We start from the raw sequence: 72,089 nt of genomic DNA, 5'->3' as shown, positions 1-72,089 counted from the left end.
CTGATTTCTACAGTTAATGACTTACTTTGACATTTAAACCAGCGTTATACTCCGCGTTAATGCTACGTTCCCACTGTCGTGCGGTCAGTTACGCACGTCACGATAGATCGATCGTAGTTGATCGCAGAGATACGTATATAGGTGCGTTTTCATACGTTTCGTTACGCTTTTATGCGCTATGGCAACGATGGATAAATTTCATGACATGCGATCTCTGACGATCTGACTTCCGTTCGGATAAGATGGATTACGTCCCAATAGGATTATCAAGATTTAGTCGAGAAAGGACCTCGATCTGTCACGAATATCACGATACGAGTTATCGATTAGAAAGGATCTCCTACGTTTTCATACGTACTCTTACGATACAATACGTTCATCGCGCACTCGTGTACGAAATAACACGTTCTTTGCAATTTCTTTCACGATCAGGATCAAGAAAGAACACGCTTTGAGCTACGATTGTACCCCAACAGACATATAATAATCTTGCTATAATGAGTCCTTTATATTTTATCTATTAAAAAGTAAAAAAAAAAAAACATAAACATAAAATCAATAATTACTAGTATGGCAGAAGTGGAGGTTGATGACAACTTCATAAACGTGGTGTTTGTAGTTTAACTCTAGTCTCGGGCAAAGAGAAAAATTAAAGAATGCGTGGGTTTAAAAATTCAATTCCAGATTTTAAATATTGCATGGAATAAATAAAATTTCATAGTGTTTTATTTTCCATAAAAACACTACGATGTTTTTACGATATAATTTTAGAAACAGATTTTTAGCCAATCAAATTCGAGGTCTAATTCTTTGCCCGGGACTAGAACATACAATTCTATGGTACAGGTTTACTTTCCACTCGGCGATCAGAGTTTTGACGCTGATTACAGAGATTAAAGAAAATAAAGACAAGCATGCCAGATATGGTTGTGTAGATAAATTATCGTAGAAGACATAGGTATAAACAGTTTACCCGTGCATTTCCTATGAAAGTGTAAATGAGCGCGATTCTAAGGCAGGGGGGTACTCGGTGTAAATCGGAGTTAGATACCTTGTGTTATTATTATACTATGGGTCAAAAATTTATTACAGAAACAAGTGCCTGTGGTTTACTCTCATACGTCCGTATCAAATCGTCTCTGAGCGGGAAAATATCGTGTCAGCACGTGAGCAGTAGGACCACGCAAAACGTCACAGATAGTGACAGAACGTGAGGCATCCCAACGAATCGCCACTCAGCGGGATGTTCTTTCTGTCCGAGATCGATCCCGATAATCACGATATGAAAGCCAGATTAAATGGGTTTACTTACGATACAGCTGAGGCTAGTTACGATGTAATGCGATTTGATACGATGATAACGATTATAATTTAATCGTGTTAATCGTAGAAAATTTTTTGACAGTCAAAAAAAATTTCACGATCAACACGATAGCACTAGTGAACACAAGAGTTGTTTCGGTTGGATATACGATCAATACGATTTGTCCACGTTCGAGGCCCCGATTTTAATCGTGGCGCCAATCGTGATAGTGGAAACATAGCATAAGGAATTTATACCCGGTAATACATGACAGTTTTGGTATTACATATAGGGAGAGTAACATTATTTATTAGGAGGCAGAGAAGCTTGAATTAAAATACATATACTGTGAAAACACTAACATTCGTGGGGGTCTAATTTTCGTTGTTTTCGAGGCATAGAGAGACCCATGAATTTATGACCATTATGAAATTAAAATTTTCTTATCCTTTAAATGAAACAAGAAAAATTCCAGGAACGTTTAGTATCATATTTTTTAAAATATTTTTAAAACCACAATTGAAATGGTTATTGTAATATAACAATAATCGAAATTTCCATGGGCCACAGCTCGCCTGAGAAAGATTGATCCTGCTGTTCTTCACCTGATTCCCCTTTGTAATACCTATTGTGGCCCCGTCCTACCCTCATCTTACACAATACCCAAATATGCTTCTACGTAAATTTCAGGTTATTTGGATATTATACTAGAAAAAATACAAGAATGGTAATCTAACAACCAAGCTATATGTTAAACGTGATGACTGGAACTTTCCCTTGTGTAGCAATATATCTTCATAGCCTGCATACGGAGTTTATATAACTCATTTTGATGCGATACGCAAGAGCATATTCTACGTATGTACAGTTTCTACTTATGTACAATTTCAAAAACGAGTTCAAATCGTTGACCTTGACAGCAAATAAAATTTATCATTGCGTCAAATTTGCTGACTGAGGTTTTTCATATTGATTGCTAGGCCATTATTGATACACTGAGGACGGATTTTTTTCCGTTATTTCCCGATCATGACAAGGAGCACACGGCGGTTGATACCGGTCAGCAGGGGATGCTCACTCCTCCCTGGCACCTGATCCCACCTCTAATTTTTGGAGGCCCGTGTTTGCACTACTCCTATTTTGTATAATTATACTGTTCTACGGAATTTTGAGCTTGAATACTGTTCGTTATCTCAATATATTTCAACAGGATTGTCCAGATAAATTTTAGCTTTCCTGACCCCAGTGGTTCCTGAAAAGAGTTTTCCTATATATTTCAGTATAATACTTGGATTCCCTATTTTGCCCGCACTCTACCCACGGGGGGACGGGATTTGAAGAATTTACACTTTCATTTAAGTTTCGTCTTTTCTGATCCAGTTGTTCTTGATCGAGCAGAAGATTTTTTTTTTCATTTCTTAACTATTTTGATATAAAAATTGGATTCCATATACTATTCTGCCCCACCCTACCCCCAGCAATTTAATTCAAATCATGGGCCTAGAAAACGATTTATAATAGACCGAAAGTGACACTTGTTAGACTAAACTGTATATTACAATAAGTTGCAAAGTAGAGTGCATCAGATATATGGTTACCTTATAAATTTGATTATTAAAAAATATATGTATCCTTATGTCTATAACATTGTGATTGTCTTAATTCTGTTGCATTTAGTTATCATCAGTACGTAGAGTTATTCTGACATAGACAGGGTCTATGTTCGATTAGTCTTAGTCTTACGAAAAAATAGAGAATACGACTCTTCGGTATTGTATTAACATGTTTACAGTGTATGCTACAAAGGCAAACATCCAGAAAATCCACTTTTAGTGTTACAATATTAAGTTATTTTGTAAAAATATAACGTCGTATCTAGCGTGTTGTTAGTTACTTTGATCTCACTTAAAAGAAAATTAAGTTACTGTTTATTTCAACTTTATTAAAAAATACTGAATCGCTTCGAATATCAGTACATCTTTAGGATCTTGATTTCATAGCATGGTAAATCACTTTTTCGCAAAGAAAAGTTTCCATACGTCATCTGAACAACTATTTTTGAAATTCAAATAGAACTGCTTATTTTGCAAAAAAGGATGATCAATAAGCTTTGTATGTTTATTTTCTCTCATTATTCTAGAAATGAGTATTTGGAAATTGGATTCATCCAACGTTATGGAAAAGTTTGACTGCGTTTCAGTGTTGGGTGGACGTAGGAGTTCTTCTATCATCTCAAAGTGGCAGTGATTTAAAAGGACAGGCAGATAGATAGGATCTCTTGCGCAAACTTGGAACAAACCCATGCTGAACAGTTCATGTTTCATTTTCATTGTCCCTCCATCAACAGAAACATCAAGATAACCATGAAGATGCCGGATATTTTCCTGGATGTCATCTGTTGTTAGTCCAAACGGTTCTGCTGCAGCCCAGTCTGGCATCTCTTTATCAAAGGTGTAAGTTTTAATAAACGTGGTGAACACAAGAATATTGAACAAATCTGGTTTTTCTGACAAAATATTCTGAAACAAAGAACACAGCGTTTTCAAGGGGTTTAATGTTGCTTCCTTGTTGGTAAATATGTCATGATGGTTACAATAGAGTAAAGTTAAAGCTGGATCACCGATTATTCCTGAATTTCCTTTTAACGTATTTTTCAATGATTCAAAGTCAATCCTCCAGAACCAACAATTCGGATCAATGGTACAATGGCCATTCTTTCTTTGCTCTTTAAAAATAAGCATTTGTTCAGCATCCGTTATCTCGTTTAAGTCAACTACTGCTCGTTTGTTTTGAAGAATGTTTATTGATGTATCCCTTAACAACTCATCATACACATGATCATGAATAGCCAACAAGATTTTCAGTTGTCCACCTTGATCATTTTTTTCTGGATAATTCAAAAGATCAATAATTTCTGAGGTGGCGCTATAGGCACCTCTGTCATAAGTTCCAAAAAAGTTATCACAACATAACAGAACCTTCTCATTTTCTTTAATATCGACATCTAGGCTGTTCAACACTTCCTCCCTCCAGTTTACAATCCAGCCTAATTCTCTGTATAGTTCATCAAAGTATTTCAAAAAACTAGTCTTCCCGCATCCTATGGCACCTTTACAAATCACTAAACCACTTTCATTGAGGATTTCCTTTAACAACGTTATTTGTTTTCTTGTGATTATCCCACTACTAATTTTGCATGCAGGTTTAAGTTGAACACCTTCAATAAATACATTTATATTTTAATTTCTTTCTTTATTTATAGATTGAAAAATTGCTAAATATAATTTTTGTACAATAATTGGACTCTACAAATATTAATATTAAAGTATCATATACAACAACATAAACAGACAAGCACTTACTTGGCGATATTTTTTCATTTGGAAATAATTGATCGACATCCTCAATACTTCCAAATCTTTTCTGCATTCTTCGATACAGATCGTCAAGTTTATCAAATACAGTCATTCCATCGCAGTATCTATTCCACATTAAACGTACACGCTCAATATCAGCTCCGAGTCCTAAGTCAGTTTCATAGGGTTCATAGTCCCATCCCCGTTTAGGCGGCTGTATGTGTTCACAAACATTACGAAGAAGATTGTAAACTACCAACATATCTATTTTTTCATAATCCTTCAAAGACTTTAGGCTTTGTAAGGGTTCTAGCAATACTTCGTTAAAATGTTCGTCTAGAGAACTTTTGAATAGAATGAATTTTTCTTTCAGTTCCTCGATGCGTATATAGTGTTTTAGGCAAATAACGAGATATCCTTGAAGAACTGTAAGTTTCCATGATATGGTTCCTCCAACGAATGATACATCATCTCCTATAAAAAAAAAAAACAGCTTGAACTAGTGCTAATTGTAACGGGGACCGTTACAGATGTTCCCCAAACGCTCCCCAACTCCCTTTTATAATCATATTCCCTGTAGGCGTAATTAAATAAGACAAAGTCTATGCATTTGAGACTTTAACAACGTTTACCAAGAAGTGTACCATGTTCATTCACATTTCATTATTGCACATTTGCGCATGTGAATGCATGTGCGTAATGACCATATCATATTGTCTACACAATCTATATATTTTAATATGCTAAATATAATCCAAAAGTATAAAAAAAAAACAAAAAAAAACGGTCATTCAAGTTTTTTTTTTATTTTACCCATTTCACGTGCACGCACGTGCATGCATGAGCATGGTGACCATACATTCTTGTAGAAGTCCATTACATCTATCTATGTTCTAAATCCCACCCCGTTTGGTTGAAAACCAAGGGAGTTATACCTGTTTAAAGTTTCAGCCAATCAGATTGCAGCGCATGTACACGCACATGTATGCATGTGCATAGTGACCATACCTTCTTGTAGAAGTCCAGTATATATATATCTATGTTCCAAATCCCATTCTATTTGGTTGAAAACCAAGGGAGTTATGGTTGTTTAAAGTTTCAGCCAATCAGATTGCAGCGCACGTGTATGCCTGTGCATGGTGACCATACCTTCTTGTAGAAGTCGATTATATATATTTATGTTCCAAATCTTATCTTGTTTGGTTGAAAACCAAGGGAGTTATAGCAATTTAAAGTTTCAGCCAATCAGATTGCAGCGCACGTGCACGCACGTGTTTTCATGATAATTGCTATATACCATGTTGTAGGATATCCTTATGCATGGCTATGTTCAAAATTTCAAAGGATTTCGTCAAAAAACAAGAAAGATATAGAGACTTTAGTTTCAGCCAATCAGAGCAAAGCGCACGTGCATGCGCGTGAGATCTTGCTATTTTGACCATGTCATCTTGTCTATAGTACTAATATATCTTTACACTATGAGTTTCAAAGCATTTCATCAAAAAAATAGAAAAGTTAAGGCAATATACATTATATTGGTCATTTCACATGATGCACGTGCGCGCTCTTGCAAGCACGTGCGCACAAAATGACCTTGATTCCGCAAATCTACATAACATGTCTACTGACCCTAAAAAGGTTTTACCTACATCGGATCAACAGTTTACAAGATCACTCCCGGACAAAAAAGTACCCAGGAAGAAGAAGAAGAAGAAGAAGAAGAAGAAGAAGAAGAAAAATAATAATAACTAGTGCTAATTGTAACGGGGACCGTTACAGATGTTCCCCAAACGCTCCCCAACTCCCTTTTATAGCCATATATATATTCCCTGTAAGCGTAATTAAATAAGACAAACTCTATGCATTTGAGACTTTGACAACGTTTACCCAGAAGTGTACCATGTTCATTCAAATTTTATCATTGCACACTTGCGCATGTGAATGCATGTGCGTAATGACCATATCATATTGTCTACACAATCTATATATTTAAATATGCTAAATATTAAAGTATTTAATCCAAAAGTATTAAAAAAAATGCTCATTCAAGTGTATTTTTGATTTTACCCATTTCACGTGCATGCACGTGCATACATGTGCATGGTGACCATACCTTCTTGTTGAAGTCCATTACATCTATATATGTTCTAAATCCCATCCCGTTTGGTTGAAAACTAAGGGAGTTATAGCTATTTAAATTTCAGCCAATCAGATTGCAGCGCACGTACACGCACATGTATGCATGTGCATGGTGACCATACCTTCTTGTAGAAGTCCATAATATATATATATGTTCCAAATCCCATCCTGTTTGGTTGAAAACCAAGGGAGTTATAGCTGTTTAAAGTTTCAGCCAATCAGGTTGCAGCGCACGTACACGCACGTGTATGCATGTGCATGTTGACCATATCTTCTTGTAGAAGTCCATTGTATATATCTATGTTCCAAATCCCATCCTACTTGGTTGAAAACCAAGGGAGTTATACCTATTTAAATTTTCAGCCAATCAGATTGCAGCGCACGTGCATGCACGTGTTTTCATGATAATTGCTACATATCATTTTGTAGGATATCCTAATGCATGGCTATGTTCAAAATTTCAAAGGATTTAGTTAAAAAACAAGAAAGATATTGAGACTTTAGTTTCAGCCAATCAGAGCAAAGCGCACGTGCATGCGCGTGAAACCTTGCTATTTTGACCATGTTATCTTGTCTATAGTACTAATATATCTTTACATTATGAGTTTCAAAGCATTTCGTCAAAAAATAGAAAAGTTAAGGCAATATACATTATATTGGCCATTTAACGTGTTGCACGTGCTCGCTCTTGCAAGCACGTGCGCGCAAAATGACCTTCGTTCGGCAAATCTACATAACATGTCTACTGACCCTAAAAACATTTCACCTTAGTTGGATGTGTAGTTTACGAGATCATTCGCGGACAAAAAAGTGCCCAGGAAGAAGAAAAATAATAATAATAAGAAACAGAGTAAAAACAATATGTTCCCCAACTTCGTTTGGGGAACATAATAAGAAACAGAGTAAAAACAATATGTTCCCCAACTTCGTTTGGGGAACATAATTATGACATCAAAATCTGGATGAAAGAATTACTTGGTATAATAAGTTTTTTGTCAAGGCACTATGATGATCGTAAATCACAAACAATAAAAATAAAGAAATGAACAGAAAAATATATATTTGACAGAGTTAACAAAACTAACATATTGCACACTGCAAAATAGTTGAAAAGCAGTCAATAGTAGTTTGTATTGTAAACTATGGACGTGCATTTTGTCCCCCGCTAAAAGTGGAGGATATTAATTTCTGTCTATCTGTCAGTCTAGCTGTAGTTCTGTCTGTCTGTAACGCTTTCAGTTCCACGCGATATCTAATGAAGCGTTTGCGATAAAAAAAAATTTCACAAAAAATCCCTAGGGCCCAAGTAAGATCCCTATTGATTTTGAGGTCAAATGGTGAAAGGTCAAGATCATAAATTAGAAGATTCTGTCTTTTAAATCTTTCATTTCCATGCGATATCCCCAGAAACATTTGAGTTTTTGCAATGATATTTTATACCACAACTCCAAATGGCTTAAAAGAAGACCCCTATGTATTTAAGGTCAAAAGGTCATTCATACATTTTAAGTGTGCAAAACTTTCATTTCCGATTGATATCTCAAAACCCTTTTTACTGTTTGCAATTAAATTTTATATCATGATAGCTCCATATGCCCCCTTGCCCTTTTGTCCGTACCTCTGTTCGACTGTATTTTTGTCTATCTGTATCGCTTTCTTTTCCAAGCGATATCTGGAGATTGAAGCCTTTAAACTTTGCAATTTAATTCTACATGACATTCTACACTCACCATATTACCTAAAGAGGACGCCTATTGATTTTAAAGTTAAAAAGTTCAGTAGAGGTTAAACTGGTCGTACTTTTTTTTTGTAAAATTTTGACAATGTAGAATGTGATGTTAACATGTAATTATATGTATATGACCTATTGTGTGCATTCATTTCCTCGTTACAATAAGCTCGTCGATGATTTAGGGGAAATCTTCTCGCTGACTATGCGAGAGGCACCCGGTACAAATCCCGATTGATCCTTTTTTTAAATATTTTTTTCTCAATTACTTAATGATAATATTTAACACCTGCAATTAAGAAGTTATGACGTATGACATATGCAAAATAATATTTTTACTGTGCGTTAAATATTCTATATTAAAAGAATCTTCATACATTTATAGTTTCATACACTAGAGTCGCAAAGTAAGGAGTTGGTCCTTACGTCGCGGGTTCGAATCCCACTGTGGGACGTGGAGATCGTATTTCATTCTATCTCATATGAATAAAAAATGAATATTTTAAACGCATTTCTGAAACAGGGATTGGGTAATTTTCTTTTAAAAGTAATTATCTAAATAATAAAAATTATTTTTACTTTGCATTCAGATAATTTACAATTAAAGGACATGCCTATAAGGTATGTAATTCGTTAAATTACAAAAAAAAAAAATTGCAAAAACAATAACATGTATTGTTAAACTACAGATTTTATTTTTCCGTCATATATTTATAATTCTTGTGAATGAATATTCAGAAAATCTTTGTATATACAAGTTTAAAATCTGCACAAACAATACGTGTATATCAATTCAAGACATAAATAAAAAATATTAGTTTAGGAACAGTGTATCTTTCTGGGTTTTTTGAAACAATTCCAAAATAATCCTTGACGTGTTTCAGACAATTTTCCACAGGAAACCTATATTTACACAATTAAATTGCAAGGTATAACAACTAAAATCCTAGATTTTATAAAAATTGATTTTTAGGTAACTTGAACATCATATATTGCTTATAATATTAAAGTTTTTCCTCATAAATATAACCTGTGTGGTTATAAAATGGGGACAAGCCCCCTCGTCTGATATCTGAAGATACACTCGTTAAAAGGTACTCTATATATTACATATACATATGATCGATAGAATTTCCTTGTTTAAAATATTCTTCTTTCAACAAAAGAAATGCAAGTTGTTATGTACATGTATATTGCAAATTTGTGTACTCTTGTATCGAAAAAAGATATATACCAGTGCATAATCTGCTCGAATCCGTTTACAAACAATTTTCAACATGCCATAGCGTCGTGTTATATAACATCTAATGAAATATCTGAATTTATGTTTGAATTATCTATTCATGACCAAGTCTTAGACAAAAAGACGTTCAAGTTATTTTTTTATTTAGAGTTTCTAGTAAAGCCACTTACCATGACAAAGTGTATGAAAAATAAACATGAGGTTGTTCTTTTATGTTTTCATACAGCGTATATAAACAAACGATATATACATCTTGTTTTTTATTAATTGTCATTGATGATAACATACTGGACTTAATGATTGTTCAGATGCAGAAATATATAATAACTATTCAATATTATTTTTCTATTTAATTAGAAAGGTCACAGAAGTACACGAACTACAATGTATCTGGTTCATATTCCTCATTAAAAAAATTAAAGAGTATCCTACTCTTACTTAAACATCAAGGATATACAGTCAAGCTATCCTTATATTTGAAGGAAAAAATCAAGAAAAATACAATATCTTTATTAATCAGTCCCACAATAAGTGACTTTGCTGTCAGAAGGGAAAAAAAAATCTTTTTGTAATACCATTGTAAAACACCTCCTACCCACCCACCCCCTTCCCAAGTGTGTATTGAAAGAAAACCACAAACAAAAGTAAGTGATATCATATTCTTTGATTAACTCTCTTGAATCACTGTATAATGTTTAGCAACCTATGAATCAGACATGAAAGAAACCATGTGTGTGTGGATAGGGGAATACAATTTACCCCACCTCTGTCGATTTTTCCGTGAAATCCTGGCTTACGATTGGTTGAAGTCTGTCACGTGAAGACAGTGGATTACTTATACCCGGTCAGTTGTTAATCTATACCCGGTCGATGTATTACGTCACAAACACAAACGTGACGTCATAATAGGCACATGATAAGCGTGATGAAGCATTTAGCAGAGAAAACCATTTACCGTATATATACGGAAATGTTTCATCGGTGGGGTAAATTCGTTACATAGTCTTTTAGTGACAGGGTATGGGATGATACCTGGTTAGTAAATTTCATACCTGACTCGGCTCCGCCTCGCCAGGTATGAAATTTACTAACCAGGTATCATCCCATACCCTGTCACTAAAAGACTATGTAACTAATATTACCCCACCTCTGTTGATTTTTCCGTGAAATCCTGGCTTACGATTAGTTGAAGTCTGTCACGTGAAGGCGGTGGATTACTTATAGATAGTTTTCGATAGGCCTGAATTTAGCGAAAGTTACCTCCCGTTGGCCGCCATATTGGAGGTCGACTCAGTGATTTTCCCTCTTTGTCTTACCAAGTTTAAGAAAATATAGCAGAAATATTTGGTGGAAAATCTTTCTCAAATAATTTTTTTTAAATAAAGGAGGCTTCCAAAAATTTATATACTTCAGAAAAATAATGATTTCTAATTCAAAATAGCAAATATAAAAATTTTAAATTGGTTGAACAATGAAGGAATATGAGCATTTGGACCTCCAGTATGGCGGCCAACGGGAAGTAACTCTTGGTCAATCGAAAACTATCTATACCCGGTCAGTTGCAAATCCATACCCGGTCAGTTATAAATCTATACCCGGTCGATGTATTACGTCACAGACACAACGTGACGTCATAATAGGCACAGTATAAGCGTGGTGAAGCATTTAGCATAGAAAATCATTTATAAACCACAGATAAAACGTAAATGTTTCATCGGTGGGGTAAATTCGTTACATAGTCTTTAGTGACAGGGTATGGGATGATACCTGGTTAGTAAATTTCATACCTGACTCGGCTCCGCCTCGCCAGGTATGAAATTTACTAACCAGGTATCATCCCATACCCTGTCACTAAAAGACTATGTAACTAATAATATATACATCATGCAATACAATAAATTTATCTACAATGGCCATGTCCCCTAATATATTAATAAAACATTGATTTTACTAGTCAAAACATTACTTTTTAGTTGAGGACCCCCCCCCCTCCCCATCACACTGAAATTTCTTCAACAGACCTGGCAGCTAGATCTAAAGAGCTCAATTTCAAAAAGATTGGGGTTAACAGAAGGACTGAAATGCAACTGTACAGTGATATTGAAGTAAATCATATTCATAGATATAGCACGTCTCAAGGATTAAGTGCAAAAGAGAGTAAAGTATTCTCACTCAGAACAATTTAATATGTACAAAGTACAGGGTAGGAAACAGACGAATCTGGCCTCTTATTTGATGTAAAAATCAGAATACTGGTAAAATTGTGATAGTTTGTTGTTAAGAACTAAAAATGATGTTTGCTTTAAAACCAGCACTAATTTGGATTTTTGGATTCAAAGTTTACATGGAAGCTACTACTACAGGGTACAGAAGTACATGTATGACATTTTCCCGATTTTCCTCAATTCTGGTGGGATTTCATTATATTTGAAATACTTTTCTCTTCGGAAAACATAGAGCACACGTTTGCCTATCTGAGATTTTTGCACATAAATTACATCTAATACTCATGTATTAAATCTATATAAATGCTGTAAATCGATAAAAATTTGCATTAGAATGGGAAAATTCAAAGTTGACCTATTTTCTGACCCCTCTATGACCTCTGTGTATTCTAAAACTTATAACCAATACTCATTTTGTGCAGGGGCGACAACAAGCTTTTGTGAATAAACTGTTGAATCATTCTGAAAGACTACTAAAATCAGGGACCAAAAAGGGGTCTTACCAAATATTGTCCTTTTATATCATTATGATTACTACATGTATTTTTACAAGCTAAAATAAAAATACAACTTTATCATGTCAACATTTTTTTCTTAACTTTTTTAATGCAAAGCTTATTATAACAACTTTGAACAATTATAACATACATTTGATTTTCCTGAGCAAACATGCCAATACGTAAAGATATAATATACTAAGTACTTTGAATTTAGTTGTAAATTAATGTGTTTAAGAAAAAGGACAGTCTGCGAACGTCTTGATCAAATTGCTAAAATTAATATGTCCATGGCAAATGTAAATCTTGGATATTTAGTTGAAGCTAATAAGTATATTGGTGTAAATAAATGAACCAGTATCCAATTTATCTTTCAACAAAGATATGTATATGATTTCAAGGCCGTAACTACCATTGAGGCAAGTGAGGCAAATGCCTCACTAATTTTTTTAGAGGTTTTTGAAAATGAAAAAGTTTTACATTGTATTTATGTGTGTCTTCGTGCTAAATTAATATTTTCAACTTTGATTCTGTAAATCCTTCATCTCACCAGGTGCCTAATTTTCATTTCGAGCGCATGTAAAATTTAATTCGAAATGTTTCTTTTGTAAAATGTTCAATTATTTAATCAACACCCCTTCTAAGAATTTCTCATTCATATTGAAACACTTGCCGATGGAGGGCTGCAAGTTTTAAATCTGTACTGGGCTTTCAGGTTCACTGAAGATGATTGAACAGTGAGAGGTCTTTTTTGTGCCATCACTTACTGTGACATAGGATCTCGGTTTTTACGGTCTCATCCAAAGAACCTGTCTCTACATCCCGCAGTGGGAATCGAACCCGTGATGTAAAAGGATCAATTCCTTAGTCTGCGACTTCAGAGCATAGGCTCTAACCACTGTGCCATTCAAAACGTAAAAACTTTATAAGATTTAATCTTTCATTTTCTAATACCCAGGTTTCAGGACCTCCTTCCCCTTGGAAACCTCAATAACTGGTCACGAGGTACTACCCTTGCCCCGTCTGAGACTAGGAATACACAACACCCTTGCCTCACTAAAAATTTGAGCCTAGTTACGGCCTTGCTAATGAGACTAGCACGCTAACCACTACGCTACACAAGTCCTGATGAAGTGTGGCATTTAAATCATGTTTGTGATATGACCATTGACTTAAGGGACTTCAAGTATTTCTCGAAAAGATACGAAAGTTATGTCATAAACTTATATTTTTAAGGTATAGTGGGTCATTGCTCCATAATTTTGGAAACCAAAATATGTATGTTTTTATGCCAATTTTGAGGGTTACCTTTAAAAAAAATGGAGAGAAGACCCACTCATAACGAAAAATAGTGTTATAGTGTGAAAAAATGACTCGTTTTGTCCTCTTTCGTGTGTGTATAATATTTCATAGGCAAATAACTTCAATTTTCATGAGATTTGTGCAAGTTGTAGAGGTTTTACATAAAGTATACTCTAATGTAAGGTGAAATATTAAGGAAAATTTTGATAAAATTGAGATTTAATTTTTCACCTTCATGTTTGTCGCGCTATGGGCTTATCTCTCGTCATGTTTACCCATCTCCTTTTTCTTATTTTCACATATGGTAAAGAGGTCATATAGAGATAAAAAAAAATGATACAAAAACAAAAAGTTTTGATCGTTTAATAAGAGAGTAAAAACACTTTCTATGGATTTTTGGCTCATATCTGTACTTAGACTGGATGCTTTTATAAGCTAATATAATTGTTGTCTGTTCGGAAAATCATATTTATTTGATATATTTTAAAACTTGAGTCCCTGATTATTAATTTAGCTTACATTTGAAGAATTCTTCAAGTCTTTGATTGTGTAAAAATTATAACTAAATTCATTGTTCTATGATAATTTTGAGAGGCAGAAAAGAAGATAATTTCATACGCCACCATTCCGCCAAATATATAGTCCATGCTAGTTTTCAAACACAGTTTACCATTTCTATTTAAAGTTGTACAATTGTGATGAGGAAAGAAAAATATGGTCTTTTAAATCTCTTTCACCCAAATATATAAGACATATCAGCAAATATACATTGAATATTTCATCTAGTCAGAAACCAGAGAAGAATCCTACCTTAAAGTTCAACATCTTGCACATATTTTACGACACACACAGTCCTATACATACCGAGACAGACACAGCCATCTTTAACATTATCAGGTCCTGCCGGTCCCTGGGGCCCAGGCTCTCCTTTACTTCCTTTCAGACCTTGCCCACCTGTCTCTCCAGGTATCCCCTTCTCTCCTGGCGATCCTTTGGTTCCTTTCGGACCACGATTCCCTTGTTCTCCGGTTTCGCCCTTTTCCCCCTGTTCGGTTAGCATTGAAATATTATACATTTAACACGTCAAATCAAAAAGTCATAAATACATAAAATTTTAAAAAAAGAAATCTTGCTTAATCTTGATAAATACCCGATAACATGGTTATTGTAAATAACTTACTTTAATTCCTGATTCCCCTTTGGAACCTCTTAGTCCTTGATCCCCTTTTGGACCCCTTGGACCAATGTCACCTTGAATTCCTTTGAATCCTTTCGGACCAATATCTCCCTTCATTCCTTGTTTCCCCTTACCCCCTGGGAGTCCCGGGTCGCCTTTATCGCCAGTTTTGCCCTGAAGTCCTGGATCACCAGGGGACCCCCTCTCCCCCTTGTCTCCTGACAATGAATTCAAAACGTTAATGTCCTTTTTTCTCAATGAGTTTGTCGATATTTACTCAGATTTGTAGGTATTAAACCTAAATTTTTCAGCCTTTACCAGTCTCCTGAGTCTGTTTTTAAAAAAAATTGACTGGATAAACTCTAAACATTTAAGGACATACGCAACGTACCTTACCTGCTGATAAATTTTCAAGATTTTCTTAATTTAAGATTATAGTGTCATCAAATGTTCAAAGACAAAAAATCAGCATGCATTACCAGGGTTTTTTAAAAGATATTAAAATTGATGAAAATATTTGGATAATTCAAAGAAAAATATATAAAAAATACTAAACATATATTGTAGATGTTTCTTTTATCCAAAATTGTTTTAGAAGAAGTGTACAACACCATATATAGAAATTAAAATATAACACACAGTTCCTTCAAGAATTGGAACTCTTCAACTCCATTGAAAAAGACAAAAAAAAAAGTTCAAACTACGTTGTGTTTGACCTTAATGTAACAGTTATTATTTTCTCCCTCGTTTCACTCCTCCGCAAATAAATATTTTCTTGACTAATTTATTGAAAAACAAAGAAAAAGAATATACTGTAGGATTGTTGCGTTCGTTACAAATCGCATTTTTATTCAAAACATACAAATCAAACTCATAAAGTTTACAAGATAAGCAATGCAAGGGCTGGGAGGGCAGGGAAAGCCAAAGACACAAAACAACTTGCGATTCTTTGTAACGAACGTCGCATTAATCGAACATTCCCCGGTAAAAGCATTTATAGTGAGCGCTAAATCGCTCGTGCATGAAAAACCAGTTTCTTTAGATACGAAGTTTCACGGAGAATACCGAAATAAAAACGTAAAGAAATAAATTTATTTTCTCCCTCGTTTCACTCCTCCGCAAATAAATATTTTCTTGACTAATTTATTGAAAAACAAAGAAAAAGAATATACTGTAGGATTAATTTAAACATTATTTTATTATGTAAAGTAAGCTTACATAATTGGATTGGACATCAGGCATGGCCTATATAAGTCCTCTCCAAAATACTGTAGGATTGTTGCGTTCGTTACAAATCGCATTAAACAAAGGACAGTAGTTGCAATAAAGTAATTTTATCATCCAAGATTCATTGAAACCAAAATTTCAAGATTGTCTTTTATATAATCGTCTTTGGCTATATCCGTGACCCACCGACCATGTATTTTAAGCAATTGATCAGACACATTAAATTATTAACAGCGGCTGTAACTCCGCCGCTACGTCAACTGTGTAAAGCATAATAATTTAGAACTGTCAAAGCCAATTTTATTCAAAGAAGACAACAATATTTCCCTTTTTCTTGTACCTGACAGAGGTTTTGATTTATTTGAAGCTTTGTATTTATTAAGAGATTTTACAAAATTTACAGCTGTAAACATGTAATCATTGGAAGACTTATCCATATCTAACATGTCGATGTATTTCTTTAACCAAAACACAGAACACAAATCGTTTCAAGTTTTTGCGATTATCACCGAATTTCCTCTCCTGTAGATATCCGTTTTGCTTCTGGGAATATTAATTTCGATGTGAGCACTTTTCCATTTGATATCACATAATCGTATATTTGATAATTCACTGAATCTAAAGAAACCAGAAAATCCCAATAAACACATCACGAAGGATCTTAATTTCAGCACATAAGAAGGATCCTTGGAAGAAAAATCCATCAATTTACGTAATATATCTGTATTGATAGATTCTTTTTTGCTGATAGGTTTTGATAACATGCGCCTTCCACCTTCAAGCACTAGTTTCAGGAACTTATCTTCGCATGGATTCAAATTTGAAGAAAATTCATGAGTCCAACTTGTACTGTAGAACCAGAAGCGACGTTGATACCCTCTGTTGCACCAAACCTCCCATAAAAAGAGCGACAGTAGAAACTGATGCAGGAAAATCCGTAAATGAATGCTTCGAACACCAGTCTCTGAATTTAGAGAAATATATGCTGTACATCTTGTTCGTTGACTGGGATTTTGCATTTCTCACGATATGCGGCAAAGACTCCACTATATAGCTAAAATGAAAGATCGACTTTAAACTTGACAATATTTATCCATTGGCCTTGATAATTCTTCAAAGTCTGAAATATATAGCAATAAAGCACATTAAAATTCAAACCAAATTTGCACAATATAACCAATAATAGTCACAATATTATATAATAATAATAATAATAATACTTTTTTAAAGAGGGTAACCCGATTGGTGCAATGCACTAGTCTTCCTCGGGGCCCTCTAAACACATGTACAATAATACAATTATTAAGACATTGTACAATATTATAATAAATAATACAACATGACGTGAAAATACAAGGACATATACCAAGGCCGTAACTACCATTGAGGCAAGTGAGGCAAATGCCTCACTAATTTTTTTAGAGGTTTTTTAAAAGTGAAAAAGTTTTACATTGTATTTATGTGTGTCTTCGTGCTAAATTAATATTTTCAACTTTGATTCTGTAAATCCTTCATCTCACCAGGTGCCTAATTTTCATTTCGAGCGCATGTAAAATTTAATTCGAAATGTTTCTTTTGTAAATTGTTCAATTATTTAATCAACACCCCTTCTAAGAATTTCTCATTCATATTGAAACACTTGCCGATGGAGGGCTGCAAGTTTTAAATCTGTACTTTCAGGATTACTGAAGATGATTGAACAGTGAGAGGCCTTTTTTGTGCCATCACTTACTGTGACATAGGATCTCGGTTTTTACGGTCTCATCCAAAGAACCTGTCTCTACATCCCGCAGTGGGAATCGAACCCGTGATGTAAAAGGATCAATTCCTTAGTCTGCGACTTCAGAGCATAGGCTCTAACCACTGTGCCATTCAAAACGTAAAAACTTTATAAGATTTAATCTTTCATTTTCTAATACCCAGGTTTCAGGACCTCCCTCCTCTTGGAAACCTCAATCACTCGTCATGAGGTACTACCCTTGCCCCGTCTGAGACTAGGAATGCCCAGCACCCTTGCCTCTCTAAAATTTTGAGCCTAGTTACGGCCTTGGATTTGTATTTTACAGTTCATCAATAAAAAAAAACTTTCTAGCTTTTTCAAAAGGACAATGTAAAGCACTCTGTCTTTTAGTTTCTATGAAAAACAGACTGTTTGTGAGTTCTCTACATTGATTCAAGATGAGATGCTGTGGAATTTTGATTATTGTTAGCCCGTAGTAGTCAAACAGGTGTCATTTTTTTAAAAGCATTACCAAACATTACAAAAATTGATCAGTTGAGAATTTTGGTAACTATGCACAAAAATCAGTGTTCAGAATTACTCAACCCTGAAATATATAACTTCACTTCGGAAAAGTGCCCAAAAAAAAAGCCAAAACACGTGCACCTTGATAATGACAAGTTTGTCAACTATCTTCTTGTACCATTTGATGCACCTGAGATATGTTCATTGATTTTCAGCATTTATAGGCGAAATGCATTTCTTTCAATCTTGTAACAGTTCACGGAATTTCCATGGGGTCTGGCTTTTACGTTGCCTAATAAGAAAACAATGCACCAACTTTTTTTTACTGCTTGCTGTACAGTCGCTAGTAAATCTTTTACCCCTTAGAACGTCTTAACCGTCGTCAGAAAGGGCCATGAATGGTTTTCAATCAACCGTGACGATGACGTTGACGCGTAACAAAGCCACGTCATGATCGAATTATTCGTCCAACGCCTCCTGTATAATCGCCACCTTACTACCACAAACTGCTATAGAGAAGGTATCAAGATCACTACATTCATCATAAAACTGAAAGAAACCGATTGCACGATTTGGATCCTTAAGCTGGTCAACTTTACGTGGGTGTAAACCTCTCACAGGCGCATGCGCACGCCGTTTGCTTATTTTTTTTCGGCGTGTTTACCTTCGGCCATTATAGCCTGGGTTTGTCGAGACTTTCTAGCAAAAAATCACATTTACCCACTCGACTAATCTGCATGAAGTCCATCTTTTTCTCACATCTGTGGGACGGAGCGGACGATAGGGTTCGAAATGCCGAAGATGGTCCTTTTCAACTAAGGACTATTTTGTTGGAAAGGTTTAAAAAATATCCTTATATGTAGAATAAACACATCGACGAACTCCATGCAAAGGAGAAACAAGACTTTGACAGATGAGCGAAGGAGACATTGAATATAATGAGAATTTTCTTTTTTTTTATTTTAGGTGGTATCGTCATATCAGTTTTAATTTATGTGGCAATGACAAATGAAATTAAGGTTTTATTAAAGATGATTTTAAACGTTAGAGAGGAATTCTGAAAAAATACATAAGGAGAATATATTTTAGCAAACAGCGAATTGCCCAACGAATAGATGAATAGCGAACCTTTTGAAAAAGTGTGTATGCGATCCTTTCGTATTTTATAGCCTAACCTAGGTTTGTCTTCACTTCGTTATTTTTTGTTCCATCTACTTTTAAATATTATATAAACTTCAAAGACACTTATTTCGGTAATATCGTTGTAACCAATAGTATGATAACAACACAAGATCTCCGAATTACCTGGAGTACCCCCTCCCCAGAACTGCACTCATTTACACGTGCACTTTCAGAGAAAATGCACTGGCAAGAAAACAATATACAGTGTACTAGTAAATCACAACCATCAATGTCTTGCTTTTTATGAAAACAACTTACAAATACACTTAATACCATTTTGTTTTCAGACAAAGTTAGCAATTAGACCTAGGCATCTGTACGTTCAAAAATGGTACCTATATTGTAAAACATTTGATAGCTAAACTACTTCTCTTTGACTGAGTAAATGAAAATTCTCTGATACTTTAAGGGTTAACATTAATTTGAATTTTCATACTGTTAAAGTGAATATTATAGATCGTATAGTACCTGAAAGCAGAGAATCATTGCCTGTATTGATTGGTAGCAAACGTTCCCTTCCAAAATTATCTTCATTTTCTGCTTGTTCTTCATCTTAAAAATATCAAAATCGAATTCATACAGATACAATCATTGATTTACTATGAATGCTACTTTGGGGGGAATGGTATGTAATATACATGGTGGTTTTATTTTACAGAAAGAACAAGGACGTTTTTGATTGGCATTCGGCAGAAATTTGGGCGCTCTCTCTAGATTTTACCATGATTTTGAAACTATTTAGTGTGTATTGCTATTCATAGACACGAATACACTTTATACATTTTAAAACTTGGAGAGAAGATCAAGAGATCATAAAAAGGTGTGTTTCGTTGTCGTTTTAAATTTAACATATCGATAGTGTGTATAGCAGTGATAGCTCAATAATAAAGGTTTTCAGTGCATTGATATTGAGAAGTTTTTTGTTCCTTCCTTGCATTTGTCGTGATAATTTTTATGCAAACAATAATTTTGTTGTCATTTTTTTATAAACTGATTTATTGAAATTTTGAAAAAGGTTAAATGAGATATTTTTTCAGTTGCATCAAGGGAAATAGTAATTCAATCTTCTATCCTACGGAAACTTTGATTTACTAAAATCACCTTTACCTTACTATTTTATGCTTTCTTCAATTTTTTTTTACAGTATGTCTGTATGGACTTAATGAAGTCTGTCCTGCTATGGTTCAGCCTAACATATCACGGGCATTTTTAAGAAATAAACAGTTAAGGTAGCCCGATTCTCAGGTCATGAAAATCAGGGATTGGGTAACTGAATGGTCACAAATATATATGTGAAATCTTAAAATGATTTGCATTTCTCTTTAAAGTTCATCATTAAAGTTAACCAAATTAGATAGGGAAAATTATCAAATTTCAAATATATTTTCCGGAAATGTGAATCAAAGTACCGGCAGTGCATTTTCTAATTGAAATTTATCAACAAATATTTACATTTGCAAATGTTTTCCTTTATATAACACTTCTGAAAGGAATGTGTATCTATAACTGTATAAAAACAGGTACGAGGTCAAGAGGTCATAGACGTGCGTATAGATAATCGTTTGACGTAATTTCTCAGTGACGTCATAAAGAGTCGACGCGCGTTCAGTGGATTACATACTTGCCGTTGAGTTTGAAAAATAATGCATTTCACATGCTAAAAGTTACAATCAGGCAAATATAAAGTATGAATAAGTCACAAATGTATATATAAGTAATAAGTTGTCATTTTAAAACATCTATCGGGCTATAAATACGGGTTGGTACGAAATTAAATTCATCATAAAGCCCTTCGGGCTTTATGGAATTTAATCTCGTGACCAACCCGTATTTATAGCCCGATAGATGTTTAACAAGAGGCCCATGGGCTACATCGCTCACCTGAGCACTGTGGCTAGGAAAAAGCAGAATTTATTTATACTTGAAAAGCTTAAATCCAAAAGTAGCCCCATGACCAATCATGGCTTTGCTATTCTTGAGAAGAAAATTTTTAAAGAATGTTCCTATATATTTCTACGTAAAACTTTGGTCGGCCATTTTGGCCCCGCCCTACCCTGGGGGTCATGATTTGAATAAACTTGAATCTACACTACGTGAGGATGCTTCCATATAAATATGATCAATTATGGCTTTGTTATTCTTGAGAAGAAAAATTTTAAAGAATTTTCCTATATATTTCTATGTAAAACTTTGGTCTGCCATTTTGGCTCGCCCTACCCCTGGGGGTCATGATTTGAACAAATTTGAATCTACACTACCTGAGGATGCTTCCATATAAATATGATCAATTATGGCTTTGCTATTATTGAGAAGAAGATTTTTAAAGAATTTTCCTAAATATTTCTATGTAAAACTTTGGTCGGCCATTTTTTCCCCGCCCTACCCCTGGGGGTCATGATTTGAATAAACTTGAATCTACACTACCTGAGGTTGCTTCCATATAAATATGATCAATTATGGCTTTGTTATTCTTGAGAAGAAGATTTTTAATGAATTTTCCTATATATTTCTATGTAAAACTTTGGTCGTCCATTTTGGCCCCGCCCTACCCCAGGGGTCATGATTTGAACAAATTTGAATCTACACTACCTGAGGATGCTTCCATATCAATATGATCAATTATGGCTTTGTTATTCTTGAGAAGAAGATTTTTAAAGAATTTTCCTATATATTTCTATGCAAAACTTTGGTCTGCCATTTTTGCCCCGCCCTACCCCCGGGGCCATGATTTGATCAAACTTGAATCTACACTACCTGAGGATGCTTCCATGTAAATATGATTGATTATGGCTTTGCTATTCTTGAGAAGAAGATTTTTAAAGAAATTTCCTGTATTTTTTTGTGTAAAACTTTGGTCGGCCATTTTGGCCCCGCCCTACCCTGGGGGTCATGATTTGAATAAACTTGAATCTACACTACGTGAGGATGCTTCCATATAAATATGATCAATTATGGCTTTGTTATTCTTGAGAAGAAAATTTTTAAAGAATTTTCCTATATATTTCTATGTAAAACTTTGGTCTGCCATTTTGGCTCGCCCTACCCCTGGGGGTCATGATTTGAACAAATTTGAATCTACACTACCTGAGGATGCTTCCATATAAATATGATCAATTATGGCTTTGCTATTATTGAGAAGAAGATTTTTAAAGAATTTTCCTAAATATTTCTATGTAAAACTTTGGTCGGCCATTTTTTCCCCGCCCTACCCCTGGGGGTCATGATTTGAATAAACTTGAATCTACACTACCTGAGGTTGCTTCCATATAAATATGATCAATTATGGCTTTGTTATTCTTGAGAAGAAGATTTTTAATGAATTTTCCTATATATTTCTATGTAAAACTTTGGTCGTCCATTTTGGCCCCGCCCTACCCCAGGGGTCATGATTTGAACAAATTTGAATCTACACTACCTGAGGATGCTTCCATATCAATATGATCAATTATGGCTTTGTTTTTCTTGAGAAGAAGATTTTTAAAGAATTTTCCTATATATTTCTATGCAAAACTTTGGTCTGCCATTTTTGCCCCGCCCTACCCCCGGGGCCATGATTTGATCAAACTTGAATCTACACTACCTGAGGATGCTTCCATGTAAATATGATTAATTATGGCTTTGCTATTCTTGAGAAGAAGATTTTTAAAGAAATTTCCTGTATTTTTTTGTGTAAAACTTTGGTCGGCCATTTTGGTCCCGCCCTACCCCCGGGGGTCATGATTTGTACAAATTTGAATTTACACTACCTGAGGATGTTTCCCCATAAGTTTCATCATTCCTGGCACAGTGGTTCTTGAGAAGAAGATTTTTAAAACATGCCACCAAATTTTCATTAATTTCCAATGATCTCCTCTTGAATGATGGCGTGGCCCTTTATTTGAACAAACTTGAATTCCCTTCACCCAAGGATACTTTGATTTGAACATATTTTATTGTAATATAATTACAAAGGGATTGAGCACAAGTACTGAATACTTATAACGCCCTCTCCCTAATACTTTTTGAAAGTTTGGTTGAAATTGGCCCAGCGGTTCTTGAGAAGAAGTCGAAAATGTGAAAAGTTTACAGACAGACGGACAGACAGACAGACAGACGGACGCCGGACAAAATGTGATCAGAAAAGCTCACTTGAGCCTTCGGCTCAGGTGAGCTAAAAATGATACCTTATTTCTTAAATATATTTAACAAGGCATTTGGAGAAAATTGCATGTTTTTCATACTTTTGCGGTACTTTAGTTCTTATTATATTTGTTCAATTATCATAAAACATAGTTTAAAATGTTTATATACTATAAATGTAAGACTTCAGAGATCACTTTTAATTTCATATTTTGCTTAAGGTAGAACCTATGTCGGAAAAGTCTTTGTCATTGTCTTATGATTTTCTAACATTTAAAAAATGATAAATTAGCACTCGCTTATCAATCTGTTAAAAGCACATGATATGTTTCCTTGTTATTAGATGTTAAACATTGTCGTTTATAGACATTATTAACTTAACTGTATTATATGAGCATTATTACTCACGAATAAGTTAATAATAAGAAAAAATTTAATTTAATTGTCTTTATAACCATAAATACATAAATTTAATACATGTATAAATATTTTTTGGCATGATTTAATTCCATGAATATGAAAATGCATTATTTTCTTTTAGAATTTTTTTATTTATTGAGGCTGTAAAGTACGGGGAAAAGTAACAATAAATCAATTATGACGTCATATTCATAATGGATCTAACAATGGCTAAACGCTTTCATAGATATGATGTCATATGACGTAGGTTCTACGTTAAAAACGTATCTGAGGTTAGATGATAGCTATAGGAAATTTGTTATCTCTATAAATATGCATATTATTTTGCATTTCATTGGGTACAGAAGTCAAATTTTTAATAAGACCGTTTCTAAGACTTCAAAGAGTCTTTATTCATATTAAAACATATAAAATGAAAATTGTTGCACAAAAAGATTGCATTTCAGGCTTAATTAAGAGCTTTTTTTAATTGAATAATTATGTAAAGAGTTATCCTTCCTGGCTAAGGATCGTATATCCTGAGAAGTTCTCTTGGAAATGAACTCGGTCACATGATCAAATTCTGTAAAGCCCGAAGGGCATCTCAGTAGATTTGATCACGTATCAACTAAGTTCATTTCCCAATGAACTTTTTAACATTGTTGTTTATCCCTTATATTTAAATTTGAAACGAATAAATTTCGAGTAAAACTGCATTTATACTGCACGAACGGGCCGCCGTATTGTTATGTTGTGAAGCGCAATTATGGAAGGCCATAGCTGTCTGATGTGGCTATTTCATGTGAAGATAGTGCTTTATTATAATCATGCTATGTTTATTTCATATGAAGGTGGTGCTTTATCATATTATGCTGTGGTCATTTCATATGAAGGTGATGCTTTATTATATTATGCTGAGGTTATTTCATGTAAAGGGGGTTTTTTATGTAAAGGTGGTTTATCATGTGATAGTGTTTTTAGAGTGAAGGTGGGTTTTTTTAAAGGTACTTGGACACAGATTTGAAGTTAATATTTCCTCATTTTTTTTCTGTATAATATCACGACTTATATATTTTAATAGCATTTCACATAAAAATTAATTAAAAATCTTATTTCATTTAAAAGTTATTAAAACTTTAAATTTTTTGGCGGGTTTGATTGACACATCCTTGCACTTTCACAAATCTTAACTTTATTCTTAATCCTTAGGAAAAGTGGCAATCCTGAATTGAAGAAAATTACTGAGAGGTTGGGGTTGGGGGGAGGCTTGAATTCTAATACTACTTGAGAATGCCTCCATATCAAGTCTGCATATAACTTCTTAAGAAAGTTCTTGAGAAAAAGATTCTTATAGATTTTTTTAACAATTTGTTTGTATATATTACTTTTTAATAATTTGAATTTGACTCCCCATTGTTTCACTCCCTGCCCCAAAGGGTAAGCATGAATTTGAACAAATTTAAATCTTCAATACATAAAGGTGCTTACATGTCAATATGACTTATCATAGCTTTTCTGGTATTGAGTATTTTCCCTTTATTTTCCTATGTACAACTTTTGATCCATCATTGAGATCCTTCCCTACCCTTGGAGGTTATGATTTGAACACATTTAATTCTACACTACCTGAGGATACTTAAATATAAATGTCACTAATCATGGTTTTTTTATTCTTTAGAAAAAGGTATTTTTCCTCACTCTCTACCATCGGCTCATACATTCACCTCTGTCGTTGGCTCGTATGTATCACAGTGATAAACACGAGAAATAGTGTGTTTGTTTTAATTCATTATAATTCAATTTATATGTTTGTGTCTGACTTTTCAGATAGATATTTACTAAATTAATCCAGAACTATTAATTTAATTTGAAACAATCCTGCAAATATTACTTTTTATACATTATTTCAAAAATCTTGACGTGAGCCCATTGCAGAGGTGTCTGAGAGAGGAACGAACGACAACTCTGCATAGGAGATTGATTTTTCCTATGTATTCCTATGGAAACTTTTGATCGACCATTGTGGTCCCACCCTACCTCCGGGGGTCATGATTTGAAAAAAATTTGAATGTACACTACCTGAGAATGATTCAACATGAGTTTCATCTTTCCTGTACCAATGGCTATTCAGTATTAAGAAGAAGATTTTGAAAGCATTTTCCTATATATTCCTGTAAAAATTTGATTGCCCATTGTGGCCCCATCTTTCCTGGCCCAGTGGTTTTTGAGAAGAAGATAATGCCATTAATTTTTCCCTAATTCATAATTATCTCCCCTTGGAAGAAGGCTTGGCTCTTCATTTGAACAAACTTGAATCTCCTTTACACAGGGATACTTTGTAGCAAGTTTGATTGATATTGGTCCAGCGGTTCTTGAGAAGAAGATGAAAATGTTAAAAGTTTACAACAACGACAACGACAACAACGACGCCAACGACAAAGACGACCAAAAACCAGAAGTCTCTGTCGAGACTGTAGCTCTACTGGTTTGTACTGATCAAAAACCGATGCACAGAATTATGTATCTTAGTGTAGTCTACTTGTGTGATAAGTTATATTGAAATCAGACCAAAACTGTAGAAGGAGTAGCATTTTAAAGGAATTCCACAGAAAATTCTACTTTTAGTAACCAAGGCAACACCATTCATTGAAATCAAAAACCGATGCACTATTATATGTAAATTAGTGTAGTTTACTTGTGTGCCAAGTGATAATGAAATCAGACCAAAACTGTAAAAGGAGTAGCGTTTTAAAGGAATTTCTCAGAAAATTCTATTTTTAGTAACCATTGCAACACCGCTCATCGAAATCAAAAACTGATGCACTATTTTATGCATCTTAGTGTAGTCTACTTGTGTGCCAAGTTATATTGAAATGAGACTAAAACTGTAGAAGGAGTAGCGTTTTAAAGGAATTTCACAGAAAATTCTATTTTTAGTAACCATGGCAACATCGTTCATCGAAATCAAAAACCGATGCACTATTTTATGTATCTTAGTGTAGTCTACTTGTGTGCCAAGTTATATTGAAATCAGACTAAAACTGTCGAAGGAGTAGCGTTTAAAAGGAATTTCTCAGAAAATTCTATTTTTAGTAACCATGGCAACATCGTTCATCGAAATCAAAAACCGATGCACTATTTTATGTATCTAAGTGTAGTCTACTTGTGTGCCAAGTTATATTGAAATCAGACAAAAACTGTAGGAGGAGTAGCGTTTTGAAAAATTGTTTACAGACAGACGGACAGACAGACAGACAGACGGACGGACGCCGGACGCATTACTATCGCATAAGCTCTTCTGGTCTCTGACCAGTAGAGCTAAAAAAAAAAACGGTCAAAATTTGATCAGAAAAGCTAACTTGAGCCTTCGGCTCAGGTGAGCTAAAAACAGAGTATTATATAACAATAGGCTCACGGGCCCAATAGGTAACCTGAGTATCATGTAACAACTTTCCAACAATTGAATTGGTTCGTGTTTTATATCAAAGGCCATGAAATTCAACATTTTGAAAGAGGCATTATTGCTTATCATAACTCTACACTTAGCTTGCTTACTTTGGTTACTTAATACCCAGAGGTAGATCAGAGTAACAAAGAGAAAATGCATTTCCACTTTATAATCAGTTTTGCACCCCGCCTAACAGGAACCAATGACCCTGGGGGCACATATTTCAAAATTCTGAAAATTCTATCATAAATTTTATGTCATCATTAATGGTTGTTTAATACCAAAAAGCGGATTTCAAAGCATTTGTTTATTTTCAGACTATGTAACCTTACCCCCGCCCCAGGTACCCTGACCCAGGGACCCTGAAATTGACCATTTTGGAAGACGCAGCATTGTTGAGGCTAGAAAAAGGGGGCGGGGCCTAATTTATACGAGAAATGTTTAAGGTGACATCACACAAAACGTCATTCCTCATAATACCAGAAAATGAAACTATTTGCAACTTAAAACTATATTAGCATTTAAACACCATTAACACTTATCAATGCATTAAAAACGTTGCTAGTTAAATCCCACATAACAGGTTATAAACAATCACTGATCGCGAGGAAGTTGTCGTCATGACGTTATTTAAAAATGAATAATTCATGTGCTGTGTGAAGCAGATAAAAAAATTATTTTACAGTGAAAAATGCATTTCAATATTAAACTGAATATTTATTACAGATTTTAGATGGGCTATTAACACCAATGTAAAACCTTTGTTTAGTGCGATTACTCATTAATTATCGAGAGAATGTATTTGATTAATTTTACCGTGTTTTTGTGTATAGGTTTGACATGTTAACACCGAAGTGTCAAATTTATTCGCCTTTTCGCAAGGGCATACATTTAATAGATTTTGACAATTTTTTGTATATAGATAAAGGGTATTTCCCTAACTTGAAAAGTGCTGCTGCTTTCTTTAGATCCAGAGGGTTTCTTAATGAGGACATAAAATATTTGGTAAAGGTCAAGCATATTTCGACATGAGCTCAATTACATGAACTTTTAACTAGTAAATTGCGAATTCTATTGAAAGCAGCAGCACTTTCCAGAAAGTAAAAAGAATGCATAAACGATTAATGACTAATTTTTTTTAATTTCAAAGCAATATAAGCAGCATGTTTGACATCAGGAAAAAACGTTGCAAATTTGTAATTGAATATTTCAATGACAGAAAAATAAACTTCTGTTGTTCATATTTGCTATCGAAGAACTTTTTATAAGCTTTGATTGAAGCAAAATTGAATTGTCATCCTGTACAATAATGATTTCTTATATAATACTGTATATTTGGTTGTACAGAAATATTTCTCCTGAAACATTTTTAAACTTTATTTTGGTCTTATTGATCTTAAGGTTTTAGATTACATACAGATCATAATAATACCTTTTACCACCAAAATAAAATTTTCAAAAATGCAGCTCATATTGCTTTAACTAGGGTGTGCCCTGGTGATATTGAAATTTGTTCATGACCTCCATTCAGTACACGCACTATGCATTTATCACGTGACTTTCCATCGCTGGAACCAAACTTAATTCAGTACAAAGTGGGTTGTACTATGTTATTTCAGTAAGTATATAAGTTATGTGATATAAAACAGCTTTATAAGAATTAATTCAGTTTATAAAAGGTCACGTTTTTTTGGCACATCTATATTCCGTTGATTTTCCACAGTAAGCCTTAACACTACTGCGGAGGGAACTTTCATTATCATTAATATGTAATATTACATATAATAGAATAGAATATTGGTATAATACCACCACAAAGCAACACCAGAAGCATCTGCCAACATTACAACTAAAAGTTGGTGATAATATCATTGAAAGCGTGCCATGTGTAAAAAATCTAAGGGCATTTTTCGATCAACACCTTACTATGGAGAAAACAGGTATCCTTGGTCGTCAAGACATGCTATTTCCGAATAAGCAATATTGGACGCATACGGCGCTTTCTTACAAAAGAAGCCTGCAAGACCATGGTGAATGCCGTTATCACTGCCAGACTGGACTATGGGAACTGCCTTCTATATGGAGTCTCAAAGGCCTTACTAGTCCAGAACACGGCAGCTCGTTTAGTTACAAGATCATCGAAACGGGAGCATATTACACCTATCCTAGCTGATCTTCATTGGCTACCCGTTTCTTTTCGTCCACAATATAAAATCTTGACATATTTCTACCAATCCTTACACGGGTTAGCTCCATCTTATATCAAAGCTCTTATAATGGAATACAAGCCTACATGTACCAGATCACTGCGATCTGAGTCAACATCACGGTTAGTTGTTCCTAAGATCAGGACGAAGACATATGGCGAACGTCGACTTGGTTGGGCAGCAGCATTTTTGTGGAACTACCTTCCTAATGACATAAAGCAGGCCTAGTCCCTGGATATTTACAAAAGACAATTAAAGTCACATTTTTATAGAATAGACCCTTTCACGATAACTGCGGTACTACTCTTTTGCAGGGCAAAATGATATAATTTGGCGAAATATGACGTAAAAGTAATTGTCTTATATACGTCATTTAATTATCTATCAACAAAAACTTCGCCAAACGTTATTATTTTGCCCTGCAGAAGAGTAGTACCGCAGTAATCGTGAAGGGGCTAATAGCTTTTTAATTATCAGGTGCTCTATTTTTAGCAGCAAATCATAAATCACAAATGATGCTCCTTTACTGAGATTTATTAATGGTGTAATTGTTTTTTGTGTGTAATTTTAGTGTTTTAATTAATGTTATAATTTCGAACACATATATGAGTATGTGTTAATATTTTATATAAGTTTTCATAGCTTTTAAATTATGTTTACTTGCGTTTTATTGTACAGCGCTTTAGAGTTAACTTATTAATATTTAGCGCTTTATAAATTCATATATTATTATTATTATTATTATTATAACTATGTACATAGTTCATTCATTTGGTATAATACTCAGGAGCGGAGGAGGAGATTTTTAAAGAATTTATGCATTTTCACTATATCATTAATAGAGTCCTGCCCTAACACCAGAACCTCCAACCCAGGGGCAATAAAATTCAGCATTTTGGAAGAGGCAGTCTTATTCAACATAACTATGTATTCGGTTTGTTTATTAAATACCCAGGAGCAAAGAAGATTTTCAAAGAAATTATGCATTTTCACTATAATCAACCACCCTCACCCAAAGTATCACCAACCCAGGGGCCATGAAATTCACAATTTGGGAGGAGACATTCTTTCTCATCATAACTATGTTCTTGGTTAGTTTGTTTAATACCCAGGAGCAGAGAAGAAGATTTTCAAAGAATTTATGTATTTACTGTATAATTAATAGAGCCCCTCCCTAACACCAGAACCCCTGACGCTGGGACCATGAAATTCACAATTTTTAAAAGAGGCAGCCTTAATCAACATAACTATGTATTTGGTTTGTTTATTAAATACTCAGGAGCAAAGTAGAAATTTTTTATAGAAATAATGCATTTTCACAATATAATCTATATAGCCCCGCCATAGCAACTAGGAATCCCTGACCCTGGGGCCGTGAAATTCATAATTTTGGAAGAGACAGCCTTATTCAACATAACTATGTGCTTATATGTAATAACGTGTCTAGCAGGACTATATTTATAGGGCGAAAAAGTACATGAACACGATGGAGGAACACAGAGTAACGCAAGATACCCAGCACAAACACGTGTCGATCGCCATTCCACGCTGATACCCGTAACATTAAAGCAGTCAGATATAATGTACGCGAAGAGTATTCCTTGGTGTTGATATCGAAAATGGCGTATGCCTATTTATTAGTCGTGTTCCGCTTTAACCCTGCTGGCTTAAATACACTGTAATAATGCAAACGCGTCATGTTAAGTCATAAATATAAGCACAAAAGTATATATTAATAGGCTTAATAATTATCTTCTCAGCATGATATAGGATAAAAGTTTTAAATTGATAATCATACTTTAAATTATTTTTTGGGGAGGGGGTTTGGGGGTGGGGGTGATATATTTAAACCCGTAAAAAGATCAAGAGATTTAAATCTTGTTTTTCATGGTATGGATATTTATGTATTTTCTTTATTTAATAGACTGCCAGACCCTATTGTAATTAAATATCTTAAATTAGAAATTTTCATCATTCATTGATAGAAATTTATTGTGATTGATTGATTGATTGTATACTGTTTAACGTCCCTCTCCAGAATATTTCACTGATATGGAGACGTCACCATTGCCGGTGAAGGGCTGCAAATTTAGGCCTATGCTCGGCACTTAAGGCCTTTGAGCAGGGAGGGATCTTTATCGTGCCACACCTGCTGTGACACGGGGCCTCGGTTTATACGGTCTCATCCGAAGGACCGCCCCATTTAGTCGCCTTTTACGACAAGCAAGGGGGTACTGAGGACCTATTCTAACCCGGATCCCCACGGGGTGAAATTTATTGTGTGTGATACCCAATAATTAATTACCTGTTGTTATGGCACTTTCTTCTCTCTGAGTATGGAATAGGCCAAATCGATCTAAAATTGAACTTAATTCACATAATTTGTTGTTTACCTTTAAGGGTACATACAAGTAGACACAGATTTGATGTTATAAATATACTTTTCTCAAATTTTCAAACTTACAAAATTTGTGTTAAAAAAAGAAATGTTACGACTTATATATTGCAATAGCATCTCTGAAACACAAGAAAATATAATACAAATCTTATTTCCAATCTTAAACATTAACAATAACAGAGCTCGTGCACTGTTCACAAAAAAGAGTTTATGTTTCACGGGTGTATTCAATTTGTATAACTTTGTACTGAGCACGGTCTGACGATAATAGTCATGTGTTTTGCTTTCGAATATATTTACTCTGAATTTTCTGTATTATCGTTTTAATATTTCTCTTTAATACACAACAAAATTGCTGAAAAAAGATGTTTTTTATATTTTCGTGTGAAAAGCTATTGAAATATATAAGTCGTGATATTATACAGAAAATACGATAAAATATTAACTTCAAATCTGCTTCTAGGTCTCTTTAAAGTATTATTTATCTGGAAAAAAAGATAAAAAGCTTTTTGCTTTTCAATCTCACAATTTACCATATATTGTATGGTTATTTATATATTTTGTTTATGCCTAAAATTTATTGATAAAGTCTTACTTAATAGTAACGTGTTTTTTTCAATTACAAGATATTGCATAAAATATAGAAATAAATAGATTAAAATACTGCGGTTTCCTTTTTACTTGTTAAACTTTTTCTGCAGCCCCAATTGTTCCTCTTATACAGAAAGTAAAGCGCTACAAGGAAGACGACTACAAGTAGTAGCACTATGATGATTCCGGCAATCAGTCCACCATCCCCATCTTGTGTTTCACCGGTACTGTCATTCAATGAATGATAATATAAGATGACAAAAACATTCTTATAATCAAAACACAATAAACATGTTTTCATATGGTGATGTGTACCTTTTGAAAGATGATGGTATTGTTCATTACACTGCTTTAGTAATGCTGTTATATACAGCTTAAATGCATACTTACTTTTCCAATGATATTGTATCTACAGTTGGCTCAGATCTACAAAAATATATCAGGAGTTAAAAGAATATTGTAAAGAATTTTATTGAATGTTCCTATACAGAAATCAATATTTTGATTTAAGCGAGAAATAAAAGTAAAAGTTTACATGGGAACCTAAAATCGTAGAAAGAGTCATAATACATGAACCCTAGGCCTATACACATCCTCTCTCCAACAAACACACACCTTCCTCAATCACACAAATATGCACCTTAACCCTCACAAACACACCATCTCACCCACATCCTCACAAATATATTTTCGCATTTTGTTTTAGCTCGACTGAACGAAAAGCTCAAGTGAGCTACGGATCAGCCGATGTCTGGCGTCCCTCCGTCTGTCAGTCTCTTATCAATTATTTTCGTTTAGTTTATAATATTTTGAACGAAAGACCGAACTCGCTTTTAAAGAACCCCGAGTAACCACAATTTATTTGTCCAAATACATTTGCTTCCAAATTCATTTGATTTCCTGTCATATTTTCCTTGACTACCCCTCTTTGGAAAATTTCTAGATGGCATTTTTGCTACATAGTAAGATACAAGCACCCTTTCCCAATTACATAAATTATATTAGTTTTACCACACTTTTTGATCTGCACGTACGATCTAGTTGTTTTTGTGATGGATTGGTATTTCATATAGGCAAATAATTTAGTACACAGGGGTGCAATGGAGAATTTAGCATCCCCTGCCAACCTGTGACGCCCGTCGTGTACTCCTAGTTATGATCGGGAAATAACGGAAAAATCCGTCGTCAATTTAGTGTAAAAATAATATTTTTATTGACTTAGAATCGGTATGAAAAACGTCAGTCACCATTTGACTCAATGATAAAAAATAAATGTATTTGCGGACAAGGTCATTGTATAGACCATAGCACTTACGAAATAATGACTTTAAACAAAACTATTGATATTCTTGCTTCATCAACTTATTTGTCAATAATTTACCCCATTTTAGAAATTGTCCATATGTAGAGTATGCTTTTGTGTATCGAATCAATTGAGATAATTATATATATGAATGACAATAAATAAGCGAAGTAAGCGACGATTGTAAAGTTCAAGTCATCAATATCATAGAACTTTGTTGTTATCTGCATAAAGTTATATTTAGTTGATTGATTGATTGTTGTTTAACGTCCCTTTCGAGAATTTTTCACTCATGTAGAGAAGTCAACACATACCAATGAAGGGCTATAATTTTTTAACCTTTACTCGGCACTAAGGGCCATTAAGTAGTAAGGGTTCTTTATCGTGTCATCGTCTGCCGTGACACGGGACCTCGGTTTTTAAGGTCTCATTCGAAAGACCCGCAAATTTCGCTTCAAGTGCCGAGTGTATGGCTTAGGAATAGTAGCTACCCATATTTTATCGACTTAGGTCAGTCGCGGCCGAGATTCGAGCTAATGACCTCCCGATCACAGAGCGAGCGCTCTTCCGTTAGAGCTGTCGTATACGGTCAACGTATAACAAAACAAGGTTTTGATTTTTAGGAGCGATAGGTATATCCGTTATTGGTTTTATTTCGCTTTTTGCATAGAAATATCTATTTAAGCCTTTAAATCACTTGCGTAAAACCTTATTGCATATCTACAGGACAGAACTAACCATCTACCACAAGATGATTAGGATACCGTGTAAAATGTAAGAGGAGTTAAAGGAAGGAGAGTGTGACAGACGGTCGGACAGAACAGGATAACAACAATATACACGAATAATCTTTAGAACTGAGGGTATTTATAAATAGATTTTTATGGACTGATCATGTTATCGACGTCATCCAGTTATTATAGCGTTTTCCTCCAAATATATGTTGAAAATAGTAATGTATAATAAAACTGTTCAGTATCAGGTAATACACCCTTCTATCAATTAAAGGAGGTTAGAATATGCATGTATCTCCCGAGGCACAGATCATTGTATATTATTAACCACAGCATTTCACCTGCCTTTTGTTTCCAGAGAAATCTTCGTAACAAACTGGCCCTGCAATAGAGTAAAGGTGCAAGTAATTCTGCAACAAAAACCAGCACCAAATATACAATAATAGTTTACATGTAAATTGTTGGAAGCAATAGAACTTACATTTATAAAGTTCTCCGGGGTTGTAGGGCTTGTCTGGACATCTTTCTGATACATTACACGGCACTGATTGCAAATTGTGTGTGTGTGAATGGAGAACTGCACACGTATCTGGTAAATGAATTATTACAATTTGTTTAGTAATTGAAACAAATCTATTATTAATAATTAGATCAATATATATTAGATCATTATATTCTATTCGTTTAAGAGAACTTGGAAAACGCATATTATCCCTTTCCCTTTCAGTAACTGAAGATGTAAGAGTGCCAAAGCAAAACCACGATAGTTCCATTTAAACTGAGCATAGTTGAATTTAGTTTAGGCTTCTATCTTGCGAACAAATAGAGAGAGATGGCCAATTCCAATTTTAACAATTGAAAAGTGGTGTGAATGAGTGTAGATATTGTAATCGTGACATTCATTTTTTTTTTCTTGAGCAGCATTGTCTTAAGAATTACTCTTTGTCAATGATCATAAAGTCCTAATGTTTACTATATTTCTATGACTGCTATTTTTTTATTAGTACGTAAATCTTCACGACTGCATTTCATTTCCGACATTTTGTTTGGTTTTCATTTCCGACAAGTTTCAGATAGTACCTTTAGTAACAAATTTACAGACTCTACCGGAAAAAAATCAAAGGAATAAATCATAAATAAATCACTGAAATACATTTCTGGGTTTTTTTAAAATATATCAATGAAGCGACTAAGAAAATGGAAAATGCAGGCAACGTTATGGCACGCCAAATTCACAAAAATGAGCTAAACATAGTTTCACAGTTAATAAACTAGGTTTATCGATTGTAAACTATAGTTTACGGACTGTAAACTATAGTTAACAACGTTAATCTATATTTTACATCTGTAAACCATAGTTAACGCGATAATCTATGTTTCACAACCGTAAACTATACTTAACACCGAAAACAATCATTTGCGATTGCAAAACATAGATTATCTGATAAATACAGTTTCACAATTTGTAAACTATAGTTTACAAACCGTTAACTATAGTTACTAATCTGATAAATATAGTTTCACGATTTGTGAAACTATGTTTAACAACTCTTAACTATAGTTTACGATTGTAAACTATAGTTTACAATCGTGAATCTATGTTTATCAACAAAATCTATTGTTAACGCTTATTACAGACAGATAAACTTAAAAACTTAACAACCGTTAAATATAGTTTTACAGATGAAAACTACACTTAACGAATCGTAAACTATAGTTTACGGTTTGTAAACTATAGTTTACAGTCGATAAACCTAGTTTATCAATTGTGAAACTAGTTTTAGCTCATTTTTGTGAATTTGGCGTGCCATACAACGTCCTACATTCGAACGATTGACTCAGTCTTTACTCTGCCCAGATGTTAAGGGTTTGCTATTGTGTGCAACCAAGTGAGACTCACTGAAAATAAAAACCTTAATATCTTTAAAAATAAGCCTTGCCAACACTTGAAAACTGTTCCATTTCATCTTTATAATGAAAACGATCTTTGGGTATATGGAACTACATTGACACTTGCAGTAGTTTGCAGCTACGAAGTGCACAATACACCTGCAGGACTGCGCAGCCACAGGTTTAAGCAGTGCATTAAAAAATCCAAAAAAAATATGAAATAGTTAAATAAACAAAGTAGCTACAACTATTTGAGAAGAACCATTCTTTTACATGAAAACTGACTGCAACAGGTTCAATTCTTTAAATGCATACTTGTCAGTTCAACAAGAAAATGTTAGCCATGAAAGTAGTGCCAACCACAAGGCAATGTGTTAAAAATAGAATTAAAGAGACTCACTGTTGTTCTATAAATAGCACTTTATATGAAAGCCCAAATTTATCTAAAGGATTACTCTATGGTGTGTACAAAACGGAAATTAATGTTAAACAATTAATTTTCTCCTTTAAAAAATATGCTAAATAAGAGATTAAAAATCTGTTTAGTAATGAAAGTGTGCAATTTAAATGACACTTGGCCCACAATGTTTACTTGATTGATTATTGTTTTTTTTTACGCCGAGTCGGCAATATTTCAGCCATATTTCGGCGGCAACATTTACTTGAGTCATATTTGTGTTCTTCAGATTTTGCTCGTTAAAGGACCATTTTTTACTACACATTCCCATGCAAGACTTTGATACCCTATTTTAGGGTTTAATTTTCATGGATGACAGATGAACAGAGTTAACAGACACCAGAGACCCTTTGATAGAAAAGCTCCATAGAGCCTTTTGCTAAGATGACTTAAGATATTAAAATGTCTTTGATTATTGTAAAAAAAAAAAGTCACAAATAAGAACAAAACAAAAGGATGATATATGAACTTTTTAAAAATTCTTTATCACTTCCAGAATACTATATTTCTTTTAACATGTTAACCAGCATATACAAGTTTGACTAATTTTTTTTTAAGTTTCTTTACAGATATAATTAATTAAGGTATAATTTTAAAAATAAACTTCAATCTTAACAATATAACTGCAGTATGGGGGTATCTGGGACCTGTGTTCTAAGCACTGGTTTCAAAAGACTGAATTGAAAACATTTTGTGCATTTGATGCACTGAACAAGAACACATATAAATTAGGTAAAAAATTTAATTACAATACCCTTTACCAAGATCCCAAAATGTTCTTTATTGGAAACTTGCGGAAAGTTCATATATGTATTTTTATACCCCCCCGCTTGAAAAGCGGGAGGGTATATAGTAATCGTTAATTCCGTCCGTCCGTCCGTCCGTCCGTCCGTCCGTCCGTCTGTTACGCATTGGGGTACCCATCTCTTATCCGCAACTCCTCTCATACCACTGAAGGAAATTTGATGAAACTTTCACAGAATCTTTGTTACATATTGCCATTGTGCACCTCCTATTTTACTTTTTGATCCGACACATATTTTGGTTTTCACGGCCACAGCAAAACATGGACTTTGTCATTTTAACTATATGGAGGCGGGTGGTATCATTATACCCCCCGCTTGAAAAGCGGGAGGGTATATAGTAATCGGTATTTCCGTCCGTCTGTACGTCTGTCCGTCCGTCCGTCTGTTACGCTTTGGGGTACCCATCTCTTATCCGCAACTCCTCCCATACCACTGAAGGAAATTTAATGAAACTTTCACAGAATCTTTATTACATATTGCCATTGTGCACCTCCTATTTTACTTTTTGATCTGACATATATTTTGGATTTTTCAGAGCAAAACATGGACACTGCCATTATATTCATATGGGAGGCGGGGGGTATCATTTAGTGAGCTCATTGCTCACAGTACCTCTAGTTGTTTATTGCCATCATATACTAGTATTCTTTTTCAATGATGTTCGGAAAGTTCAACACATGTGTAAATACTACCATGAAATCAGAAATAACTTTCAAGTCACATTGTAATAAACTACATAAGAGTGATCTTCATATGTTTCTGATATTTTCTCCAACACTGTTTTCCAAAAGATTGAGACAAACCAAGATGGACAAAACCTCTGTCATTAGAATCATTTCCTCTTTAACTTTGAAATCTGTAAAATAATATAACATAACATTAAAAAAAAACAATATAGTATCACTATCAAAGAAGAAAATTGAATTGAATGATAAATATTTACATCATGACTAGGAAAAAAGCATTAAAAGATAGACAAGTAAATTTCAGGGCCAAAGGTTACACATCCCTTAGCAATTATGGTAACGTAAATACCGGCCAAAACTGTTTGTTGCATTGAATATACATGTGTTTCTCATTTTAATTTACAATTGTGTAGATCACAGTAGTTTAATCCATATACTACAGATAAATGATTCTAATTTGTATACAAAGAGGTCAACCATAAATAAGATCAAAGTAAACTCAACTGGTGGTCATGTCATTCTTCTTTGGGAAGTAAATGAGACAAGCATATAAGATCATGTTCTTAAATGAGGCAAACAAGTTTCAGTACAAAATCTTAAGGTTAAATGACAAGGTCAGGATTAGATAGCAGAATTTTAAAAACCTGATATAATGACCTGTGTTAGTAAGCTACAAGATGATGATCATGATGATCAGAAACAGTCCCTCCCAAAAGAGATTGAAGACTTTTATTACTTAAAAATAACCTCTGATGTGACCTTAATTTCTTCATACAGACTGTTTACCTAACATTTGTTGTTTATTGTTAAGGTCAATGCAATATACATGTACATTGATTTATAACATGATGTTATAGGCCTGTAACGTAAGGCTTGATTATTACTTTATATGCCAAAGCAGCCATTGGTACAGTACAAGGAACTAATTTTGTTACATAAATCAGCACCTGCATCAGTGTAATTAGCATCAGCTTTGATTCAGCAACCAGCTAGCATCAGGATAAGCATTTTCAAAAACAGCTAGCTGCTAAGCATTGCCAATATCAGCGTCAGCAAGCAAAGAAAACCTTTAAATCAGCATCAATGCTGAAACAAAGTTAGTTCCCTAAGAGAGCTGTAAGCAGACTCTGACCATGGCTTGAGACAATTTGATGGACACATATACAACATTCATTTAATTAAACAACATCTTTCTTTTCATCCAACTGCATATACATTTCTCATCATAAAAATTGTACATTCTTTCATTCTGTAGACATAGAAGAACATCTGAATTCAGCTCACTATGATATAACACCTAGTACATTATACTGTGTTAAGGAGGCTCATTACACCACTTTTTGATGACGTACTACACAAAAAAATAAACCTCCATTGTGTCGACCGGTTTTCTCTGGGGACGATTTGTACAGGTACCTCTATAAAATGACCCGACCTTTAAAACGCTTTAAAAATAGATGAAACATGCGGTGTTGTAAACAGTGAAAACAAAGTAACGGATTCAGTATGCATACACCAAGAAGAATTGCTTTTAAGCAGAAACAAAAGAAAACAACAGTCAAACCTTCGCCAAACAAGTAATGTCAATTTCATAGCGATGCATGCAGTGAGCTCTATCAATCAATGACATGTTTGTATGGAGGAAATTCGAGTTAAACCTACAACCTTGTTGAAATTAAAATTTTATTTACTTGCACTATTTACTGTGTTGGTGTTAATTTATATATTTGCTTTATTGATTTAAATGTATACTCTGGCAATTTAAAGCTTTGTTCTGAATTTTAGGTGTAATGTCAAACGTTCCTTAGTGTTTTGAGTCTTGGGTAATTGGGAAAGATAACTCTTGAAAGTGGACTTTTTATACCAAATATTTTTTAAACTGGATTTTTCATTTCGTTTAAACATTCTTCATTCAATTTGACACATGTAATTCATTGAAATACATTCCTTGTCTCTTTAGAACTCATTTTCTTAATGTTTTATGCATAGATTAAAAAGATAATGACATTAATTGTTTTTTAGGATAAAATTATTTTTTCTAATAAAATTATTATTAGGTATTATGAGATATTTTCACTGTGTGTACTTGTCTTAAGAAGATGCCCATCACTTGACACTGAAAGTTCTGAAATTCTGTTAATAATAAACTTGAAATGAAACATTTAACTAAAATTAGACAAAAACTAAAAAATTCTATAAAAAATATTTATGATATCAATACCCCCATCTGGATATTTGACACCTACATTATAAGTGGTGCTGTATTGAAATCTAAAATAAACTGTGGATGTAATGAGCCACCTTAAACCCTTATATTAAAGTTACAGAATCATTTCGTTGTGATATAAAACTCATCTCATACCTTATTATAGAACACCTACAAGGGAGGTTCTTGGGAGGACTCCAACACAGGCATCACAAGAAGTACAGAAATTGGCAGTCCAGAGAAAATATCTGAGCAATGTTCTTTTTAGTGAAACAAAGCATTCTGTAAACATGGTAAACAGAGTAACAATAAATTTTATAAAAAAGTTCAAAGGAAATTCTTTTAATTAAGTCTAGCTATTAAATAATATTAATATTTATTGAAGGGTGTCAGTGTTTTGACTGAATGCCAATGGTATTTATTTACTGAAAGTGCATCCCAAAAAGTTTTGTCACTGAGGTCTTAAAAGAAGATAGTTTTGCTTCAATATCTTGAACGTCATTCGGAAAGGGATGCTTACTACTCTGTGGCACCTGATCCCACCTCTGATGGTTTTAGAGGTCCCTGTTTGCTCTGCTTGAATTTTTTATTATTTCAATGGACTTTTGAATTTGATTACTGTTTGTTATCTTAAAATTCATATTTCCTTGAAAGTTTTTTCCCATTTTTTTTCTTGACACATTTTAACCTCAGTGTGTCAATTTCTATCAGATTTATAAAATTAAAAACTAGTTCCATCATGTTAGAAATAACAAGTTTTGCCTGTACCATTATAATGTAGATCCCCAACGAAAAAAAATAATAATAACCTTAGAGATATTAAGTGGTGGCTACACATACATTCAGTATTATTTTTCAATATGAAAATATATTTGTTCAATTTTGCTGCTTTTTTCATTTGAGGAATAATTTATATATCATTGATTTAAATTACTCTTCCCAAATGACAACTTCATATACTAGCTGCACTAATCTGCAAATCAGATTGAGTATGGTCCAAAATGACTTGTATATTTATACTAATATAGTACAATCTTGTGTGAATATCATTATTTAAAACATTTTTGTGACGTCATCTTTTGTTAAACCTGGTTCAATAAATTTGTTATTGTCCTGCACCCCGTCCAATAAGTTACCTGTAGGTGTCCAATAAGATTCAACTTATTGGACAGGTACAGGTAACGTTAAAATGAGAACAAAGGGCGAGGCAAATAAGTAAACAGCACTTAAAAGGCAGTGACAAATCAAACAATTTTTAAAATATGAACAATGTAGGAAAATAGTAGCGTTAAATGTCAATATTTAAAAAAAAATCCTATTGAAAATGGCACAAATAATCCAGTGAATTGAATGTCTCAGATTTATTATTGTAGAATACATCAGTGGCTCCGATAAGAAATTTCCTAAATTTACCGTTCATAGCTATATAATAGATTCATTTCACAATGATTGATCCACGGAACATATATAGAATCCAATGGACACAAAAGATGAATGAGAAGCATGTGTTTTCTTACACACAACATTGGGCTTTTTGTTTATTGAAAAATCCATTTTCCGCATTTAGCACATAATTCCAATGGAATCTGTAATTTCGTCCGGTGATTTATGACCATTTGTCCACCTAGTCCTGCGTCGTTTAAGCGAGTATCTGTCGTTGTTTTAAGGAGTGGCTGGAGTAAAATCCTTCCGAGTTCGAATTCTGCACACAAAAAGAAAGTGTTGCATTTTTAAAAAATACACCAGAAATGATCTCCCAATTTCATAGAAAATACTTAAAGAGTTGTTTGAGTTAAATCCTTCAAATATTGTTTTTACAAAAATTACCTGGTAACGGGAAACTGTTTCTTGCAAATTCCGAAACATGAAAATATATATCCAGATTTCACAGTGAATACTTGAACCGAGGCATCTTGGTGTAATAGATAAATGGCATCGTCAAAACACCCAATTCTGAAGGGATTTTTTTCAAAATTAAAATGTACGTCGTCATCAGTGGTCGTTGCGTTGTATAATGAATAAATTGTAAATGATTTAGAAGAACTGACTTTTACGCATGCGTAGTAGATATAAAAAATGTCGCAATGCGGATAAATAAGACTAAACAAAGTTAATGTTCATATTTGTCGTTAAAACATTTTTGTGACGTCATCTTTTGTTAAACCTGGTTCAATAAATTTGTTATTGTCCTGCACCCCGTCCAATAAGTTACCTGTAGGTGTCCAATAAGATCCAACTTATTGGACAGGTACAGGTAACGTTAAAATGAGAACAAAGGACGAGGCAAATAAGTAAACACCACGTAAAAGGCAATGACAAATCAAACAATTTAATATGAACAATGTAGGAAATTAGTAGCGTTAAATGTTAATATTTCACAAAAAATCCTATTGAAAATGGCACAAATAATCCAGTGAATTGAATGTCTCAGATTCATTATTGTAAACGCATCCGTGGCTCCGATCATAAATTTCCTAAATTCACCGTTCATTTCTATATAATAGAGATTAATTTCACAATGATTGATCCACGAAACATATATAGAATCCAATGGACACAAAAGATGAATGAGAAGCATGTGTTTTCTTACACACAACCTTGGGTTTTTTGTTTATATATCCAAATATCCATTTCTCCGCATTTAGCACAAAATTTAGCTCGCGAAATTCCAACGGAATCTGTAATTTCGTCCGGTGATTTATGACCATTTGTCCACCTAGTCCTGTGTCGTTTAAGCGAGTATCTGTCGTTTTAAGGAGTGGCTGGAGTAAAATCCTTCCGAGTTCGAAACCTGCTCACAAAATAGAATTGCATTTTTAAGAAATACATCAGGAATAATCTCCCAATTTCATAGAAAATGCTTTAATAAACAGTTGTTTGAGTAAAATCCTTCAAATCCTATTGCTTTACAAAAATTACCTTTTAACAGGAACTGTTTCTTGCAGATTTCAAAACATAAGAATATATATCCGGATTTCACAGTAAAAACCTGAACTGAGGCATCTTGGTGTAATCAATAAATGGCATCGTCAAAACACCCGATTCTGAAGGTCTTTTTTTCGAAATTAAAATGTACGTCTTCATCCGTGGTCGTTGCGTAGTAAAATGAATAAATTGTAAAGAATTTAGAAGAACTGACTTTTACGCATGCGTAGTATATATAAACCAGAAGTCTCTGTCGAGACTGAAGCTCTACTGGTTTGTACTTATAGCAAAGGAAGAGAAAAGTACTTAAGCGGTTGGAAATTGAAACTTTTCAACAGCAATAAATAGTATAATGATCCTTGATTAAGTCTCTTTATGTTCTTAGTGCAGTCTACTTGCATGCCACATTTATACTATAATCAGACTAAAATTGTATTTGGAGTAGCATTTTGAAAGAATCTCACCGAAATTTCTATTTTTAGTAACCACGGCAACACCGTTCATCGAAATCAATAACCGATACACAGAATTATGTATCTTATTGTAGTCTACTTGTGTGCCAAGTTATATTGAAATCAGACTAAAACTGTAGAAGGAGTAGCATTTTGAAAGAATTTCACCGAAATTTCTATTTTTAGTAACCACGGCAACACTGTTCATTGAAATCAAAAACCGATAAATAGAATTATGTATCTTATTGTAGTCTACTTGTGTGCCAAGTTATATTGAAATCAGACTAAAACTGTAGAAGGAGTAGCATTTTGAAAGAATTTCAAAGAAATTTCTATTTTTAGTAACCACGGCAACACCGTTCATCGAAATCAAAAACTGATACACAGAATTATGTATCTTATTGTAGTCTACTTGTGTGCCAAGTTCTCTTGAAATCAGACTAATACTGGAGAAGGAGTAGCATTTTGAAAGAATTTCACAGAAATTTCTATTTTTAGTAACCACGGCAATACCGTTCATTGAAATCAAAAACCGATACACAGAATTATGTATCTTATTGTAGTCTACTTGTGTGCCAAGTTATATTGAAATCAGACTAAAACTGTAGAAGGAGTAGCATTTTGAAAGAATTTCACAGAAATTTCTATTTTTAGTAACCACGGCAACAGCATTCATTGAAATCAAAAACCGATATAGAGAATTGTGTATCTTCGTGTAGTCTACTTGTGTGCCAAGTTATATTGAAATCAGACCAAAACTGTAGGAGGGGTAGCATTTTGAAAAATTGTTTACAGACAGACAGACAGACGGACAGACAGACAGACAGACAGACAGACAGACGGACGGACGACGGACGCATTACTATCGCATAAGCTCTTCTGGTCTCTGACCAGTAGAGCTAAAAATGTCGCAATGCGGATAAATAAGACTAAACAAAGTTAATTTTCATATTTATCGATATAAAACACCTCTCGATGATTCCTACTATTAATAAAGACAGAAGAAAAACCAAAACTGGTTTTCTTTGGCCTAACTTGATGAATAGTGCCAGGTAGTCATCCAAGCAGAACGAGACCTTACCTGTGACTGTCCAATAAGTTAACAATGGAAGTGTTCGACAATGGTGAAATGTTTTAAGTAAGTTATAAGCCTCAAACTGACCATTATGTCAGATATTAAACTCTCCTCGGCGCTAACGCGCCTCGGGTCGTCTAATATCTGACATAATGGACAGTTTTCGGCTTATAACCATTACATATAAAACACCTCTCGATGATTCCTACTATTAATAAAGACAGAAGAAAAACCAAAACTGGTTTTCTTTGGCCTAACTTGATGAACAGTGCCAGGTAATCATCCAAGCAGAACGAGACCTTACCTGTGTCTGTCCAATAAGTTAACAATGGAAGTGTTCGACAGTGGTGAAATGTTTTAAGTAAGTTATAAGCCTCAAACTGACCATTATGTCAGATATTAGACTCTCCTCGGCGCTAACGCGCCTCGGGTCGTCTAATATCTGACATAATCTACGCAAAGCGAATATAGTTCTTAATTTTCGTGTTTAAAATTATTTGACATCGCACTCCACCTGTAAGATTAATATACTTATTTAACAAAAAGTATTTTATAACCTTACCTGCTAAAGGAATAACAGGCGTTAACTTCAATCGGAACTGCTAAAACTGGGCGCGTATTAATTGATCAGGTCCATTGTAAAATCCAAGAAGGAGCATTTTATGATACGAAATAAACATCTATGTAACTTTTATAAAAACACAATATTAAATATACCGATCGATACTTTCAACACATGGACATGTTTTAAGAGATACCTCTTTATAATTTCTTTGTGTAATGGGGGCACTAGAGACAACAGATAATAGAAATGTTCGATAGTTTTCAATACCGGAATCATGGGAATGGCAACCCACCGATTTCGCATGGCAGACATGCCTAGGTGGTGAAAAACATACAATTATAGAAAAAATACGCATAAAATTGCAAGGAACAAAACAAATAGTTGTACCCATGACGTTCAACTACCTGTACATATACAACAAATGTCATGTTACTGTTTTATTAGACCTGCAGCTGTGCAGTCCTGCAAGTGTATTATGCACATTGCTGCTGCAAGACATTGCAAGTGACAACCAGTTTGAATACATTTCAAGACAGCTTTGCTATAGAAGGTGTTGTGGGTCAGTTTTTATGAAAAAGGCAAGAAGTATTTATTAAAATATTGAGATTTTTATTTTATACGAGTTTCACTTGACTGAACACAAAAGCAAACCCTTAAGCAGAATAACAAAAAAAAAAAAAGAATTGTGGTTCCTCGCTTTCGGTGTTTTTGTGGGTGGGATGTCATTTTTATGACATATTGTGTCAAATCAGAACGCCCTATCATACGTCATTTTGAAATTATCAGCGAAGTTCATTTTTTTAAAATAAGGTCAATCGAGAAGATCAAGGTGAAGGGTAAAGTAATAATGACATGTTTGGAAATATCTTGTCACGGGTTATGCAGATGTCAAAAAATATGAGAGAACTCTATCTCTTCTCAATCAAAAATCATAAGGAACAAGATGTGTTTGTGAAACACTGATGCCCCCGTATGGCAAAATAGCGAAGATTAAACTTTTCTTAAATGCAAATTAAATATATATTGGTACCCAAAGTAAAGCATAAGTAATACGATTGTGAAATGTGAAAGCCCTATACACTGTAGTAGCACCATTCTGTTCAAAAGTTATGGCCGTGGAAAAATTTATGAAAGGAAGTCCAAACTCAGAGGCTAAAAGGTAAAAGTTTTTGATTTCTTAAGAAAGGTCTTGCAACAAGTAAAATTACATATATGAAGTATAAAAGCAGTAGACCTAACCGTTCTAAAGATATGGTCAAATTTAAAGTTTTTAAAAGTAGGCTAGACTCCAAGGTCAAAGAGTGAAAGTTCTTGGTATCCAATAAAAGGCCTTGTCAAATGAATTAAATATGTGTTGCATGAAAGCCCCAGTTCAAAAGTAATGGACAAGGTTAAAGTTTTTTTCATAAGCACGTAAATCTCCAAGGTCAAATGATCAAAGTTGTTGGTATCCAGTCAAAGATCTTGCCAAAGAGAATACGTATATAAAATATGAAACTCGTAGTATCTACCGTTCAAAAGTTACGGCCAAGGTTAAAGTTTTTAAAAAGTAGGTCAAACTTCAAGGTCAAAGCAGTCAAATTTCTTAATATTCGATGCATAATCTTGTCACATGGATTAAATATGTGAAGCATGAAAGCATTGGTCCTTCCTGTTCAAAAGTTATGGCCAAGGTTAAAGCATTTTTCAATAAACCGTCTTGTCATAAAGAATATGTTTGAAATATGAAAGCCCTAGCCCTAACCGTTCAAAAGTTGTGACAAAGGTTAGAGTTTATTTTAAAATAAGGTAAAACTCCAAGATCAAGGTCAAAGGGTCAAAGTTCTTGATATTCACTGAAAAGTCTTGCCACAAGAATTAAATATCTGCAGCATAAAAAGCCCTAGACATAACTCTTCAAAGGTTATGGTCAAGGTTAAAGTTTTCTCATAAGTACTTAAAAATCTCCAAGGTCAAAAGGTCAAAGTTTTGGTATCCATGAAAGGTCTTGCCACAAAAAATACATATATAAAATTTGAAAGTTATCTACCGTTCAAAAATTACGGCCAAAGTAAAAGTTTCGAATTTTTTTGCAAATGTGGGTCAAACTCCAAGGCCAAAAGGTAACCAAAGAAAGGTCTTGTCACAAAAAAATATGTGAAATATGAAAGTCATATCTCCACTAAATCATAAGTGAGAGTTTTTGTGACGGACGGACAGACTGACCAACTGACAGACGGACAGACGAATGAGATTTAATGTAACCACGCTTTTACGAAAGCGGAGGACAACAGTTAAAGTTCTGTGTAGAGCAGTATAATATGTGCGTTATCAACCGCAGTATAAACTCGATTAGAGTAGATCAAGTGCCTTGGACAGAAGTTTGGTGCTGTCACTGACATTTAATTTAGTGCATATTAAATGTGGCGAAAAAGTTGTATGCTCATAGAACACGTTTACATGTACCTAGACTTAATGCTACATGTACATGTATGCATATACGTATTATCGTATATTTAATAGATGGATTTTTATATTTTTAATCAGTATTTTGGAATAAGATCTTTTAATTTCCATTTTCACTCTTTTGGAAAACATTAAATTGCCGCACAGGTAAATTCCGGTGTTGAAAACAAAATAATGTCGGAAATGAAGTAAAATAATGTCGGGAATGAAATTAAAATAATGTCGGAAACGCTATGCAAATTTTTCCGGATATGAAATAGAGCGATTTTTTTTCAGGTCTGGACTATTTCCAAATAAAGAAGTCAAGAGCGATAACCGAGAATTGCTATAAATACACACAATAAACAAGGTGCTAGTCCTTCGATCTGACCAATTGAAGATCTATAACAGCATGTAAACAAACCCATGATAACATAAATAAAACACATGGTTTCAAAGTTTTTTGCTCAAAAGATTTTTTTAGAACAAACTTTTTAAAAAAAACCTTTTTGCACATTTAGGAATAGATCTATTATGATATTTATGGCAATTCTACCGTGGACAATCACGACTTGAAAGCTTAGAATATGATTTCTCGTAAGTGGGATTAAAAATCTGTCATTAGAAGGTAGCAATCGCAAAAGTTTAACTTACGTTAAAAATCTTATAAAAATACGGAAAATTTTCCGTTTTTAGAGCCTGACATAAAATCTTATCGAATGGATAACAGTCTTTATTTTTTGAGTGTTTATAACAAAATCGTCCATGCAGTTTCTGGTATGCGTAATGAGACATTGGGATAAAAGGCATTCATGTATAATGAATTAATTATTATTCGGCACTCAAGTTTTCATCTTTCTTCTAAATATTTTTTGTTTGAAATCTTTATGGGGGAAAAAAGCACGTGTTATCTTTTTGTTCTTTTGAGATGTTTTTGAGTTTGTAAAATGCTGTTTTCTAATTGGACAGAAAAGTAATTTAATTGTATGTACAGGATCTATATTTAAAGCAACTTTCAATTGTTGTTCTTCATTTCCATATTTGGAAATCGTCAAGACCTGGGTTTTTTTTTCAACTTGTACAAATTCTTGTGTCAACCAAGTAATATCGATAACCTACCACCATTTTAGATAACGTAAGTCAAACCTTTCTAGGTCTTGAGTGAAATAAATACAATCATGTGTTTTAGTGACAATGTAATTTATCTTTTTACTATACATTTGCTTACTTTTACTTACTGGCAGATTGTAGTCCATATCTAGTACATATTTCCCCGAAGCGACCAACACTGTTTTCTATCGCTGCACATAAGTAGTCGGTCGTGTCTCCCTGACAATTTTTCTTGTCCGATGCAATTCTCCAAGCATCTGCATTTTTTGGACAATCAGACACTTCCTGAAAGTCTTGTGCAGCCTCGAGAAAACAAAGTAATACAAAAAGGGTTGCAAAATGAAAAAGTAAAGACACCATTTCATCTGAAACGCTGGGTCAAAATTATATATTATGAAAGCAATTTAAACAACTTTCGGTTCCTATTCAGAAAACTGGTAAATCCAAGTTCGCACACAACGGAAGCCCAATAGTGCAAACAAAAAATAAATAAAGAAAAACGCAATTGTTGAATAAACGTCTGTTGTTATGGAGTACTGATACTTTGTCTTGTGATGTGAACTGTTTTATATAATCAACAGTTCATAGATTCATTAATTAATCTATAAGATTTAATTAATTAACATTTCAATTTGTTTATGTTACTTGCCAATATTATTTACTTTACTATGTTATTATTATGACAATTATATACTAACTGTATAAACTTTACTAACACCAGGAGAAGAACTTGTAAGTTGTAAGAACTTGATTCTGATCCATTTGTGTTAAACAATAAAATATGTTCAAATCAAATCAATGAAAAGGGGGAGTTTCTATCAAATACAGTAGTATGACATGAATGAGTTCGCAAAATGTCGTCGTGGTCACAGCTTCCGATCTCGCTTCGATTTTCTGTTATGTATTTCTGCGTCGATAATTTAACATTCGCGATCCAATTTTATCCAAAATAAATAATTTTAATTCCTTTTAATCGTATCTCATGATTTTTTGGGTTATTCCCCTTTGGTAAACAAATTTATCGTCTGCCTGGAAACATGCCTTCTCACGGAAAAGAAATGACACCCGATCAGAAAGAAATCATAATTAATTTATCTTCTGCGGGTAATTCAAGCTATAAACTCAGAATTTGACTGAAATTAATTGCCGAACAATACAGAAATTTTTGAAGAGGGTACATGTACGAAAGCGAGGGAATGCAGAAAACATGCCGAGAACTGGTGATGCTAGAAAAACAACTGCGAGGGATGACAGCTAGAGTGCTTCTTCGAATTGTGAAAGGGAATAATAGACAAACTCTGAAGGATCTTACGAGTAGATTAAATGAAAGAACACGATGCCAAGTATCTTCACGAACAGTACGTCGAAGATTGTTTGAGCATGGTTACAAATGTCACCCCATCTCCAAAACCATTACGATTTCTCGAGTTAACTGAGCGAAAAGGATTACATTTTGTAAAAGAACTACTGGTCATCAGTTATATTTAGTGACGAGACAAAAATTGTACTTGGAAACAACAGAAAAATTTATGTTTGGAGACGATCTGACGAGAGAATGCGTCCGAATTGCTTGGGTATAATGGATGACAGGGAGACAACATGCAAGGCATCAGTGATGTTTTGGGGTCGTATTACGTACTTTGGTGTTGGGACACTTGTACCAGTGGATGGTAATATGAATACAACTAAATATATTTCCGTTTTGGATGATAATTTACGGCCAGTTATTACGAGACATTTTGCCAACCGGCAGTGGATATTTCAAGACGATAATGCGCCTTGTCATGTTTCGAATCGAGCTCTTCAGTGGAAAGCAGAGAATTATAGTAACACCATTCAGTGGCCAGCACAAAGCCCTGACATTAATTTAATAGAAAACATATGGAAAGTTCTAAAATACAAGATTACTCAACGTTTAAATGAAATCAAAAACAGTAATGACCTAAAACGCATTGTGTCTGACATTTGGAGTAGCCTCCCGGTTCATTACATTAGAAGTCTCTATAACAGTCTGCCGAGGAGAATACGCACTGTGCTGCGATCCAGAGGACAGATTACCAAATACTGAGCCTTTAAAGTTAGAAAATTTACTTCCGTTGATTTATAAACACCTTTAAAGATTTGACATTTTTTTTTATTTACGTTTACAACGGCGGCCATTTTGCGAACTCATTCATGTCACACTACTGTAGTGCGATTAGTATTAGTACATTAGCCCATTAGCGTGTGTTCGAGGTGTGCTTAGTTTTATGATTAACTGTCACCTACAACCCCCGACCCCTGATTTTAGTGCTGGAGACCAAAAAAAACTTCTTTTATATCTTCAAAGACTCAGAGAACGTTCCACTGTTGTACATGTTTGCTCAGGAACAAAGGCAAATGTATAATATTTACCCACTGTCATTTAGATTTGAAAAATTCTGTGTTAATGAGATACAAGCAGTAAGTGCAACTTATATGCTTCAGGCTTGCAATATAAACTGATAAATACAAAAAAGATAATAAAACAAGGTCAACCGAAATCGTGTGTTATAACAAGTAAATCTAAAATCTTAAAACATCTTTACAATTAAAATATTTTCTCCCTTACTTTTAATTACAAATTTGAAAATCATGTTCATAAACTTATAATAGGGAGACAAAATTATTACGAATTTCGAGTTTTGCTGTATATACAATGTAATCTTATTTATTAACGCGAGAATGAAAATTTGGCGAGGGCGCAGTCTAGCGTAATCGCGCAAAAAATATTTTTCGCGCATAAAAAGCTTAAGTGTTTTTTATTGGTTTGTATTTGCTGACAAGGTTATTGTATTGACCACAGAACTTAATACAAAATGATGACTTTAAACGAGACTGATGATATTCTTGCTTCATCGACTTGTTTGCCAATAACTTACCTTGTTTAAGAAAATGCTCAAATATAGAACAAATAAAGATACATAGCGGATTCCAGTAAATGTTCAGCCTTTTTTTTTACTCCTCACTAAGATATTAACAGAAATGAAGGAAAACTTTAAGAGTATTGTGCAACAATTGATTCAAGAAGTGGTGTAAATCAGATGTGGATACTTACAAATTCTTGGACAATTTGAAATCACAAGATTTTACCAAAATCAACAGTTTAAAAACGTATTTACTTTTCAGCTTTGTACACAATTCCCCACGATAAATTAAAGTCCAGGCTTTTTAATATAATTGACAGCTGTTTTTGCAATAATAATGGAACTCGTTAATTAACTTACCTTGTCATTGGTCATTTGAAAAATTGACTTGTTAAAGTGCCTTTTTAATAAAAATGAAACTCGTTAATTAACTTAATACCTTGTCATTGGTCATTTGGAAAATTGATTTATTAAAAAACATTCTGATCGTACACACAAGTACTCTGAAGTTGACATCAAAAAGATGCAAAAGTTTCTGATTGTCATCTATACAGTTTTTGGAGACCAGGTCTTCCAACAATCTATTGGAATTCCAATTGCGCCTAGTTATTAGCACACCATTTTGTATTCATAAGAAGCAGAATTTGAATACAAAATCTTACACAATTAACAATGGTTATTTCCATTCTACGATATATCCCGGTGAGCTTGAGATAAAAATTACCGCAGAGACTGACGCATCTGTTTCATATTTGGATATTTTACTTGAATAAGGCGTTAATGATAATCTAACAACCAAGCTATATGATAAACGTGATGACTTTACCCTTAATTATGCAACAATATATCATCACCTATGTATGAAGTTTATATCTCAGTAGATTCGAAACGCTAGAGCGTCCTTTACGTAACTGTGTACAATATCTAAAACGAGATAAACTATTGGCAATCAAGTTGATGAAACAAGAATATCATCATGCAGTCACGTTTAAAGCCTTCGTTTCGTAAGTTCTTCGGTCGAAAAAATGACCTTTTCAGCAAATACAATGCACCATTGAGTCAAATGCTGTCTGACTTTTTTCATACTATTTATTAATCCATTTTTACACACTTAATTGACGACGGATTTTCCCGCTATTTTCCCGATCATGACATGAAGCTCATTCTTCTATGACACTCTACTGTTCCAGAGGTCCGTGTTTGCTCTGCTCTTCCACGTATTTTGTATTGTTTATTGGACTTTTGATCTAGAATACAGTCCGTTATCTCGATGTATTTCATTTTCATAAATAATAATTTTTGAATATCTTAAAATAAATAAAACAGTTTATGCTTTAATAAAGACGTTAAAAATAATGTTGAATTGATTTATTGGACTTTGTATTTAGATTGCATTAATTTTTGTTTGATCAATTTATAGTCACAGACAATTTGTTTGGTTAGTGTCATCTTACTGAGCAACAGTGAAAATAATTTGACCATTTTGCATTCAAAAAATTGATATTTAAGTTAATCACTTTATCCTTTTTCATATCTAATCAAAATATAATCATGGTAATAAAAAGTAGTTGAAATAATACTCACTTTGGAAAAAATCCTGCAAATTAATGGAAGTGAAGTATTGTGTGGCCTTTTTGCATTACATGGGATATTAAAAACCGTGCACTCTAACTCTCGATTCCTGCCTTCGTTTAACAACCGTTTCATTCAATATTGATGGCAATTTGGCCATAAAATCTATGTTTTATACAAAGAACAGTTCAATGATAATTGATTAATTATTTAATATCAGTGATAAATAGTGAATTATTCATAATTCCAGCTCTAGAAATAAGGGGGCGAGACAATATTTTCCACTGAAATCAGGCTTTATAGCATCACCATAGTTTGAAATTGTCTTGGCTATAAATAAATGTTTATGGAAATTTTTTCTCATGTTTTACACGTTTAAAATCAAACACGAATTATTTAGTTGTAAACAACTCGAATATTGCTGAAAAAACAAGTATTTTGTCGTTTTTTTTCTATATTTACATACCCCGCCCCTTGAAACACAAAAAAACTTTGGTATGAATTTGTGAAATATCAGTCCGTCTGAACTGTATAATGTTTGCTTCACTGGGGGATGTTTTAAAAATATTTTCCGTTTTTTTAACGTGCTTCATGATAAATATGCCGGCGTGAAGCGTTGTAGTTCATATACCTCATGAATCTTCAAAAAATAAATTCATTTCTTATATTTACATTATTTTTCTGATGCCTTGTCATAAATTAACGCTATCCAACTATATTTTAAAAGCAAAACAGTGTGCACTATATTTTTTGACGTCAAGTGCGGTATTATGACGTAACAAAGGAGATATTCATGCTTATTCGTTGGTACATATGTAATGTAGTTCATGAAATTTATTTTGTAAAGAATCATAGGGGAAATTTATTGGAAATGTAAATATTGTTTAAATAATTCAACATTTAAGCAAATTTTAAGGACAAGAAAACAGGAAAAACTTACCGTCAATACAGTATACAAATAAACACAGATACGCGTAAGTGCAATAAATGTAAACAAAGGTAATTAAGAAATGAATTCAATTTTTGAAGATTCATGAGGTTATGATCTACGATGCTTCATGCCGGTGTTACGTTGGATTTTGACCCGGGTTGAAAATTGATCCTGGGGTCATTTTTCAACGTTGAATACTGAGGCCAAAGGGGTTGAATTTAGACCCTAGTCCGTTGAAAACTGAGCCGGGTCCTGGAATTTTGATCATGAAACCAGGTCTAAATTCAACAGCATAAAACATATTTATGACTTGGTTTTCACAAATGTTATTTAATCCATAGGCGTTGGGAACGGGGGGGGGGGGGGTAGGGATGCTTAGCCCCCCTTTTCTTTGCAAAGACAGACATGATATAGCCATTGAACAAAGTGAAATTGGTTTAGCCCCCCCCCCCTTTCAACAAGCACGTTACAGTGTAGTCACAGAAAGAAAGTAGATGGCAGTGCTTGAAAAAAATATTGGATCTCATCCCCCCCCCCCCTTCCCGAAATAGGATTATCGGGTTTGGACTACTAGTTTGAACAATTGATTTATTTCCTTGTCAATTTTTTCATATATTTAATTATTTTTTTTTCTTTTTCAATCAGACCCCTGCACTTTCAATTTGCTTCCGACACCAATGTAACCAATACACACTTCATTCAGTAATTTAGTTTCAGCCATCGTTTTTGAAAGCGGGGGGGGCCTGAAAAAAGTTGACAAGCATAACAAACCTTGCCCAAAGTCGAAAATCCTATTTCGAGTGGGGAGGGGGGTGGTAAAGGTAAACTTTTTTCAATGCCACTTCTTTCAGCACCAAGTATTATACTACATTTTCCGTTTGCCCCCCCCCCCCCCCCTGTTGCTACCTGCCTGAGTTATATTCTTACATTATAATATTAACAAAATTCTTTTCAGTTCAAAAATGTTCAAACTCTAAGGTGGGATCAATATTCAACAGGTCACTTTTCAACTTGTTGATGTCATCAGGGATAAGAAAATAAATTATCAAGCTGTTAAAAAATGAAACCGGGTATGAATTCAAGGACTTTTGGTCTCAATTTTCAATGAAGAAAAGACTCTTTCGGATCAATATTCAACGTTGAAAAATGAACCCCGGGTGAATTTTCAACTAGGGTCAAAATTCAACGTTACACCGGCATATTTCATGAAGCGCGTTCAGGGGGGTAACAAAATAAATTAAAATTGGATTTCTTTAAAGATTTTTGCTAGAAGATCAGTATATATGAAAAGTAAATCGAGAAAATACTAGGCTTAGATTTATACAATTGAACAAAGGCCTATTTACACGGTATGATTTGTAAGATGTAACTCGCCACATCTTGCAAATCATACCGTGTAAATAAGACAAGAGGCCCATGGGCCTTATAGGTCACCTGAGTATCATGCAAAAACTTTCCATTTGATTCATGTTTTAAACTAGAGGCCATGAAATTCACAATTTTGTAAGAGGCACCCTTGCTTATCATAATTATACACTCAGCATGCTCATTACTTAAAACCCAGAGGTAGATCAGAGTAACAAAGAGAAAATGCATTTCCACTTTTAGTGAATTTCATGGCCCCTGGGTCAGGGTTTCTTCTGTTAGGGCGGGTCCATAGTTGAGCTCCCCATCCTACAGGAACCACTGACCCTGGGAACACATCTTCCAAAATTTTGGAATTTTCTGAACAATTTATTTCATCATGCTGTTGATTAATACCAAAGTGCAGACTTCAAAGCATTAATTATTTCAGATTATGTTACCCCCCCCCCACCCTCCCACCACCTCAGAATACCTCTGTCACAGGGGACAGGAAATTAACAATTTTTGGAAGAAAAAGGTTTTTTTCACAAATATATACTAAGATCATTGGCATAATACCAAATAACAAAGGAAAAGATTTTCAAAGAATTCAAGCATTTTCACTATATAAACATCAGAGCCCCCAACCCCCACCCCCTAACACAAGAATCTCTAACCCAGGGACCCTGAAATTCAAAAATCTCAAAGAGGCATCCTTCTTCCTCATAACTTTGTACATAGTTCATTGGGTTAAATGCTCAGGTGAAGAAAAGAAGAGTTTTAAAGATTTTTTTCATTTTCACTATATATTCAATAAAGCCCCGCCCTAGCACTAGAACCCCTGACCCTGGGGCCATGAAATTCACAAGTTTGGAAGAGACAGCCTTATTCAACATAGCGATGCACTTGGTTAGTTTATTTATTGCCCATGAAGAGAGAAGAAGAATTTCAAAGAATTTTTGTAGTTTTACTATATAATCTATATAGCCCCGCCCTACCACTAGAACCCCTGACCCTGGGGCCATTAAATTCACATTTTGAGAAGAGGCAGTCTTATTCAACATAACTATGCACTTGGATGGTTTATTTTAAATACCCAAAAACAGAAAAGAAGAATTTCAAAGAATTTATGCATTTTCACTATATAATCTATATAGCCTCGCCATAGCACTAGAACCCCTGACCCTGGGGCCATGAAATTCACAATTTTGGAAAAGGCGGTCATTTTCAACTTACCTTTGCACTTGGTTAGTTTATTTAATGCCCACAAACAGAAAAGAAGAATTTCAAAGAAATAATGCATTTTCAGTATATAACCTGTTTAGCCTCGCCCTAGCAGAAGAACCCCTGACCCTAGGGCCATGAATTTCACAATTTTGGTAGAGAACTCAATGCTGATTACAATCATACAGTATAACTAATTGATGTCCAGGAGTAAAGAAGAAGATTTTTAAAGATTGGACTAGTTTTAGTGGTTTTTGCCCCACCCCCAATGCCCCAGGGGGGCAGGGACCATGAAATTTATAATTTGTGTTTCCCTTAACCCATAGATGCTTTATGCCAAATTTGGTTGAAATTGGTTCAGTGGTTTCAGAGAAGAAGCTAAAAAGGTTCAAATGTTAACGCATACGATGCACGACGAACGTCGACGGACGAAAACAGATAGCAATAGGTCACATGAGTTTACTCAGGTGATCTAAAAATCAAAACCTAGATATAAAGTTACATGAAGCCATTATGCAATACAAACAAAACTCTTTTCTGTTTGGCAAGTCAGAGTTTTTCAACCAAAAACAAGCAAGAATATTGAAGTTTAAATCTTACAAAAAATGAGAATATTGCTCTTTGTGATTTTGGAAGAAACATGTTTACGGTGTACATGTATGCACCAAGGCAAAAATCCAGAAAATTCCACTTGCAGTGAGACCCTTTTAGAGTTACTAGTATTTTGTAAAAATATAGCGTCGTATCTAACTTGTTGTTAGTTACTTTGATCACACTAAAAACGAAAATTAAGAATGTTATTTCAAATTTCTTTACAACATAGATTTTTTTTCAAATATGATGGTATTTTGAATATATATCCTGGCGATTCATTCTCTTAAATTTCATCTTATGATAAATCACTTTTTCGCAAAGAAAAGTTTCCATACGTCATCAGAACATCTCTTTTTCAAAGTCGAACAGAATTGGGTATTTTCCAAGAGAGGATGATTTATGAGATTCGTATACAAATTGTGTTTCATTATTCTAGAAATAAGTTTTTCAAAATTCGTTTCATCCAATGTGATGGAAAAGTATGACTGGGAGTCGATGTTGGGTGGTCGAAAGAGTTCCTGTATCATCTCAAAGTGGCAATGATTTAAAAGAGCAGGTAAATATATAGGATCTCTTGCACAAACGTGGAACAGAGCAATGCTGAACAGTCCATGCTTTATTTTCATCGTCCTTCCATCAACAGACACATCAATGTAGCCATGATATGCCGGATATTTTTCCAGATGTCATCAGTTGTAAGTCCAAGCGGTTCTGCTGCAGCCCAGTCTGGTATCTCTTTATCAAAGGTATGAGTTTTTGTTAACAAGGTGTAAACAAGAATGTTGAAAAACTTTGGTTTTTTTCTGACGAAAAGTCCTGAAATAAAGAACACAACGTTTTCAGAGGGTTTAATGTAGCCCTTTTTTTCGCAAATATGTCATGATGGTTAAAATATAATAAAGTTAAAACTGGATCACCAATCAATCTCAAATTTTCTCTTAACACATCTTTCAACGATTCAAAGCCAACATTTCGGATTAATGGTACAATGCCCTTCATTCCTCTTGCTCTTTAAAAATAAGTATCTGTTCAGCATCAGTTAACTCGTTTTAATTTTATAACATATTGATTTTTTCGAATATGAGAGTATATTGAATATATACTGATGATTGCTTCTTTTAAATTTCATAATACGATAGATCACTTATTCGCAAAGAAACTTTTCCATACGTCTTTTGAACAACTTTTTTTCAAACTTGAACAGAATTTAGTATTTTGCAAGAAAGGATGATTTTTGAGCTTCGCATACAAATTGTCTTTTATTATTCTTGAAATAAGTCTTTGGAAATTGGTTTCGTCCAATGTGATGGGAAAGTCTGCCTGAGTTTCAGTGTTGGGTGGACGAAGAAGTTGTTCTATCATCTCAAAGTGGCAATGATTTAAAAGGGTGGGTAAATAGATAGGATCTCTTGCACAAACGTGGAACAAAGTGATACTGAACAGTTCATGTTTCATTTTCATTGTCCTTCCATCAACAGAAACATCAAGGTAACCATGGAGATGTCGGATATTTTCCCGGATGTCATCAGCTGTTAGACCAAACGGTTCTGCTGCTGCCCAGTCTGGTATCTCTTCATCAAAGGTATGAGTTTTAATAAACATGGTGAACACAAGAATATTGAATAAATCTGGTTTTACTGACAATATATTCTGAAACAAAGAACACAGCGTTTTCAAAGGGTTTAATGTTGCTTCCTTGTTGGCAAAAATGGCATGATGGTTACAATATAATAAAGTTAAACCCGGGTCACCGATTAATCCTGAATTCCCTTTTAACGCATTTTTCAGCGATTCAAACTCAACCCTCCGGAACCAGCATTTTAGATCAATGGTACAATGGCCATTCTTTCTTTGCTCTTTGAAAATAAGCATCTGTTCAGCATCGGTTAACTCGTTTAAGTCAACTACGGCTCGTTTGTTCTGTAGAATATTTAAAGATGTATTACTCTGCAACCCATCATAGACATGATCATGGATAGCCAGCAAGATTTTCAGTTCGCCACCTTGATCATTTTTTTCTGGATAATTCAAAACATCAATAATTTCTGAAGTGGCGCTAGAGGCACATTTATCATAAGTTCCAAAAAAGTTATCACAACATAACAGAACCTTCTCATTTTCTTTAATAACGACATCCGGGCTGTTCAACATCTCCTCCCTCCATTTTACAGCCCAGCCAAACTTTCTGTAAAGCTCATCGAAGTATTTCAGGAAACTAGTTTTCCCGCATCCTATTGCACCTTTACAAATCACTAAACCACTTTCATTGAGGATTTCCTTTACCAACGTTATTTGTTTTCTAGTGACAATCCCACTTCTAACTTCGCATGCAGGCTTTAGTTGAACACCTATCAATAAATACAATTATATTTTGATTGTCGTTTTTTTATATATTGAAAAGACAATATTTCAACAGCAATTGAACTCTACCGATATTGATATGAAAATAGCATATACAAATACTCAAGATAATTTTCGTTAAATAATAGGTTAATAACATGCACTTACTTGGCGATAGTTTTTCTATAAGCACTTGGCACTGGTCAACATCCTGCTCTTCATTAATTTGCATCTCAGGAATTCCATATCTTTTCTGCATTCTTCCATATAGAGCATCAAGGTTATCAAATACGGTCTTCCCATCGCAGTATCTATTCCACATTAAACGTACCCTCTCAATATCAGCTCCCAGTCCTAAGTCAGTATCATCTGGTTCGTAGTCCCACCCCCGTGTAGGCGGCTGTATGTGTTCACAAACATTACGAAGAAGATTGTAAACTACCAACATATCTATTTTTTCATAATCCTTCAAAGACTTTAGGCTTTGTAAGGGTTCTAGCAATACTTCGTTAAAATGTTCGTCTAGAGAACTTTTGAATAGAATGATTTTTTCTTTCAATTCCTCGATGCCTACATATTTTGTTAGGCAAATAACGAGATAGCGTTGAAGAAGTGTAAGTTTCTGTGAAATGGTTCCTCCAAAAACTAGTACACCATCTCCTATAAGAAAAACATTTTGAATTAGGACAGCAAAAACTAGGGGTTACTTGTAATTTCAGATTACTTGGTATTATCGGGTTTTTTGTCAAAGATTGATTGTAGAGCATAAAATATAAAAAAAAAAAATCAGGAAATAAAAAGGAAAAAATTGTCAGAATTACCTAAATTTACTATATATTGAACACTATAACATCGTAAAGCACGAAGCATTTGAGGATGATACGTAGATTTCGTAAAGGGAAGAAAACCTTAAAGCCAAGGTTAGATAAGTTCATCTAAAGAGAGCAAACAAACCATTTACATATGGTGACACTTCAACTGGGCACGTCGGTTTTTACCAAAGCTTTTATTCTTATAAGTGGAAAAACAGATTTTTTTATTCCATGATTTTCGTATACAGTTTTTTTTGTATATGTATTATGAAATTTCAATTAATATCAGGTACTATATAGTCTTTGTTACTGTAAAATTGAAATCTTTTTAAAATAAAAAAAAACTATAAAAAAAGGTAATTGTTTCAAATATTCAAATTCTATAGTGAAGGTCAGAAAGTACAGAGTGCCTTTATGCATTTTGTTAAAGGATTGTTTGTACTTGTTGGTCATTATAAATATTGTATTATAAGTCTAGTGTTGTTTCAGATTTTGTAAACTAGCTTAGGACTGTTTTCAATTCATTTTATTTTGTTCTATCTACCCTTAAAATATTCCATCCTATATTCTCCTCCTGAAGCGCTTCAAAAGGCTGAGTTGGTAAATCAGTAGGCGTTACAGATAAAGGTGAACTGTCGAACTTATGACTGCATTAAATAACATAGCTGCACAAAGTTATGCGTACTCGAATTAGACTGCGCCTCGTTAAGTTTGAAATTAGCAAAATTATTCCACTATACTATAACTTTACTTTCTTTCTCCGTTTACATATGAATATGCCAAGATAATCGTATTCTGTTAGATAAATCAAGTATACGGACATGCTAGCTGTATGTCCTTTGTTTAGATTTACTGTTTGATAATCTGACCTGTAGTTGTCTTTAATCCTGATAATGGCTCTTCATACGTATCTGTAATCACAATTCACGACTTATAAATATTGCAATTCATTAATAGCAAAACTATTCTGTTAGTAGGCTAATGAAAGTCAATTTATTATTAATGCTTTAAATTGTTATTTCCGTCTCGTAATGCTTTGAATATTAGAGATAATATGCACATGTAATACCTGACGGCAGGAAATCATTACGTGTATTACTTGACAGCAAACGTTCCTTTCCGATATCATCGCCATTTTCTGCTTGTTCTTCTTCATAAAAATATCAAAATCAAATTCATACGGATACATTTATTGATTTACTATTACATGGTAATGTGGGAGGAATTGGGATGTTATGAACATGGTGTTTCGCTTTACAGATAAAGTTGTGCTTATTTTGAAAAAAAAAATCATGCTTAACCCTGCTGGCTTAAATGCACAGCGGTTATGCATATGCTTCACGATGGGCAAGTGATATAAGCTTAAAAAAAATTAATTGGGCTTAGCAATTAGTTACTTAGCAAGGTATAGCAAAAAAGTGTTAAATTAATAAGCATCAAGGAAACTGTTATTAATCAATCGGTTTTATATAAATCCTCAAAAAGATCAAGATATTTAAACTTGTTTTCCATGATATAGATGAATGTGTATTTTCTTTTACCAATAGACTGGCAGCCCTGCTGAAAAGAATATCTTAAATAAGAACTTTTTCATCATTTATTGATAGAAATAAACAGATGTACAAAAAAGAAATATGCTTGATACCCAATGTTTCATTTAATTTACCTCCTGTTATGGCACTTTCTTCTCTATGAGCAGGTAATCGGTCAAATCGATCTAAAATTGAACTTCAATTACAAAACGCTTTGTTTAATTTTCAGGGGTTTTTTTTCATCAAAACTCTGCGCTTTTTAACACTACAATATTCCTAATATTTTAAATTAATGAAACTTATATTTTGAAAGTCATTGATTATTTATGCTTGAATTGTCATTTATTTCCATATTGTTATGGTTACAACATCATAAATCATAACATCATAAATTATATAAATACATGTAGTACCTGGCGGCAGAAAATCATTTCCTCTATTACTTGACAGCAAACGTTCCTTTCCTATGTCATCGTCATTTTTTGCTTGTTCTTCATCTTAAAAATATCAAATACGAAATTCTTACGGAAACATTTCCTTGTTTACTATAAAATGGTAATTTGTGGGGAATCGGAATGTAATGTGCATGGTGTTTCGTTTTACAGAAAACTGTTTGCTTATTTTAATAAAAATCCTTAACCCTGCTGGCTTAAATGCACTGTAATTATGCACGCGCTTCACAAGAAATAATTAGGCATAACAATAAAATGAAATACATGAAGATAACGAACAGTATTCAAGATCAACAGTCCATAAAACAAAATAAGAGCCGAGCAAACAGGGACCTTTAAAATGTCAGAGGTGGGATCACGTGCCATGGAGGAGTTGTAACCAAGAGAATTCCAATAGATCGTTGGAAGACCTGGTCTCCAAAAACTACATAGATATTGTAAATCAGAAACTCAGGCATCTTTTTCTTGTCAACATTAGAGTAGTTGTGTGTACAATCAGAATGTTTTTAACAAGATAATGACCAAATGACCAATGACAAGGTGAGTAAAAAAAATTTATGAGTTCCATTTTATTGGAAAAGCAGCTGTCAATGATATCAAAAGCCTGTACTTTAATTTATCGCGAGGAATAGTTGTATATAAAGTTGAAAAGTCCTAAGTTTTTAAGCTGTTGATTGAGTTTGGCAAAATCTTGTAATTTCAAAATGTCTAAAAGTTCCTTGGAGTTTTTAAGTATCCACATCTGATTTACACTACTTCTTGAATATATTGTTGCACAGTACTCTTGAAGTTTCTCTTTCACTTCTGTTAATATCTTAGTGAGGAGAGAAAGAGGCTTAGTTGAGCATTAACTGGAACCCGCTATGTAACTTTGTTTGTGAGGAATTTTAGCAAGGTACAGCATAAGTCTTTAATTGATTTGCATCAAGGAAACATTAAAGTTAAATTATTTTTTTTTTGTAATTAATATGAATCCTAAAAAAATCATGAGATTTCTAAATCTTGTTTTCCACGATATAGATTAATGTATTTTCATTTACCAATAGATTGTCAACATGTATTAAAAATACATATCTTAAATTAGAACTTTTACTACATTCATTGCTAGAAATGAACAAGAAAGATTTACTTGTATGTATGATACCTAATGTTAAATTACCTCTTGTTATGGAACTCTCTGTTCTCTGAGTATGTAATCGGCCAAATTGATCTATCAAATTGATTTGAATGTCATCACTATAACATCTTGATTACTTTTTTTTATTTTATCAAAATATATCAAACGTGTGTGCTTTAAACTTTAAAATGTTCTAAATATTTTAAGATTACTTATACCTGTATATTTTGCTGAATAAGTAACTATTTTTCATAAATAAAGTATTATTAAGGAACTAGTTTTTTCAAATAAAAGATTTTGCATATGATATATAAATAAATATATTAAAATACGGTAGTTGACTTTTTACCTGTAACACGGTTTCTTATGGCCTTCCTCAAGCCCCAGTTGTATTTCCTATCCAGAATACAAAGCACTACAAGGGAGCCAACTACGATGAGCAGTACCATTATAACGATTCCGGTAACCAGTCCACCGTCCCCATCTTGTGTTTCACCGGTACTGTCATGTGTTAGAAAAGAAGAAGTCATCTACACAGGCACCTGACGTTACTTATTTTTCTTTTAATAAAAAAATATACCCCCTTACCCAATAATAGGCGGGGGTTACATATTTTATTAAAAGAAAAATAATTAACGCCACGTCAGGTGCCTGTGGTCATCAAGAATTTTTTTAAAATCCAAAACCAACGATAGATTTGGCAAAGTGCACTGTCACTCCTGAATGGAGATGATATCGTAAATTATACGCCCTTGAAAAACCAAAGTAAGTATACTTACGCAGCAACGAACGTTATATTCCACAGCTGTGTTGTTGTTATTTCATAAACTTTTGTTCTTATGGTTGATTTAGTTCTATAAGTAAATATTGTCAAGAGCAATGATAGATTATTTATTAAAAGAGAAAAACATGTGCAGCACGTACAAGTAAAAAAAATCTACAAGCTTTCTCTCTCCATTTAAAGAGGAAAAATATAGGTATCAGTAATATTATTTTAATTATAGAAGGACATTGCACGCACTATATCACATGTTTACCCCTTCATCCATTTGAAATCTGAAATTTCGTAATTTTTTTTTTTTCAAAATGTTTACATTTTTAAACACGACAGATTGAAATAACCGCGAAGCGGTTTATAAAAAAGCGTAAACTGTCCAAAGTTATGTTATATTTGGATAATTTTAGTTGAAATGAGCATTATTCATTATAATTTGATTTCAGTGTAGAAAATGGGACAATTTTTCCTCTAGAAAAAGGCTTCAAATTCAGCAAATTTTTAAGTAACCTCAAGCGTAGTAATACTTTTTGACGGATTTCATTGAAACGAAGGCAGCTTATGTTATACGAAATGGATTAAATCTTGAACCAAATCACATGACGTGTTACACCTTAAATTATTTTAATTATAGCATAAACTATAAATATCATTTAAAAAAACAAAAACATTTTTACCGTTTTATTTAGTGGTGAAATTGTATTTTTCTACAGTATATTTTAATGTGGAATAGTATTTATGTACTGAAATATATGGGGGGGATTCGTTAGAAAGTCTATGCAGGAAAATACAGCCGCTGAGAAAGTGAAAGTAGAAAAAACACCTTAAGGCTTAGAAATACACACAGACCACACCTTGGAATTAAACCCAAAATCCAATCTTTATATAAAAGACTGTAGTTGAAATTCTTAAAAATTGTCTTTAAAAAATTAAAAATTTTTGGAAAAAAATATATATAAATTTATAAACAATCATTTACATTTGTAATTATTTTCTCTTTGATAATTCTTTGAAAGTTAAGCGAGTTGATTTCTTGATAATTACACCTGAATGTAACTTTTGCCAGATTAAAGGTTAAGTACATGTACCTGATATGCATGTTAATCTCGTGCAACTGTCTTTCTGTCTGGCGTTAGTGGGCGGGGACTAATAAAATTAACATGTATTTTAAATCTATAAGACAGCATATTTGATTTTATTTATATTATTATTTCATATTTAAATGTACATACTAGTATAAAGAATCTCTGTCTAGTATGTGTGTTTTGTACGCCAGGGGCATTAATGACACATGGCTATGCATAACTCTTTACGGGTATCGCCCGTTATGCAAATCCTACGTTGCCAACTAACATTGATACCCTGGTATACATAACAAACTAGGCAATGAATCCTTAATTGAGCTACCTTGCATTTACCTTTCTTTTCCATAAAAATCTCCAAAACAAATTGGCCCTACAATAGTGAAAAGACGTTAAGTATATTTTAATTAACTAGTAAAATCTATTATAATTATAGAAATAATTTTTTACGTCATATCAGTGAAGAGTTTACATTTTGGAAGCTGTAATACTCACAATTATAAAGTTCTCCTGGATTGTAGGGATTGTCTGGACATCCCGCTGGTGCCTCACACGGAACAGAGTCCAAGTTATGCGTCTGTTCATTGAGAACTGCACACGTCCCTATATAATACAAGGGTGAGGGACACTTTATCATTAAGGCAGCACGAGAGAGAGAAGGAGGGGCCATTATATAGAAATAATAATTGGATAACATTTGCCTCTATTAACAAACAAAATTATACAATTAAAATGTTAAATAGAAATTTGGAAAACAGAAATGCAACATGGGAATTAAATAATTCGGTAGTTAGTCAAACTTGTGAAATTTAAATATTTAAAAAGTGCAAGAGAAACTTTTGAGTTTCACGCAAAGAGATGTTGAAAATACAAATAAAAGAAAAAAAAAACGTATTTTTAAGAAACTAAGATTTTCCAAGTGATTGTAAGAATGCAAAGCTAAAGTATAGAAGAGCAAAAAAAGATGCTTAAAAAATGGTCACAAAGAAATTTGTAAATTACCTTGAAAAAAAGTGTAAACACAAATAAAAAATTACATAGAATCTTGGAAAATCCACTGTAAGGCTGGCATTCTAAATCTTTTTAATTTTTATACAAGAAATGTGGTTTTATAATTTGAAATATGCATGCATTAACAGATGAAGATCTTTAAGGGCTCTGATATATAGAATTTAAGAATGTAATACCGTTAATAATTAATAATGTTATCTAAATATATTGTTATAATCAAAACTATTGATTACGGTATCTTCCCAACGTAATGACTGGTTGGTTAATATTCACTATTTTAATACCAAAGATGACTAAATAGTAGACACACTTTAGATTGCCAGATCTAATTAGACTAGCAGTAATAAAAAAAACAGCCGATTAAAAAAGTTCATTCACTTAGTCCAGTTCAGCAGATCATTTTCGTTTTCCATTGTTTTCTTTTACTATTAGTTTTAAGCGAGCCAATAACAGTTCACATACGTTTATTTATGTCAACGTTGGTATTCCATATACAACAAAAATAGACATCAAATTTAAATTACACACTCGCTTTAGGGTGTTCTGACACATAGGTATTCTAACAAATGTCATTAAATAGATCTTCCTGAAACGAAACAAATAAATCTCATTGAATTAAAATAATCAACAACATTATGCAAATTAAATAATAACAATACATAAATACCTGATGGGGATAAACCATATTTGGTGCAAATTTCGCCGTACTGGCCAGGGGAATTTTCTATCGCTGCACACAGATAGTCGGGCGTTGGCTCTTGACAATTTTTCCGTGTGGCCTCCGTCTGCCATTCTGAGGATCCAAGAGGACATGCCGACACAAAAACGTAATCCTGAGCAGCTTGTGTGACCGGAATGAGGAACAGAAAGATAACCATTGTCCAAATCATGCAAATAGCTGACATATTTCATCTCGCAGTTGAGGTCACATACATGTACAGTGTATCCCAGGTAATTCGATACAGTGCAAAACCGCACGACACTTTAGCATTTTTATTCGACACAGTACACGACGCATGGCACTAGTACTTTAACATTTTCTTTTCTAAAAATAAACTGTCGGGAAAAAAACTTATATACATGTACTTACGATAAGATTTTAATAAAAACATTACCTCTAGCGTTCACTACATCAGTTAAATAGTAAATACATGTAAAATAAATCCAATTGATATATGTGTTGCGTTTCAAACTTTATTCTCTAAATTATAGATAGTCGAAACAGAACTATTCTATGCTATTCTGTTCTACTTAAAAAGGATTTGTTATTTGAGATACATGCATATGTATGTATGGGGTCTCAACCGAGTTCGGCCAACGCGACTTCACGTACATCAGAGGTTGTTTTTCACGTGACATGTTTAAAATTAGAAAAAATATGTACGGATACAAAGATCGCAAAAGTTCAACGATATACGGATAATTTTTCACTATGAAATTGATTGTGTTTTCTTTAAGACAAATTTCTTAACCCGAAAAGTGCTGGGAGCAACTTCTCCATGCCCAGGAAATATATAAAATTTAGCCGACTTTTGATAAACTATGTGCATTTACACTATACGCATTGAAGAAATGTAAAACTACGGAAAAACTCAACAGCGCACAACTTGCTCCCAGCACTTTTCAAAATAGTAGGGGCAATAGCTAAATGTCTATAAAATATTATAATTTATAATCAAGCGGATATCGTTGAACTTTTGAGATTTTGGAGGGGTTGTACATGTGATTGTAGTACGTTTCTGTATAAAAGTGCATGACTGCGGCTTAGTAGAGAAACACCGACATCTTACGAACGAACGTAACTCGCTCTAACTTCCCGTATCTCGATAGTTTTCTCGGGACCAGTGATTGCACCCATATATTGTTCAAAATCGGAAGAAATAAGTATATGTGTAAAATAGAACGGATAGTGGTTTAACCACTTTGTAATTGAAAATCGCTCATGTCAAATTTATTGTAATCACTTACAATGTTTTAAAAAAGCGAACAAATAGAAGAAAATACACCATAAATGAATTTCTTTACGTTTTTGAGTTTCGTATTACGGAAATGTCCGATCTATTCATAGTAATTTTTGCATGCACGAGTGATTTGGCGCTTACTATAAATAGTGTTCCAGGCGTGTTTTTGGTCATTGCGAAGTTCGTTACAAGATTTCAAGGAGATACATTATAGTGTCCAGGATAAGAATATGTGCGATTCGGAGAAAAATGATTCACAGAACAATGTCCATAATCCGATAACTTTAGAACCAAGGAATTCCGAGGATAGAGATTTTGACGCGACAGACGCAGTTAGACTTTTCAACCGGCGTATTGAAACCGCATTAGAGAAACAAAGCGTCGCCATTGTATCAGAAATACAAGAAAAATTTCAGTATAAAAGTGCTGATTCCTGTGATTTACAGAGCGAAGGTAACAAAATACAATTCAAATTCAATGAAGAAAGGCTCCGAGCTCTAGATTTGATTGAGAAAAAGTTGTCTATAAATGACATTGGTGAAATATTTGTAATCATTAACAAAGAAAAAGAAGCTTTACACCAGAGAAATAAAAATTTGCGCATAGCCGATAAACATGGCTGGGACACTGTTAAAGAGTATACTGACTCTGATTTGGCTGATAATGCTGAGGACGCATCTAAACTCCGTGCCGCTATTTCAAGAGCAGCCGCAAAGAAGAGAAGATACATTCCTTACAGTAAGGAGTCTCAGTCGACCAAGCCCGGGATTTTCGACGGCCTCACCCCTAGACAGCTTTTTCGCGGGAGTGCGGGATTTCAGCAGTACACAGGGTACAACCAAAAGTTTAACAACAGGGCCAATCCTTCATACTTCAGACCCAACTACCAAGTGCCGGGAAACAACGTCATTTGCCTACTGCCAACTCCCCGGGCATTTCGCAAAATTCTGCCCCTACACAGACCTACAGCAAAGGGCACGGCCAATCAGAGTTCCCGAGGCCACAACAACCTCAGATTCCACAGAACCCAGAAAACAGTAAAGTTGAGTATTGTGCTGAATTTTGCTTGCTCGATGTTAAGTCAGATTTCAAGAATACAATTTCTGTTAAAGATCGTTTAAAAAATTCGCAACATTTTTGGGAAAATGTACTGAAATCTTCTGATTATATTCTAAATGTTGTAAAATACGGTTATAGATTAGAGTTTGAAAGTTCTCCTCAAACAATTTTTCTTAAAAATAATAAATCTGCTTTAGATTATTCAGATTTTGTAGAAACATCTATTCTTGATCTCTTGAAGAAAGATCTGATTTTGGAATGCTTTCAAGCTCCTTTTTGTGTGAATCCATTAACAGTTTCGGTGTCTGCGAACAAAAAGCAAAGATTGATACTGGATCTAAGACATGTTAATTCTTTCCTTGAGAAAAGAAAGGTTAAATTTGAAGGGACAAAAGAAGGTCTAAATTTTGCGAAAAAAGGGAATTATATGATAAAATTTGATTTGACCAGTGGGTACCATCATATTAATATTCACCCGGATCATTATCAATATCTAGGATTTTCTTGGAAAATTAACGGAATTGTTAGATATTTTGTCTTTACAGTATTACCTTTTGGTTTGAGTTCTGCGGGATACATTTTCACAAAAACATTAAGACCTTTAGTAGCACATTGGAGAGCTTGTTCTTTTCCTATAATTATGTACTTAGACGATGGTTGGCTATGCGACACAAAAGAAAATTGTATGTTTATGTCAAACATCATTCAGGCGGATCTATCGCGCGCAGGTTTTCTTGTTAATCAAGATAAAAGTGTATGGAAACCTTCTCAGAAATTAGATTGGCTGGGTTTTGAGTGGGATATGTGTCAAGGTGTTATTAGTATTCCACTTAACAAATTAGAAAACCTGCGTGCGAAGATTTTAAACATAAAAACAAAAAAGCATGTTTCAGTCAGGGATCTAGCGTCTGTTGTCGGCTCGATAATTTCTTTCAAGTTTGCTTTAGGTCCAATATGTCAAATGTTTACAAGGCATCTTTCCATTGTTATTGCTCAAAAAGCTTTTTGAGACCAAATTTTGGAAATACCTAAGCCGGCAGCCGACGAGTTAGAATTTTGGCTTGAAAATCTTTTGTACGTGTCTAATAGAGTTATCTCTCCTTGGTTTCGAAGTCCGGACAGAATAGTGTTTACTGATGCGAGCGATTTCGTCGGAGCGGGCGTAATGCTTGATTCAAACAATGAGTATTTTCACGCAATCGGGACGATTTTGAAAAAACGCAAAGTTCTATATACAGAGAATTAAAAACAGTTTTTCTTTTCATCAAGACTTTTAGTCATGTTCTGCGCAACAAATTTGTGAAGTTATATTCAGATAATCAAAATGTAATTAAAATTGCACAAACAGGTAGCATGAAAGATGAATTGCAAAAATTAGCTTTTTCTATTTATGCCATGTGTCTTTTGAATAACATAGAATTATCTGTAGCGTGGATTCCCAGAGAACACAACGAAGAAGCTGATTTTTGTAGCAAGTTTTTAGATTTTGACGGGTGTAAATCAGAGTATTTTTAAATATTTTGATCACATTTGGGGACCATTCACTTGCGATACTTTTGCTAGCTCTTTTAATTTCAAAGTCAAAAAATTTTATTCCCAGTTTTGGACGCCAGGCACTAGTGGGGTTGATGCTTTTGCATTCGACTGGTCTCAGGATTTAAGTTGGTTAGTACCTCCGATACATTTGATAAGCAAATCCATTAACCATATCATACATTGCGGTGCTAAGGGTGTTTTAGTAGTGCCTAAATGGAAATCTTCTGTTTTTTGGCCATCTATTGTTGATATTTCAGGAAAATTTAGATGGTTTATTAAGAAATATGTTGAGTATGAAAAACCTGCAAATTTTTTTCAGCGCAGGTTCTGACAGAAATAGTATATTTGCTGCAGAAAGGTTTAATAGTAATGTATTTGTGCTAAAAATAGATGCAACGTCGCATTAGTACTTAGGATTTTGCATGTGCATATGAACATTAAA

General features: G+C 33.8%; 3 protein-coding genes and 1 pseudogene across 3 annotated transcripts; 2 read left to right on the top strand and 2 right to left on the bottom strand.

The window, feature by feature from the left end:
• The first annotated feature begins 29,618 nt into the window (after window positions 1-29,618).
• Window positions 29,619-30,026, top strand: LOC134255636 (uncharacterized). Its single transcript, XM_062738155.1, has one exon. It carries the CDS (start codon window positions 29,619-29,621, stop codon window positions 30,024-30,026), a length of 408 nt encoding a protein of 135 aa, XP_062594139.1.
• Window positions 30,027-35,122: 5,096 nt separating this feature from the next.
• Window positions 35,123-49,845, bottom strand: LOC134255638 (uncharacterized). The gene is made up of 3 exons (XM_062738161.1): window positions 49,549-49,845; window positions 35,306-35,413; window positions 35,123-35,206 (listed from the first exon to the last, which is right to left on the bottom strand). The coding sequence occupies exons 1-3, from the start codon at window positions 49,778-49,780 to the stop codon at window positions 35,148-35,150; spliced, it is 399 nt and encodes a 132-aa protein (XP_062594145.1). The 5' UTR covers window positions 49,781-49,845; the 3' UTR covers window positions 35,123-35,147.
• An 8,212-nt stretch (window positions 49,846-58,057) lies between these two features.
• LOC134255634 (uncharacterized) lies at window positions 58,058-68,021 on the bottom strand. The gene is made up of 12 exons (XM_062738154.1): window positions 67,759-68,021; window positions 66,576-66,683; window positions 66,417-66,453; window positions 65,003-65,077; window positions 64,573-64,724; window positions 64,266-64,316; window positions 63,068-63,151; window positions 62,768-62,839; window positions 62,192-62,284; window positions 61,992-62,033; window positions 60,479-60,970; window positions 58,058-60,318 (listed from the first exon to the last, which is right to left on the bottom strand). Exons 1-12 carry the CDS (start codon window positions 67,994-67,996, stop codon window positions 59,111-59,113), a joined length of 2,652 nt encoding a protein of 883 aa, XP_062594138.1. The 5' UTR covers window positions 67,997-68,021; the 3' UTR covers window positions 58,058-59,110.
• A 1,095-nt stretch (window positions 68,022-69,116) lies between these two features.
• Window positions 69,117-70,093, top strand: LOC134255635 (uncharacterized; annotated as a pseudogene).
• The last annotated feature ends 1,996 nt before the right edge of the window (window positions 70,094-72,089 follow it).

Source organism: Saccostrea cucullata, unplaced genomic scaffold, assembly GCF_032062105.1.
Source record: "Saccostrea cucullata isolate Sc308-1 unplaced genomic scaffold, CSIRO_AGI_Scuc_v1 ctg1343, whole genome shotgun sequence".
In the NCBI taxonomy this organism is placed as follows: Eukaryota; Metazoa; Mollusca; class Bivalvia; order Ostreida; family Ostreidae; genus Saccostrea; species Saccostrea cuccullata.
Note: the sequence above shows the minus strand (reverse complement) of the source record. Positions and strands in the feature narration are given on the sequence as shown.

Bases quoted from the DNA above. Each gene is read 5' to 3' on its own strand.
- LOC134255636 (XM_062738155.1), top strand. From the start codon at position 29,619: ATGGTGAATGCCGTTATCACTGCCAGACTGGACTATGGGAACTGCCTT.
- LOC134255638 (XM_062738161.1), bottom strand. From the start codon at position 49,780: ATGGTGTCTTTACTTTTTCATTTTGCAACCCTTTTTGTATTACTTTGT. The intron at 35,414-49,548 runs GTAAGTAAAAGT...TTCATTTACCAG, and splicing joins ATATGGACTACAATCTGCCA to ATACGTGTGCAGTTCTCCAT. The intron at 35,207-35,305 runs GTAAGTTCTATT...ACTCTATTGCAG, and splicing joins CCCCGGAGAACTTTATAAAT to GGCCAGTTTGTTACGAAGAT.
- LOC134255634 (XM_062738154.1), bottom strand. From the start codon at position 67,996: ATGTCAGCTATTTGCATGATTTGGACAATGGTTATCTTTCTGTTCCTC. The intron at 62,840-63,067 runs GTACTACATGTA...GTTCAATTTTAG, and splicing joins AAATGATTTTCTGCCGCCAG to ATCGATTTGACCGATTACCT. The intron at 62,285-62,767 runs GTATCAAGCATA...TTTGATTTTGAT, and splicing joins TAAATTAAATGAAACATTGG to ATTTTTATGAAGAAGAACAA.